The sequence below is a fragment of the Jaculus jaculus genome, chromosome 6, assembly GCF_020740685.1.
Source record: "Jaculus jaculus isolate mJacJac1 chromosome 6, mJacJac1.mat.Y.cur, whole genome shotgun sequence".
Lineage (NCBI taxonomy): Eukaryota > Metazoa > Chordata > Mammalia > Rodentia > Dipodidae > Jaculus > Jaculus jaculus.
The window spans coordinates 119,614,681-119,686,769 of NC_059107.1; the positions used below are offsets into that span (position 1 = coordinate 119,614,681).

The 72,089-nt window shown below is 40.3% G+C and overlaps 2 protein-coding genes across 5 annotated transcripts; both read right to left on the reverse strand.

The window, feature by feature from the left end:
• Positions 1-4,650: 4,650 nt before the first annotated feature.
• On the reverse strand, positions 4,651-6,706 carry Phlda1 (pleckstrin homology like domain family A member 1). The gene is made up of 2 exons (XM_045153089.1): positions 5,523-6,706; positions 4,651-5,169 (listed from the first exon to the last, which is right to left on the reverse strand). The coding sequence occupies exon 1, from the start codon at positions 6,704-6,706 to the stop codon at positions 5,549-5,551; it is 1,158 nt and encodes a 385-aa protein (XP_045009024.1). The 3' UTR covers positions 4,651-5,169; positions 5,523-5,548.
• Positions 6,707-19,636: 12,930 nt separating this feature from the next.
• Positions 19,637-55,997, reverse strand: Nap1l1 (nucleosome assembly protein 1 like 1). Of its 4 annotated transcripts, none has more exons than XM_045152425.1 (16): positions 55,879-55,997; positions 44,479-44,515; positions 39,281-39,366; positions 37,541-37,643; positions 29,462-29,603; positions 29,137-29,217; positions 27,815-27,940; positions 26,674-26,745; positions 25,578-25,717; positions 25,067-25,212; positions 24,954-24,973; positions 22,993-23,115; positions 22,058-22,087; positions 21,504-21,554; positions 20,411-20,480; positions 19,637-19,759 (listed from the first exon to the last, which is right to left on the reverse strand). In XM_045152425.1, exons 2-15 carry the CDS (start codon positions 44,493-44,495, stop codon positions 20,445-20,447), a joined length of 1,173 nt encoding a protein of 390 aa, XP_045008360.1. In that variant the 5' UTR covers positions 44,496-44,515; positions 55,879-55,997; the 3' UTR covers positions 19,637-19,759; positions 20,411-20,444. The 4 variants fall into 4 exon arrangements, with proteins under 4 accessions (XP_045008360.1, XP_004650179.1, XP_045008361.1 ...); XM_004650122.2 differs by having other exon boundaries at positions 27,815-27,943; XM_045152426.1 differs by lacking the exons at positions 37,541-37,643; positions 39,281-39,366 and having other exon boundaries at positions 27,815-27,943.
• Positions 55,998-72,089: the final 16,092 nt, after the last annotated feature.

Here is a 72,089-nt window from a genome sequence, read left to right on the forward strand (position 1 = left end):
GTGAATTCAAGGCCACTCTGAGAATATGCAGTGAATTCCAGGTCAGCCAGAGCTAGAGTGAGACCCTACCTCAAAAAACCAGTAATAATAGTAATAATAATAAATAGAGAAATATAAAAAAAAAACTTTAAAGATCAGGTCCCATTTTGAGATTTAAAAGCATTTAGATACCAATGGAGATGGTAAGAACAGCCTGATTATGTTTGCTTTACAGAATCAAGTCTTTTTTGTTTTCAACATGAAACAGGAAGCTTTATAGATACCTGTCTGAAGAATGACTCTTACAGCCAAAGCTCTCTTCCCTCCCAAGAGAATTAAGATTCAAGAGAAAATTGCCTTCAAGCTAATTCATTAGAGACCATTCCACATCCTCTAGGGCCTATGGAAAATTCAGCTCAAATTCATTAGCATTCTGAAAGCTAATTATTTCACCAAAAGATGAGTGAATTTCTATATTCAGCATTCCCAATTATTTTTTTCAAATGCATTTCTAACTTCAACCTCAAAACTGGCTGTTTTCTTCACAGGATAGTCATGGCCGTTATGAATCAAGCTCTTTAGAACTCTTGTCACTCAGGAACCCAGTGTAACAATGCCAGGTGATGAGGCCCTCAAAGGTCCACAGGTCGGTCTTCTCAATATATACTTTATTTGAAATGGAATGCATTTGGAAAAAATGAAAAATCAATTAAATCTTTCCATGTACACAAAAATTTTGACCACACTATCCACTTCACAATGTGATAATTTGTAAAGCATTTGGTACATGGTGGTGCTTGATTGCGGGAAGCTGGTGTGTGCATTTTCTGGAAACTTGAATTTGAATGCTAACAGCAGCATTGTAACCAACAATAGTATTATCTTTCTTTAAAAACTGACTTCCGGGCTGGAGACATGGCTTAGCGGTTAAGTACTTGCCTGTGAAGCCTAAGGAACCTGGTTAGAGGCTCGATTCCCCAGGACCCACGTTAGCCAGATGCACAAGGGGGCGCACGCATCTGGAGTTCGTTTGCAGTGGCTGGAAGCCCTGGCATGCCCATTCTCTCTCTCTCTCTCTCTCTCCTCCTCCTCTCTGTCTGTCACTCTCAAATAAATATAAATAAAAATTTTTAAAAAGCTGACTTCCTCACTGCACAGCCCAACACCAGCAGGGTTCAGAGCTCTGGGAGAGAGGAATAGATCTCTCTAGTTTCTCTGCAGATGCTTCTAGAGTCTAGAGTCCTTCCTGTACAGGACAAAAGTTCCTTCTTAGGGAAGACTGAACTCAGAGCCTCATATATGCCTCAAAAGTGTTCTACCTCGACATTCTCAGCCCCAAGAATGCCCTCTCCTTTATTTGGCAAATATACTGCCAATAAAAAAAAAAAAAAAAATCAGTTTTGTCACCATAAAAGTTAGGCTGGCTAGTCAAACTGCAGATCAAAATAGTAACCTCTCAAAATAATTTAGAAAATAGAGCTGGGGAATGCTTGCCTAGCACATGCAAGGCCCTGGGTTTGATGCCCGGACTGGTGGTACATGCCTTATAATCCCTGTGTGACATGAGGCAGGAAGATCAGGAGTTCAAGGCAATTTAGCTACATAGCATGAGTGAGGCCAGCCTGGGCTACATGAGACCCTATGTAAAAAAAAAAAAAATAGAAAATAGTTCTTAAAAACTCATCCAACACACTTCCATAATAAATATAACTTAGGCTACTTTAGGAATTGGGTATGTCTGTCTTGAATCACTGATATTTTTTCAACATCAAGCTGTATAAATTCCAAACTTCAAATTTATTCTGCTGCATGTATTTACTGGTAAAACAAAACTCAATAAGTTGGACACTTAGAATGAAAAAAGCAATGAGCTCACATCCCACATATTCCCATGATCTATGGAACTGCCCCTAATGTTCATTCAAGTCCCCTTAGACCCTTTTGCTAAACCTGCCACTGAACATGATATTGTCAACACCTGCAGCCAAACTAAATTATATTATTCCCTGTGGACAGAAAACAAGTGATGTGTTTGAACTCCCGTACTGACAGCAAACTTACTTATGACAGATTTCAGATTAGGGCTTCTTAGGAGAAATGGACTGTTTGGTGTATGACGGCAAATATAGCGAAGTCAGGTCTTTCAATGTAAGCCACACTTTCTAAGGGTTTATATGACCAAAACTCCTATAAGCAACATACGTAACTTTCTTTTGAATCATTTCTTGGGGGTAAAAATGTGAATTAAAGTGAGAGAATTGGTTTGACTCACACATGATCAGCAAATGCTAGCCTGTTCCCTGGAGATAGACATTCTGAAAGGACCTTATCCACGTTTACTCTCTGACCTCAGGGCCTGAACAGATCTAAGTGGCTCTCTGCTCACATTTAAGCAGCTTCATGCGGTCTCGCCTGTCCCTGAACTGGTCGTTCTCAAGAAACATGAGAGCAAATAAAGGGAGCACTCAGCAAGGCCAGAGAAGACAGCTCCTGGGCGCCGAGGAGTGACACGTTTCGTCCCTTCTTTCAGTCATCTGTTCCTTCCAACAAGCAGTTACTGCGCGGAGAGTGTAGGAGGCTGGGCGCCAATCCAAGTTCAAGGACAAAGTCCAATTTCCAGATGGGTCATTCCTTTTCATTTTTTAATATTTTACATTTGTTTTGGGGCTGGGTTTTCTATTGGACCTGCCCTTTTGTACTCTAAGAATAAAAGTACTTTTGGCCTTCTATACAAAGCTGCCTCATCAGTCTTCTTAGTACCTTACATGGCTTGTGTCATTTTCTTACTAGTAGAATACAGCCATCAAGATACTAAATGATATGCATTTGATTTTGCTTTGTGGAGTTTTGTTGATCATGCTTGAATTTTTTTTTGTGTTTGTTTGCCCTAGTGAAAAAAAAAATAAACTATAATATTAAAACAGCAAAAAAAAAAAAATCCTAAAATTCTAATTTCTGAGATTTCATAGTTAAATACCAAGAGGTGTTCCAACTAGCAAGCCACAGAGTGGGTCAATTCAATGTAAACGTCACAACAGTAAAAAGGGCTATAGCAAGACAAGAAACCATGGTTGTGGTGACCCCATCAAGAGCCATGCCTGGCTTCTGCTTCTTCCAGCTGAGAGAAACCGGGGCTTATTGTTTTTCAACAATGAAATTGCCTAGCTCTGTATGCAATAATAAAATAGGCCCTTCTTAAAAATCTATATCAATATGAATTTTTTAAGTTATCTGGCATGGGTTTTATTTTATATATATATAACACACAGGCTTAGAAGAAAAAGTTCCATTTGGAAAGAGCTGTGGACAAATCAGGGTTATGATGTACACAAACGGAAACTACAGCGGTGTGGAGAGCACTCCCTCTGAACACACAGGAGTTGTCAGGAAGCCAGATCAAACCAGATGTGTCCCACTTTGGCTCTCTGGGCTGTTATATATACACACATCATGTTTTTAGATCTCAACAGTATATCTTCACAACTATAACCTGAACAGCCCCTGAATATGGGAGTCCACTGAAGTTTTCTTGTCACTTGTTTAAGCTTTAATTTGCCCCTGCAACTTTTTGGACAAACTGTAACTTGAAGAATTTTAAACTCCTTTCTATCTATATAGAAAGCCTCAAATTCTATTTTCATCTCTTGACTATGTAATTTAGCATTCCAATTTGGATGCTGGGAAATCACCACCCAAGGCACTGTGAAAAGGAAAATGGACAACATAGACCTGTTCCTAAAGCCACACAGACAGGATGTGGCTTTTCAGTCCCAAGAGGATTTGGTACAGTGTGGGGCTCCTGTTACACTGAAGCAGCATCTGCCCCTGTGGACTTTGACCACCCTTTAGATTAACACAGAAGAGAGTCTGTTCTACCTTTAAAAGCACATCCTCTCCTCCCACTCCCTCAGCTCCTACAAGACAGGGATTGTTTTCTTACTGAAAATTTAGTGTTTATCCAGTCCTTCCCTTTTCAATTTCTGAGTTTAGTAACCCAACAAAAACATATAATCCTCAAATTTCTCACAGCAATAAAGAGCAAAAGAGCTATCTCTATTCAGTGTTATTTTTCAGAATGAAAAAAAAAGTTATGACTGACTCTTAGTCCTTTGAAATATTTACAAATTATCTGAAACGATGAGATGTTTCAGTGTGCTTCTAGAACAAAGTAAAGGGGGAAGAAAGTGCGGTTCAAGTCAGGTATGCAGATCTTGGTGAAGGGTACCGTGGTCTGAGCAGGGGCATACACTCTCAAATCAGCTAAACAGTTCTCTTTCCCCCTCAGTACACTTCAGAGCAGACACGTCGAATGCTTTCATAGTCGTAAGTAAGGGTCAAAACGAATGCTTTTCCTCTGGCGCGCTGGGGACTGAACCCCAGGGGGCTGCCACCCATGAATCACACTCTCATCCTCCAAAAGGATTGGTATTAAGCCCTCATACACAGATGGCACACTCCCCAGCAGACCCAGCTGCATCAGGTAACATTCTGTCTTTCGGTTAGGTTACACTTTAAACTACAGTAGCATCCCTACTGATTTTCTTTCAGGAGAGGAAGAAAAAAAAAAAACACTATTTTGAGCATTAGGTTTTCCTATTTATGCAATTTTGGCCGTGTCGCTTAAAAAAGCGTCTTTACAAACTATATATCTAAGAAGGAAACTTAAAAAGATAAAAAATATCAGAGTTTAATTTCAATCACCTGGCATAACAATGAAAGAGACCTTCTGAAAAGGCCAGGGATAGTGAATGGGTTTTTAATGTTTCCCCTCCACCGCCCCCTTTTTCTTCTTCAAGATTAGAACTTACTAGGGAAGGGTTTTTTGAAAATAAAGTTTCTGTTTTGGGAAATGGCCTACATTTGGAAATGTCTTAGAACAGGCATTTACAAAAACTAATAAATAATCATAAACCAAAATACATTAAAATAAAATTACAGTACATAATAGATGGCTCCTAGAAGGTCCACTATGTTTAGATGATCCTTTCAAAGGTTCATATATAAAGTCTTCTTGACTCAGAATCGCTTCCTGCACGGTGATGATGTATATGCAGAAAACGAAGAGGAATCACAAGTTATCACTCGGGTGATGTCCAGGCTACTTGATCTGGCGCCTAGAGACGGTTTTGTGTTTGCCCCGGGAGAAGACAATAGAAACGTGCTCGTCCCACTTCCTCAAGTCCTCAAAACCTGGAAAGAAACGACACCAAATGAAATAGGTGGCTCAGAATGCTCCGAGACCCAGTTCTCTTCGGGTCAAGTCCGAAGGACAAAAGCTAGCTCAGAACGACTGCAGGTGGCTACTTGGTGGCCAGGCGCACAATAAGTGGCATGAGGTGCTCCTCGCCTGCTTCCCCCACCCTCCCCTCTCTTCCGGCTCTCTGCTGGCCCCAGCGCCTCGTTCTTCTTCCCATTCCCCCCGAAACTTGCAGTAATCGTTCATTTTTCCACCAGACAGCGGAACGCTTAAACCAGTGTTCTACTCCTCTCTACCAACGTGGGACCCACTCCTGGGTATCCCGAATCGCCCGGACCTCGCTCACCTTGGCCGGCCGGGCTGCTGCCCTCTTCAGGCAGAGTTGGAGGTGCTGCGGAGAAGCCGGTGGCCGTGCGGCTGCGAGAGCGGCTGCGAGTGCGGCGTCGGGTGCGCGTGCTGGAGTTGGTGCGGATGAGGGTGCGCGTGGGGATGAGGGTGCGGGTGCGGGTGCGGGTGTGGGTGCGGGTGCGGGTAGGGGTGGAGCTGCTGGGGCTGAGGTTGGGGCTGGGGCTGGAGCTGGAGCTGGGGCTGGGGCTGGGGTTGCGGCTGGATTTGCGGCTGCGGGGGCTGCTGCTGGACCAGGTGCTGCTGTTTTTGCCGAGTGGACTTGACCGCCAGGATGGCCTGCCGATTCTTATACTGCACCATCTGCAACGTGATCTCGGCGTTCCAGCCCTGATCCTGCGGGCACCGAAAGTCGATCTCCTTGCCCTCCGCCATCACCACGGTGAAGTACATGTACTTGCCCTTGCGCTCCACGCAGTCCACCGTCTTCATGTTCGAAAAGTGTAATTCCTTGAGCTTTACCGGGGGCTCAAGGCCGGCGACCGCGGGCCCGCTGGGTTGGGACGGTTCTGCTGCTGGCCCCGGCCCGGGCTGCTGCTGCTGCTGTTGCTGCTGCTGCTGTAGCTGCTTGGGCGGGATGAGCAGGAGCCCCTCCTCGGTGAGGATGCAGCACTTTTTCTTCCAGAGCTGCAGCAGCCCGTCGCTGCGCTTCTCCAGCACGCCCTCCTTCAGCGCCTTGCAACCGCTGCTCTCCAGCATCCTTCCGGCATACGGGGGGCTGCCGCTCGCCCCGGCCTCTGGGCTCCCCGCCGCCCGCGCACGGGGCAGCAGCAGCAGCCGCGCGCCGTCCTCGCCCCAGCGGCGCCCGCGGCCGCCGTCCCGGAGCGCGCAGAGGAGGCTGACGCGCAGCGGGCAGGGCGGCGGCGGCGGAGGGTCGGGGTCCCGGCACAGGGGCAGCCGCGTCCCGATGTGCCACCAGCTCCGCGAGCCGCGAGCCGCCCGGCCTCCGCCTTCCCCTGGCGAGCGCTCACTGAAGGGCGCCGGCTGGGCCCCCTCGCGGCGCTTTTGAATGGGCCATCCTCCCCACCCCCGAGTGACACCCAGCGGAAAAGGCGGCTCCCGGCGGCCGCGCGGCGGGGGAAAGCCCAGCTCGGAGCGGCGCTCGGCGGCCGGCGCACGCCTCATTAACTTGGGGCCTTCCCCAATTCGCGCCGACACGCCCCCGCGCCCGGGCTCCGCCTCTCGCCACCGCCCACGGGCTGGCTTCCGCGCTCGGGCTCGGGGAGGCAGCGGGAACCGGGCTTCGGAAACGCTCTTGGGCTGCGCTCGGGGCGAGCGCGGGGTCGTCCCCGCGGCCCGGCGGCCAATGCCGACGCCCCTAGGGCGCTGGAAGGCCATCGCCGCCGTCCGCCTCCCCCCGGCCCGTGCGGTCCGGGCTAACTGCCTCCTAGGAGGACCCGGGCTTCCGCAATGCCTGGGCTAGCAGGGGCGCGGTGACCGGGGAAGCGGGGCTCCTCCGGACGCCTAAACATCCCATACACAACTGCTTTCAGCGTACTTTCTTGCTCATGGTCAATGGAGAAAATTTGCTGGAACAGGGCTGCCCAATGTGGCATACTGGCAGGGATAAAGGACCCACTTCGGGTAGAATGCCGCCTTTCCTTGACTCGAGAGAGCACGGGCAGTGGTCAACTCCCCTAGAACACCCTCCCCCCCCCCCCATCAGCCTGCAACAGTAAATCACACTTAAGCCACAGATTAACACTCCAGACGCCCGGCAGGTCATCCTTTGTTGAGTCTTCTATGAAACACCTACTGGGACAGATGTTTGAGTCTCTGATCAGGGAAGGTCGATAATGTCCTACTTACTCCCATTTTCCAGAGAAGCTGGTGAGAGAAGGCAAGTCATAAGCGATCTAGCCTGTTTGGGCAGCCTAAGTGAGAGCCCCTTCCGACCCTGAGGACACACACGAATTACACCCGGAGTGGACAAGTCAGCTGACCTGGGTAAGGGTTGCTGCCGTGCCCAAAGGGGAACAGGGACAGCAGCTCTTCTGCTAGTTATATGGAATTCCAGAGAACTGAGAGTGAAAGATGAGCCAGCCAACCCTCGTGCGCCATGCTCATGAGAATAAAAGATGTCTTTTAAACAAGGGAGGGCCTTCTCTAAGGCGCAATGTCTGTTTAAATGGGCTAATTTCCAAACCAATTCTGAGTACTACCAAAATGAACTTGGCTGGATCTCAGGGTCTCCACTAGTTTAATAAGTTTTTAAAAAGAACATTACAGTTGTGTGGTTTCCAGTGTGATTATCCACATATATATATGTATAGATTTGCAATTCGACTGACAGACATCATACCCAATATCTTAGTTTGGTTCCTTTTAAGACAATTGAGCATTCCAGACAATTTCTACCTGACCATCTTTTTAACACAATGGCATGCTTTAGCTCATTTGGAAAGGATACTTCAAATCTGTAACCCACAGTCTCTAAGGCAAGGTGTAGCTGATATACATATGTCCATGGGCTGGGAAAAAGTGGACCCAGAAGTCTAAGTCATTTTCTTAGGAGAAAGTCAAACTCACTTGGTGCTATCTTAGCCTCTAGTTTATCAGGATGCAACAAATACATTCCGTTTTCCTAAGTAGAACTCAGAAAATTGTGAAAATACCTGAACAGAACAATTTTCCAAAGCAACCACTTAATTCTAGGACTTTTAAATCTCCAAACTTCCTGTTGGCTATTTCACAATGAGTATTTTTGAGATCTGCTCAGAATGCGTTTGCAATATGCTCTCACTGACTACAGTGAATGGTTACTGGAAATCTTGAGAATGGGAGATTTTGAACAGCCAGCACCACCTTACTGAAATGGCCACATCTGCTAATGAGATACATTGACAGAAAGTGTTTTACAGGTAATAACCATTAAAAGTTCTTGGCTGGAGCCGGGCGTGCTGGCGCATGCCTTTAATCCCAGCACTCAGGAGGCAGGAGGATCACCATGAGTTTGGGGCCACCCTAAGACTACATAGTGAATTCCAGGTCAGTTTGGGCTAGAGTGAGACCTATCTCAAAAAAACAAAATGTCCTTGGCTATACTGATAGTGAACACCCACAAATGCCACTGACAAAGTGTGAAAATTTAGAAAGCTGCCTAAGTCATTGGTCCATTTGCAGTGGCTAATTCAAACATTTTGAACTTCTGAGCCATCTCCCCAGCCCCACAGTGGCTACTTCAAACTGCATTGTACCCTTGGTTAATATCAAGCTGTCAGCAGCGTCAGACAGCTATATTCTCTTCTTTGACAGTTCATTTATGTTCAAGGTCATTATTCTCAAGTTCTCAATCTGTCTGGACACTCAATCTCCTTTCCAGCTGTTTAATGTGGGAGTGCTCTCTCAGGTCTCTGGCCTTCACATTCCCTTGATGATCTCAGCCAGTCTCCTTATGTGCCAGATTCTCAAATTCATATTTTCAACTTACAGCAGTCAGGAATGGAGTATTCAAATACAGTCTTGGATGGAAGTGGCTCAGTAAGGTCTGAAGTACAGTTATCACTTAAATCTATAGCTAAGAGAGGCTCTTATCCACAGCTCTGAGCTTGCTTGAGGACTGTGTACTGTAGTAAATATATATATTTGCACATATATGCAAAGTAGTCCATAATTAGCATGTGTTCTAGATGTCATATATATTCAGGATTACAAATAACCAGCCTAAATGGTTTCTAGATAACTCTAGGGAATTATCACTACTGTGTACATGGATGTATAAGGAGTATGGTTAGATTACATGTGCAAGTTCTAGTGTCTGCACAAATGTTCAGGAGGCTTCTTACAACACTTCAGAACTAGAGGTGGGAAGATGAGTGGCCAGTAAGGGCTGACAATCAGTGCTGCTCACAAGTTGTGTTCTGACATAAATGCAAGCATTGCTTTCCAGGTTCTTGCATACCAGGATAGGAGCACTGAGCATCTTCACTAGGCACAACTTTTGAAAATATTTTAATGCATGGCTTCTCCACTGCACAATGGCAAATGTGACAAAAGGTGCCTGTCTTGCCATTTGTATTCCCTCTCAATATACATTTAATACATTTAGCCAAATCCCACTGGTTTGCTCTTCAAAGTACATCTTGAGTTCATTTCATTACCACCAGGATCCTAACCACAATCATTTCTCTTCAGGGTTACTGTAACAGCCACTTCCCAATTTTACCCTTCAATAATCTTTGCAACTTCATCACAATCACTTAACTTTGTTCAAATACCTTCTCAATGTGGCCTGTCTGATTGCTCTAATTGCAACCACCAGATTCCCCTTTTCTCTGCAGTATGTATTATCGTCTAACATAGTCAATCATTTATCATGTCTGCTGCTTATTTCTGTTCACCTTGGATGTAAACTCTTCAAGAAAGCAAGAATCACACCTGTAAGCCTAGCACTCAGTAGACAGACAGGAAGATGATTGGTTACCAGTTGTTTAAATGCACAATCAGCTTCTCTTGATCTTAATTATATCCCTTAAATGCCATCAACTTGAATCCCCTGAATCTTCTGAGCAGGATTGAGATATTCATATAAACTAGAATTCAACTGCATAATAAGATTAAAAGTTTAAGGAATCGTAATGGAAATGGACTGGTAAGTTTTATTTGGCAATTAAATAGCCAAATACTCGAGTAAAAGTCCATTAACCAATGCTGGCAACAAAGACAGCAGTGGAACCTTATATTAGATTAAATCTCTTTCAAGAGTTAACTGGAGCCGGGCATGGCGGTGTATGCCTTTAATCCCAGCACTCAGGAGGCAGAGGTCGGTGGATAGCCACGAGTTCGAGGCCGCCCTGAGACTACATAGTGAATTCCAGGTCAGCCTGGGCTAGAGTGAGACCCTACCTCAAAAAACAATGTTAACTGGAGACTGGGCATGGTGGTGCACACCTTTCTTCTCAGTACTTGGGAGACAGGTAGGAGGATCACTGTGAGTTCAAAGCTGAGAATACATAGTGAATTCCAGGACAGCCTGGGCTTGAGTGACACCCTACCTTTAAAAGTAAATAAATAAATAAAGCACTTGGGAGGCAGAGGTGGGAGGATCGCTGGGAGTTCGAGGCCACCCTGAGACTACATAGTTAATTCCAGATCAGCCTGGACCAGAGTGAGACCCTGCCTCGAACCCCCCACCCCAAAGTGAGGTCGTGCGCCTTTAATCCCAGCACTTGGGAGGCACATGAAAGAGCTCCATGAGTTCAAGGCCATCCTGAGATTACATAGTGAATACCTGGTCAGCCTGGATCAAAGCGAGATCCTACCTGAAAATCCAAAATAACAATAAATCTTTAAATACTTCAAAAAAGTTAACTGGGGGCTGGAGAGATGACTTAGCGGTTAAGCGCTTGCCTGTGAAGCCTAAGGACCCCGGTTCGAGGCTCGGTTCCCCAGGTCCCACGTTAGCCAGATGCACAAGGGGGCACATGCACCTGGAGTTCGTTTGCAGAGGCTGGAAGCCCTGGCTTGCCCATTCTCTCTCTCTCCCTCTATCTGTCTTTCTCTCTGTGTCTGTCGCTCTCAAATAAATAAATAAATAAAAATTAAAAAAAAAAAGTTAACTGGATACCAAATCAGAGAGCCAGAGCCTCAGAGGCCCCCAACACCTCATCACTGAAGCAGACCAAAAATGAACCCAACATGGCTCAGGGAAATTTTGTGGAAGAGGGGGGCAGAAAGAATGTCAGAGCCATATGTTGGGTCATGATAGGCAGAGCCATTTATCTTACCCATAACTGTGGGCTAACTCCACAATGCAGGACCCATATACCTCAACTAGGAGGGGCCAATGGGGAGGGGGTAGGTCATGGATGAGCCTAATAATGGTACCAAACTGACTGTATTTGCTGAATACAAAACTAATTAATTTTTAAAAAGTTAAATAAAAATAAACTAAAAAAAAAAAGTTAACTGGAGATGAAGTAGGAGACGTGCAAATTTGAGGCCAGGGTGGGCTCCTTAGAGAGTGGAACTCAAAAGACAGACTGCAAACAGGCCGGCCATAGCTTGGGGAACACTGCAGAAGAGGGAGGTAGAAGACTGTAAGACCGCACAATGAATACCATAACCCCACTGAGGAGGGCCCCCAGAATAACAGGAGCAGGGATGACAGAATGAGTATAACCTGTTATATATAAAATAAAGTTTTTAAAGAAAAGTTTAAACTTCATATCCTATGAAAAAGTCCTAACTAAATTCTACATTCACTATGCATTGTAAACATTTTTCTTCAGTTTCCGAAGAGAATACCTTATAGTATAATATTTCTACAAACCCTCCCCTCCACCCTCCCGCAAATGCCGTGTTTTGAAAAGGTTACATAAACTTCAATACAGATTTCAATTTCTTCCGTCTGGCCTTTGCTTTTATGGTACGCCTGGTGAACTGATGCCTCCTAGCGGTCGACTTGTGAAACACACTTGAATGCCAAGTAGAGTGCACGGCGCTGTACTGAACAGGTTTACATTGTGCTAGCGCACCTGCGTAACATGAGGCCCTGGTTCTGAGGTCCAGCACCACACGTACATAAAGCTTCACTTGTGGACTAAGCAATGCTAGTCAATTGTTAGTATTCTACCAACAGTCTTGCTCATCATTTCTCTGACATGTCAAGTGGACCAAATACCTGGGTTAGTGCTCTAATGCTAGCTCACTCCCCTAGTCCTTGCCCACCACACCACAGAATAATTTTAAATCACACCTCAAGTTCCCAACGCCTGCCCCTGGCATGGAAAGCAAGGCAATGAGCCTTACCTTCAGTTTTCACCCCTACCAATCTTTAACTCCAATCACATAGACTTTGCCAAACCCTGTAGCCTTTTGCTACCCAGAGCTCAAATCCGTTTCTTCCTAATCACATTTTATTTCAGATTCTGATTACCAAATTGTAACTGCTTCACCAGATACTAAAGTTGTCTGCTCTGAGTTTGATCTTCACCCTTATAAGCCAAGTGCCTCTTGCTTCTGAAAACTAACTCCATACCCTTATGTCACTTTGTGAATTTGGCTTTACATGGGTACTGAGGAATAGGGCCCAGGGTGACAGGCTTTACAACCAGTGCCTCTCGCCATTGAGCCATGTCTCCAACACTAAAGCCCTATATTTTCATCTAAGACTTTTTGCTTTATTTTGCATAACCTTTGTTAGAACCAGTTACACAAACTTGAGAAGCAAAAAGTGTAGAATTTCAAATGCCAAAATATCAATTTCTGACTAGTTAAGGGATACTGTTAAATAGCTGGTTTACTTGCACCACAATTGTGGGTTATGGCTTAAACTCAATAGGATTTGCCTTTTCTCCCACCTTACTTGAATGCTTGCTACAAAAAATTTCCTTAATTCTACCTTTGGTAAGATACATATCCATGCTTTTGGGCTTGAACACCCCACAAAGTTGTCCTATTCCTTTCATTTGGTTCTCTAGTTACTGGTAATCTTTAATTCAGCCACTGTTCACTGCTCTTTGTCTCTTCTGTAGTGGTTTATCACTTTCACTCCACCACCTGTACGGCCTGCAAACGCTGTAATTCCCAAGTGCCTTCCTGTGACATTGTAAGCGCGGGTCAAAGGTTTTCAAAGGAGGCTGAATAGCAATAGCCTTTTTGCTTCTTGCTGCCTAGAACTTGCACATGACATTTACAGCTCAGTGGACACTGAAAGGATAAAGCAGTTTGCCAGGGACAGAAACATAAAAGCTGCTTTCTGAATAACCGTGAAGCTCTAGCCCTAAGCCTACAAAAACATAATGCACATGGGATATGAAGGTATAGGAGGATCAGTTCAAGGCCAACCTTGGCTAGGCTTGTGGGGCGGGCACACCACAAATTCTAATTCAACCAGTAGAACACAGAATTGGTGTTAAGACTTGGGATGGAGAGAAGGCTCAGCAGTTACAAGCACTTGCAAAACCTGATGACCTGGGTTCAAATCTCCAATACCCATGTAAAGCCAGATGCACAAAGTGGTGTATGCATCTGGAGTCAGCTTGCAGGGGTAGGAGGCCAAAGTGCACCTGTGCTTCCTCAAATAAATTAAAAAAATCAAAACCTTTTTAACTCTAAGGTAAAAAAAAAAAAAAAAGAGGAAACTTGTGCCCTGCTAGGTCTGACCACAGCCACAAGGTTGAGACAATATGCAGGCAGCATCCTGGCCACATCACAGCTGAGATCTGAACTAGCATTCACAAGACCTGTGCTCAAGAACTTTTAGATGATTCCAATCCCCACCCTCTACCAGCACCCCAGTTGATGCAAAGTATTCCAGCCAGCCAAAATAACTGTTTACTTAAGCTGCACCAGGTGGTTTATACTGGTATATACTCCACACTCTCATAGCTGGTTCTAGTACATACACAATCTTTGTTGGTTTTAGTGGTTTTCTCAATATAACATAACATGGCAACTCCAAAAGACCTTGAACACCTTGGCTAACAAGACAGGGGGCTAATGAGAATCAGTTTAAATTGCCACAAGGATTCAATACAGGCATAGGGTTGGTACAGGACAAGGAGCCCATGTGCCAAGAAAAATTCACTAGTGAGACTTGAAGATTCTGTTGCTGAATTAGGTAACTGACAATACATACAGGACGGGATGGGGTGCAGATTTCAAAGTTGTTCTCAAGGTTCTACGCATAGTGAACAGGCCAGCTGAGGAGCAATGACAAAACTTGTGTGACTGGCCTATTAGGCTAAAATCACATCAGATCCTAAGACAGGCATCTCAGACATGCCAGAGACCCGGGTAAACACTGGGCTGTAACTGGGCTAGTGAAACTGTAGCAAAAGAAATCAAGTCTGATTTCACTAATTTCTGGATATTGTCAAAAGACAAAAGAATAACAATTTTAAAACTACTAGTTTGTTTAAAGCTAGCTGACCTTGAAGTTGAGGGCAGCAAATTCAGTTTTTCTATAGTAAACATGAATAATGTCCAAACAGGTAATTATCTACACTATTCAATCTTGGTGTTTATGCATGTTATGGCAGCTATTACCACCTACCAAGACTTTGGTCTTTAAAAAAGTTAATTCTTGAAGTCAACCCACAGATCAAACCAATTAATTTGAAATTTTATGTTTAGGGATATATCACGACCCTTAAGTACTTTACTAATGTTGTAATGCTTGTCAGTCTATCACAGCAGAACAAAAATATTGGATGCTATGTGACAATGGTTCATGGACTCCCACGCCCAAGTAGATCATTCCACTCACACCTGTGAAGCTTTTTATTCTCAAACTTACCCACTAGTTTGATGGCACACACTTAAGGACTGCAAGGTTTCAGTCAAACATGTACATCCTTTCCATTCTTACTCAGAGGTACTTGACCTAACTTCCTACTTGGATCAGTTAATGCTACTTAGAAGTTGTTAGAAACATATATCTGAATATGGCTAGGAAAATACCCTATTGTGTTGGACTGAACTTCAATATATAATCAGCATGTATTTAAATTTCTGAGATTGTCAAATGTCACAGACTATGCTCAAATATGCTATGTAGCTGAGACTGACCTTGAACTTCTGATCCTCCTGCATCCACCTATGGAGTACTGGCATTGTAGCACTGTACCAGGAGGCCTAGTTTTCATGTGGTAGTGAGAAATCAAAAACCAGCTTCATGTGTGCTGGGCAAGCAACTTATAAACCCTTCTATTTCAAAGAACCTAAAACCACATGAAAAAACTTACCTTTTCTCAGACTGTTTTTACTAACATTCCCCATTCTAAGAGATGAGGGAGTTTCTAAACAATCTCCACTGTAAGAAATGAAGAGTCTTTGGAAACCTGTAGTAGTCCTTGGAAGAATGACTTGTTCCATGCGTGAAAGAGGAAAAGGGCCACAGTCTAGAAAGCCTCTTCAAACCTTAATGGACAGAAGTACTTGACTGCACACAGACCACCACTAACCAAATCCAAATGCCATAACCATTACAATGTGTTGTAATTGCATCGTTAAGATTTCTGGATATTGATGTCTTCAGGGATGGAGAGATGGCTTAGTGGTTAAGGCGCATGCCTGCAAAGTTGAAGGACCCTGGTTCGATTCCCCAGTACCCACATAAGCTCGATGCACAAGGTGGTGCATGTGTCTGAAGTTCATTTGCAGTGGTTAGAGGCTCTCCCTCTCTCAAATAAATAAATAATAACAATAAAGAAGTCTTCATACTGAGGAACATACATTAGAGGCAAACAGCATATCCTATCTGAAATTTCCTATCAAGTAGTTAAATAAAAACCAGTGACTTTGTTTATGCATGTGAAGATACTGAACAAATATTAGTAAAATGTCAAGTGACCCAAGTAAATAGGCAGGAGTCTTTCAAAAATTTATGAATTTCAGTGCCAGAGAAAAAGTTGCAGTACCAACAGTTCCCCCACAAGTATCACTATAAAACCAATATAAACAAACTGGACTCCTCCTCACTAGATCCTGCACAGCTCAGTTGGCCTGAACTTACCATCTGCCTGCCTCTGCTTCCTAAGCTGAGGAGACTGAACACACAAGCTACCGTTGCTACACACACACCTCTTCCCCTCCGCCTTACCAGCTCCCCACCGCACGTCCTATTCTGCAGTTCTTTTTTTGGTGACCCTTGGGCATTTCTAGGCTCAACTGGCCCTCCTTCTAATAGTCTCACCTTCGGATACCTGAAGACTAGTCTAGTAATCTTCATCTTTGGTCACATAAGCTCAGCTACACGTGACAAACTTCTACTTGTTTTTGAAAACTCTGCTAAATGTTCTGTTTTATTCTGGCAAAACTATCTTACCAATCCAGTTATCAGTTATCTAGGTGATAGCTGCCTAGCTTTCATAAACAATTCCATTAAATCTGTTGGTTGGTCCTGGGCACTTGAATTTTAGATCACTTATTCCAGTTCCTTGACTTAACTTTCAAATATGAGAAATTCAAATGCAGTACTTTAAAGCAACTTTACCGACTGTGAGCTTCCCATCATTAGGAGCTGCAAAAGCTGAATTTCAAGTATGAAATTTAAAGTAATTAATGATACTTCCTGCCAGCAATTTATTTCTAAATTGTTATCCTTCTGATACTTAACTTAAAAAGGTCCATAACTCGGACTAGACAGAGGGATGGCTTAGCGGTTAAGGCAGTTGCCTACAAAGCCAAAAGACCCACGTTAGCCAGATGCACAAGGGGGCGCATGCACCTGGAGTTCATTTGCAATGGCTAGAGGCCCTGGTATGCCCATTCCCTCTCTCTCTTCCTCTTTCTTTGTCAAATGTACTTTTAAAAAAATTTCCATAACTTATTTGTAACTGAAAAACGTGAAGCCACAATAGGATGTCAAATAGAAGAAATAAGACACTGTGGACTGTTGTTTTGAAAATGCATCAATTTTAAACTTCTAACAAATGTACTTTTAAATAAAAATAATTTTTCATAGACCAACAAGGATGTTCCCATTTATCTAAAGGCATGTAATAAACCTATATCAGCCCAATAAGTTTTTTTTTTAATCCAGGTTGTATTTTAATATCTGGATTTTTAAAGCAGGATACAAAATCACCAGTATACATCTACTAACTTCAGTATTATTTCATCACCGTCATGTACATTTTCTTTTCTGGTATTAGAGAGTTAGTGCTTTAAATGGTGAATTACTTAAATTGTGAACACTTATTCAAAACAAAAGTGAGCTCATAATTACTAAGTACATACACAGTGCAGATTTAAAAAATTGTACTAGCATATAGATTTCCTACAAAGAAATTATGTTTTCCTAAGCTATTCTGTACATCTAGAGTAACAATTGGCTTGATTCAAATAGTCAAAATATAAAGGCTATAATTTTTTATAAGACTAACCAATAAAAATAAGCTAAATTTTGAAACCAAGCCTTGAAATCAGAACATCCATTATGTGAATATTAGGCTTACCATTTCTCTATGGCAAAACAAGGTTTTCACAAACAAAAGTTGTCATTTTTAATGGAAATAACCTGCAACTCAACCCCATCAATTCATACTGTCTTACAAGCAGCGGTAATATAAGTACTGTTTATTTTGTTATGTCAGAGTTTTACTACACACCAGTCACTATCATTAACCTACTCAGAGAATGAAAATATTTCATCCAAGCTGATATCTCCTTTTCATATGAATTTGTTGTTAAATAACCTCAAGAGGGAAGAGGTAGAATCCCATTTTTCTTAAGTACAACTCACCAATTCAAACAATTAAGATCTTTTCTTGTCTAGGATAGTCAGTACTAGTACTACTGTAGTGAACATAAAAAACTTCTAAGAAACTGAAGGTGTAACTTTCAGGCATCCAGGTTAAACTCATCAATGTGAAACATCTGTTCACTTATACAATTAACCATGATTCTTGTACTTTCTCAAAGATTGTCATTATAGGACTATCTGGGATGCTACCCTTTTGTTGGAAAAAAATATATACATATATATTTGAGAGAACTCCTTCATAATAAATGGGCTAGAAGAAACTGAGAATGTAAAATACTAGTGTCCCAGAAGTGTCTACAGACAAAGACCAAAATCTGTCAAAAACTATGGAATTTCTTTGTGTTCTCCACATAACAAATCTAGCAGGGCTAGGAAGGTTGCTATACACCAGGCCATGGTGAGCTAAGTACAGGACAACCAAACACCCCTGGTTCTCCAATCTTCAAAAAGAATTGTGTATATTTGTAAAAAATTCAAATCTCACCAGTATATTTTATAAAATTAAATCCAATTTTATTAAGGACTTCAAATTACATTATTTCAGATTTCTGGAATGGAATAGAAGCATTTGGGACTGATAATATGGCATAAGTGAACACTGACATCCCTTATAATCCCAATTTTACGAAAACAATTTCTCTGCAAACCACATCTCCACTGTATAACAAGATGAAATGTTATCTACCTTTTCACTTTGGCCAATAGCTATTTCCTAAAGGAATGAAAGTGATGATTTTGTTAGCTCTTTAAATCCATTAAAAATGGGATTCTATCTTTAGATTACAAATTTTAATGTTCAGAAAAAAGTCATGTATAGATGAACTATGATTACCAAAAAAGAAGCAGAGACCTAAAAGCAACCAAATTATTTTGAAAATAAAGATTAAAAAAAAAAATCTTGTAATTGGTTAAGGATTTCCAGTAGTTATGTTAAAAACACCCAGGAAGAGGTATGACTGCTTCTACACAAAATGTGCTCACATTCTAAGACCTTAATAGAAACTTTTCAAAAAGAAAAACTATCATCTCTAAAAATAAACCCAATGTAAATTTTATTAACAGAAACTCTACAGACTCCTTGCCTCTAATTACAATCCAATTAGTCTACCCTGTCAAAAAATTCACTCCTTCAAAAATTAACAGTAATTAGCCTGAGGTATTTTAAACACGGCTCTACAGTGTTGAACCTAATGGCACCCTCCCCTGCAATGGTCTTTGTTCTGTTTGGTCCCACCATCTCTATGGGATTTACAACCATGGGCTGATGTGAAATATATATGGGTAACTTGAACTTCTGAAAGAGTTCATTGATCCCATCTACTCTCACTAAACAAGCGACATAAAAATCTAAAGTGTCCTCTGGCCAGATCCAGATAGAGGTGTTTAAACTTCATTGTCCAGTTTAATTATCAAAGCCTGCTATAAGTAAAATGCTGAATATTAAGTGTGGTGCAAAGAGGCTCAAAATTTTGAGTCTTTAATGAGATTGATACAGTTCATGAGATTTAACCTAACACCTTTACACATCTGTGAGGTAGTTAAATAAACAGTACTACCCATTCTTAATACACAGTAAACACGAGCACAGGTAAATAACACTCATCCTTAAAGCAGTGATGATTAGAATAAACCACAGAGGTCAAGGACATACTCTAACAGAAAGGAAATGAAAGTTTAAGCATCACTTCATTTAAGTCTGTCTGTTTTTAAAGCACTTGCTTCTTATCTCCTCCAAATAACCCTCTTCCAAAGTTGTTCAATAATATGGTAAACTAGGCACAATCCTTAATTCAAGCTAACCCTAACCTGAGTCAGTACAAATTAAGACATTACCCTGTAAGAACTAAAATTGTGACATTTTTATTTTAAGCTGCAAAAACAAAAATGGGCAAACAAACAACAAAAACTTGAAATAGGCTCATCAAATGATGTAAATTCATCCTTTCCAGGAAAGCAGAAGGTAGACCCTACCACAAAGAAAAAAAAATCTTTAGTTAATATACTCTAACTTAAAAGGACACTTAAACAGAATCAGGTTAATGTCTAAAGATATCCCTTGCTGTGGTAACTAACTATAAGATGTCTTTTTTATATCATCTAAAATATAAAAATCCATTAAATCTGTTGTTGGGTTTGATCTTACTGGAAATTCTTAACCACAACCCTCCCTCCCCCAATTAATTGTCTGAGAGAAGCCACTGCATTCCTGTAACACCACCATGAAAAACACAATGAATGCAAGCAGGTTTAAGCCCATTCTACTATCAGCTGAAAACTACTGCGCTTCTTTAGGAGAAGAAAAATACACACGCACACACACAAACAAAAAAAATCCAGCCACACTAAAAGGAAAAAGTGTTGAAGAGCTGTTGATTTTCAGAGTAGTTTTCCAGTAGCTATGTGATAAAAATATTCTGTAAGAACCAAACTGCAGCAATAATGAACATGCAGGAGGGGATCGTGCATTCAACACATCTGACAGAAAAACCAGTAAAAATGCCAGGGAGAACAAATGGTCTTTAAAATACTCCTTTCCTTTAAAAAAACTTACTGAGTCTACCAAGAAAATACAAAAACATAAGGCTGTAAGGAAACGATAGTTGTGTTTAGGCTATTACAGTGCAGTTATCCTCAAGGCCACAACATCCTGCTTCACTGCTGCTTGCACTCTGCTGGGTTTTGATCCTTCTGTTAAAGGAAAACAACAAGTCAATCTATCTTCTTCCTGCTTCAATGGAGTTTAACAGTAATTACCTTCATTATCACAGTAACCCACTCTTGCCAACTTCTTGCCCAATTAAGAAATGGTACAGGACAGTGGAAACTTACTGAAGTATTAATAAAATTACTAAAATGTTACAGTAAAGCCAAATTTTACAATGCAGGATTCCATAAGATATAGCAGTAAACCATAATTTTGAACACTTTGTTGGACACATTATCAATGACTGGCTTTATAGTCAAAGAATTAATCTTACTTATATTTTAGCTAGTAGGTCTAATTTCGTACCTATCAGAATGTCTGACTGCAAATTACCCTGTATTTGCTTGTATTTCTGAATATTGTAGAATACTGAATTCAATGAATAATCTAAAATCAAATTCTAAATTTCACATGAATCTAATTTTACTACATATGACAAAGAAAATTCCTAAGAATTAAAGGTTGGGAGTTTCAAGAATTAAAGAACAGTAGCTGGGTGTGGTGGTACACGCCTTTAAACCCAGCACTCAGGAGGCAGAAGTAGGAGGAACAATTGAGTTCAAGGCCAGCCTGGGCTAGAGTGAGACCCTACCTCAAAAAAACAAAAAAGAACAGTGGTAGCTGGGGGAAGGCAGGTGTCAAACAAACAGCACTGCTCCACAACACCCCCACACCCCTGTATTCAGAAGTCCTAAAGCTGACCTTCGTGATAACTTTCCTTTGCAAAGAAAACCAATATAAGAACATAAGCAGTAATTTTTTAATGCTTGAAAAGCAAAGTCCAAGACAATGCATCATTAAAATCATATCTTTAAGTTTACATGGTCCAAGACTATGAAAAATACATTCACAATTAAACACTTTTCTCAGTTTCTTAGGAAGGTGCACTGATAGATATTATGGGGAATACTCAAGGGGCTCAGAAGAAGGGTCAGTGTGCTCCATTAATGACTTTAAACCTTAGCCCGCCTTAACACTTAAGAGAGAGCAGCACTAAGTTTGCTCACCTTTGGGTCATAGTCTGGATCATTTTCCTCATCTCCTTCTTCCTCCCCTTCCTATATTAAAGTTCAAAATGCAACCATGAAGTAGGTACAAAGTATGAAAAAAAATGGCTCATAATATAGGGAAAATTTAATACAAGTTACTCTATGGGTCAACAGACTTTCATGATTACAAGAGTTTGCTGATAATACAATTTAATTTGAAAGCTTCTAACATGAAAAATTTCAACACAACTTGAGACATCCAGACAGCTTTTATTGAAAAGATTTACTGCAGCCAACGTTGAAAAAGTTTACTGCAGCTTTTGACTTCTTCAAAGAGCTGATAACCCTGCAGCAGAACAAAATTATTTGAAATAAAAATAAAATGTTGCTGAGTTTTCCAATTTATTTATTGAAACCTTATACATACATTGGCTGTAGGATTCTAAAATCATATTTTCCAAAAATTTATCCCAAATCACAGAATAAGGATTATAGCAAAGGAATACATAAGTCACTCAATTTGCTTCTCATTGTGTTACACAGAAAGTATTTGTTCATTTGGTAAACATTACCTCATCTGCTTCTTCACCTTCTTCATCATACTGAAAAGAGAAAGGAGAGGTATGAAAAAAGGTAACACACAACCAAGACTAGCACAAGGTAAAACTCATCATTTTAAGCACTAACATCTAAAATGTGACTGCTAACTTAAAAAATCGAAGTGCATAGTACAATTATGTGGACAGAATGTGATCAGATAACAATCACTGTAGTTACTTATAGTTAATGTGTGGAAGAGATTGCACACAAAAAAAGACCTGAAGTAGATTAGCAATAAAGATGCTAAAAATACTTAAGGGCAGCCTAATTTCTCTTAACCATCATATAGGAGTCCCTGAAAACTTCTATACTAGCCAGGCATGGTGGCACATGCCTTTAATCTTGGCACTCAGGAGACAGAAGTAGGAAGACCACTATGAGTTTGAGGCCACCCTGAGACTATATAAGTGAATTCCAGGTCAGCCTGGGCTAAAGCAAAACCCTACCTCAAAAAAAAAAAAAAAAAAAAAATCTATCCTACCTAAATTATTAGTGATAAACAAAAAACATATAGTTCTATTTTATGGTCAAAGGCAAGACTATAATACATACAAAACTGAGAATACATAAAATCTCAAGAATAATTCTCTTACTAGCAGAAAAAATAAAAACTAAGACAAGTGAATCCAAAGGAATCCACTTACAACTCAGAAAAGAAGCTATGCACAGTGGTTCTGGCCTTACTCAGGAGGTGGAGGTAGGAAGACCTCTGAGTTTAAGGCCAGCCTAGGCTATAGAGTAAGTTTTATATCAGCTTGGACTAGCTATACAAGATTATCAATAATTAGCCTTATTTTGAATTGTTTTATGCCCTACTTTAAAAAAATCAGTAATTGTATCTTCTAACTAATACTGACTCTCACAGTCTCAAGCAAATAATCCCACTGACAGATCCAAATGTACTCACATCATCGTCATCATCCTCAATAGCTTCGCCAGTGAAATACAACACTGATCTTGGGATTATACGCTCACGTAAAAAGTGACCAATTTCAAAGTCTGCAGCAAGGATAGCTTCAGCATCATCATCCTATTTTTTAAAAAAGAAAAATTAAAGTATAAATCTTTATAACAATTTTTGCATGTAATTTAGCATATCATTTAAAACTGAGCTTATATGAACATAGCTCATGCAATTATCTTTGTGTGCTACATTTACAAATAGTAGAAAAGCCGACAGACCACTGCACATACTAAAATAACATAATATATAAAAATCACAACTGTTAATTGTATATTTTTTGGTTTAAGTAGCAAAATGTACAACAACTTTGTTATATGATGGCCAATTTACCTTTTCATATTCTGGAGAACACACCCTCAAAAAAAAAAAAAAAAAAAAAAAAAGCCAGGCTTTCCTGTTTCCCAAATGGTGACTTCACACTTCCTAACAAACAGTTCCCAAATCAATCTAATATTCCTATTTAATGGCAACAAAGCACACAGAAATGATTCAGATATTCAATTAAAAGCATCCCTCTGATATCAAGCAGTGAGCTGATATTATGAATTCTTAGAAGTGTTTAATGGGCCAACATAATATACCTAACAAGTACATTAAAGGGAGAATGAATTGAAGACTACAGAAGAAGAAATGATAAAATCACAGGTGGACCTTTTGTATCCATAGGATTTTATCCACATCAATATTTTGATAAACTAAAAACAGACCCTCCCCCAAAAAAAAGAGCCCCACTGAATAAAAACTTCAATCTATCCAATGACCTGATAGTGTGAAGCTCCATTTTTTTTTTTTTTTTTTTTTTTTGGTATTTTGAGGGTCTCATTCTAGCCCAGGCTGACCTAGAATTCACTACGTAATCTTAGGATGGCCTCAAACTCAGAGCAATCCTCCTACCTCTGCCTCCCGAGTGCTGGTGTGCCACCACGCCCAGCTTGAAGCTCTTAATGCAAAGTAATTATTATCTAAAATCCACACGCTGCTTTAGATTCCTAGAATTTGTCCTATAAAAAAAGGCTCGAGTCAATCCAGAACTACTACTTGCTTTTGCTTTTTGCAAATTTGGTCTATGGACCTTATTCTGAGATATTCAAATTAACCTAGTTTTTACTTTCATAAATGTGGTAAACTATTTAAACCACTAAGTTGAAATGAAAAAGAAAAGAAAAAACAGGTCAATAAAGCAAATCCAAAATATCCCTGACCTACTCTGCCTATATAAACTTCTGAAGGTTTCCCCAGTTCAGACTATATAGCATGAACTATATGGCCCAAACATCAAATCATATTTCCACTGGAATAACAAATATAAGATTACAAATTCTTATAATGGTATAACTGATTCAATATGCTCTGTTTTCATAAAGAAAACAATACTTTGGAAAAATTAAATCACAGAATTATGTCTTGAAAAAAATAGTACACACTTTTCTTTTTCTTTCTTTCTTTCTTTTTTTCTTTTTTTTTTTTTTTTGCTTTTTCGAGGTAGGGTCTCACTCTGGTCCAGGCTGACATGGAATTAACTATGTAGTCTCAGGGTGGCCTCAATGATCCTCCTACCTCTGCCTCCCAAGTGCTGGGATTAAAGGCGTGCGCCACCACACCCGGCTAAGTACATGCTTTTCATTCCAGTGTTTGTTAGTGAAAGAATAAATATTATTTGAAATGGACCAATTTTTCAGGTCCACTGCAGACGTCAAAACATAAATGTTGGCCACAGCTTAGTGGCAGAGCACTGTCTCCTAGCATTCATCAGACCCTGGGTTCAATCAATGCCTAGTAATGCAGAAAACCAAAAGAAAAAAAAATTGTGTAGAAAACGCTAGCAACAACCATCAATGCTACAATACTTCAATGCCCATGGCTATGATTTCAGAGACTACATTCAAAAAATAATTTCCACTTACCAGATCACCACTCTCAGGAACTGTAAAATTAAGAAAAGAATTTAAAATGAGTAAGAAAATAAAGTTTGTAATGAAATAACCACCCACCAATACCAAAACAAAACACTGATTACCTTCAGGAGGGGCAAAAAAATTAAAGAAAGAGTCATTGGAAACCGTTTTAGTCACAGTGCGAACTGTCCCACGTCCCTTGTGTTTCTGCTTCTTTTTAATGGTTTTCAAAGTGACATTCTTTCCTTTTTTCCAATCTATCTGACACCTTATAAAACAAAGAGAGAAAAAAAGAGTTTACTACAAATTACACCCTTTCAAGTGCTTTATTCTTTAGAGTGCTGTATTTCATTTTCAAATTTTAGAGGATAACTGGCAGAAATGTTTTCTAAAGAAGTATAATGGGAAAAATTTCAAAACAAAAGTTTACAGTAAATAAATTTGCAATCAACACCAATAATATAATGAAATGCATTTCTTTCCAGACATATGCATGTGTGGCATGGGCTTAAAACATGGCAAAAATTCAAATGCTTGGCAATAGGCTATGTACTGTATCAAGCACACACAATGAAACTCTGAAGCATTGCACAATGCACATAGATATATAGCACAGTAGTATAACCAGCTTACCCTGTACAACCCATAATTTCTGGTCCATCAAAAGAAAAGGGATCAGCATCATCCGGTTCTGACCTCATCCTGTATGTCTTAGTTAACACTTCATTTGTGAAATATTCATTGGGTTCAAAGTGAAATTCTAAGATAAAGCTCTTAAAACAAAACAAAAATAAAATAAGAGTTAAATTCTTACATCGTAATTTTCAATACATTAGTAAACATGTTTTTGTTGTTGTTTTATTTTGTTTTCCAAGGTAGGGTTTCACTCTAGCTCAAGCTGACCTGAAATTCACTATGTAGTCTCAGGGTGGCCTGAAACTCACAATGATCTTCCTATTTCTGCCTCTCAAGTGCTGGGATTAAAGGCATGCACCACCATGCCCAGATTAAACATGGTTATTTAAAAAGTATGTATCAAATCTAAAATGTTTTCCTTATTCTGAAATTCTTACAGTTGTAAGAATAGAAAGGTAAGGCAAATCCCTAATAATGTTGAAAGCAAGGAAAATACGGTACATAAATAAACTTCTAATTTACAACAATCATTTAGACTAGGTAAATCTAAATAATCTAACCAAGTCCCCTTTCTTTCCCACCTACAATGAAATGAGAGCTTTGAATTAACTATGAGGCTACAACACAGGAAAACTACACCTTTAACCTCTATGGTCTATCTTACTAATAGCTTTGTCAATACAGCCTATTAATGGTAACTGTGTTTCCTTTCAGAAATTTTGAGTGGACAGTTTAGGATAGGTTAGGTGATAGTCCCTCATGGAGGAGGGGAAGACCCTTGAACATCATGTTTCATGTAATTTCCAGGCACATGGCTTTTCCCATAAGGTATTTACATATAATTTCTAGTCATTAATTTTTTAATCAACCTTAATCTAAGATTAATGATTTTTTTGCATTTAAAAGTTTAAATTCCCCAGAAAAAGCACAGCATTAAAATTACCAAAATCAGTACCTAATTACTTCAACTTAAAAAAACCATCAGTTTTCAATCCTTACTTCTACCTCTAACTCTTAAATGTCCTCTAGTTTGAACTTTCACCTTTCTACTTTAAAAAGCATTTGTTACAAAATATACTTCCAATTTCTTTACCATTGGCTGTCCAGCATCGGAGAACTTCACTTTAATGTCTTTCAAGTGCTTCAGGATGGGCTCGTCATGCTCCTTCAACACAAGAAAAAAAAAAAAAAAATGAGCGTCCACCATGGTATTTTGAGTCAGTATTCTGCTTTTATATATTCAACTACGGTGTGAAGTCTTACGTGGTACTGATGAACCTTAGCACTACTCTCCAGCTTATGGCTTTACTGACACTACCTTGTACTACGGTTCTTTGTGTGTTTCAAACAGAGAAATGCATAATGCAGGCGAACTAATCTAAAATACATAAACATGTAAAATAAAGACCGTTATTTGCTCTGAAAAAAGGTTCGTGGTTGTAACTGCCGCCTTTCCCAGCTCTTCCTTCCTTTTCTACTTGGGAAAAGTAGAAATGTGATCAGCAGCCATTATGCTGAGATCACCTCTTGTTCCCAACAATCATAAGACAAGGTAATAAGTACACACAGATGACAGAAACTTGAGAAATGTTGAGAGGCAGTTTCTCTAAAGCAATATCCATGGGAGTTTCCCAGAGAACACACTGTGGGCTAAACAGCATTATAGTATTCTTTCAAAAGGCAAACTTTCCCTGGATCAGTTCTGGTTTCAGGATGAAAGAACTTTGGGGACAATATAAATCAAACTATCCAAGATGTTCTCACCCATCTACATTAATGTTAAGCAGGTAAAAATAAGGTGTAGAGTATCATCAGCTACCAAGAACCATTTCATCCCATTTCTGAATGAGCTGTATGTAATTAGACTAGTAGTCAAAGCTATAATTTCTACAGAAAGCTACTGCTATTAAAAAAAAAAAAAAAGAGTCATGTTGTAAGTCAATATTGGAGTGGCTGGAGAGATGGCTTAACAGTTACAGTGCTCATCTACAAAGCCTAAAGACCCAGGTTCAATTCCCTAGTACCTACATAAAGCTGGACACACCAGGTAGCACATATATCTTGAGATTGTTTACAGTGGCAGATGGCCCTAGAGTGCCCATTCTTGCTATCTGCCTAAACATAATTAATATAATATAATGAAAAGTCAGTATTAAATAAGCTAGTCTTCAACAGTTATTTGAATTTCTAAGTTACCCTTTCAGGTAAACTGGTGTTCCTATGAATAGCATTACCTGAACCATGTCACTGAGCAAATCCACATTCTTAAAAACAGTCAACCAAAATTCCGGAATTCCTTTAGGGTCTTCTTTTTCTTCATCCTTTTTCTCATCTTCAATCTTGGCCTTTTCTTTCAGCTCCTCCTTGGTAAATGACAGCATGTATTACTAAATTATAATGAGCCTGTATATCCCTTATCATATAGGTCAAGTAGAAAAACTAAAAAATCCAATCACCAATTATTAATTTTCAATTTAAAAAATTCTAATTTAATTAGATACAGACTACTGTTATTATCCTTAAGCCCAATTCCATCAAAATTACTATCACACTCCCTGTAAAAAGAGTCACTATGTGGATCAAAAGCTGTAAGAATATCTTAGAAAGGAGAATAAAACAAAAGCCATGACTTGTAAGCACAGAAAACAGGAAAAACAAATATTAATCTATAGGCTGTTCAGCTTGGATGTTCTTAAGTCAAAATACAAAATTTTTAATCTTTTTTTTTTTTCCCCAAGGTAGGGTTTCACTCTAGGCCAGGCTGACCTGGAATTCACTATGTAATCTCAGGGTGGCCTCAAACTCACAGTGATCCTTCTGCCTCTGCCTCCCAAGTGCTGCGATTAATGGCATGTGCCACCACGCAGAGCTCTAATCCTTTTATTTTTAACTATTTGAAACAGAGAGGGAGAGAAAGAGTGAGAATAGGCGCACTAGGTCCTCTAGCCACTGCAAACAGAACTCCAGACACATGCACCACCATGTGCATTTGGCTTAAGTGGGACCTGGAGAATCAAACCTTGGGCTTTGTACGCAAGCACCTTAACCACTAAGCCATCTCTCCAGCCCAAAATATGAATTTTATTCTACTTATCCCAGCACTTGGGATGCAGAGGTAGGAGAATTGTCATAAGTTCAAGGCTATCCTTAGACTACATAGTGAATTCCATGTCAGCCTGAGCTAGAATAAGATCCTACCTCAAAAAAAAAAAGGGTCACAAAATAGTACTAAATTTGTCACAGCTGTCATTATTCACTACAGACAAGTCACTTAAAAGATTTCACTTTAAGGTAGGTAGAATCCTTTGCCTGTCATCACTAAGTTCAAAGGAAAGCACTCTGTGAGTCAGTACAAGTCTAAGAAAACATGACTTGGGGGAAGACAGACTGAGTAGGCCATCTATTCTATCCATCTTAGAATAAAAGAGAGCAATTCCTAGGCATAAGTTTGTCATTCAAGTTGCTTACATGACACTGTGCCATTAATAAATACTAATATATCAGATATCACTTAAGGTTTTATCTAAAAGTTGAATAAAATCAAGCTGATACTAACGGAAACTTCATCTTCCTCATCTGGTTTCCATTCACATTCTTCTTCTGTAGGTTCATAAATTGCATTAATGATCTCAAATCGCTAATTCAAAGAAAAAAAAAGAAAGTGTGCATAAAAATATTGGCATCCATCCTTGCTTTAAAAAGTGTTTTCTCATTAAGGAGTCTTACAGGAATATTACAATCAACTGTCATCATTGATGGTTTCACCAAATTATCTCTTAACAACCATTTCCAATGAAAGAGCTAAAGACCAAACTATATGCAAGATTACTTATACTTCCCAGACCTTGTTCTATAAATTTTTAAAAAGTAGAGAATGTTACCTTATCAAACAAGGGCTGATAGAGAACAGCATACTTCCTCTCAAGATCATGAACTTCTTCATAGAACTTGGCTTCTATCTGTGCACATTTCACTTGAAGGTTTTTGAGAGCATTCACTCGTCTTTTGACTACCTTAGGCAAGCTGACAGATTAGAAACCAAGTTACATAAAATCATAACAAAAGTAAGTCATACTTCATTCATGTAGAAATTAAAGCATAAACCTGAATGAAAAATTTTCCCATTTGAAGCAAAAATTGTAAAGCAAATTAAATTCAAAATAGATACACTCAACTTCTGACTATAAAACATTCCAATCAGTAAATTAGTAAGAAAATAGAAATCATACTGTCAACTGTCAAAATCTAAACTCTGAACAGAATCAAATTCACTAGAATGTCATTGGTGGCAATCAACGCATTCTAAAGTTCTAAGTAAGGGTGGCTGAGAAGATAGGCTCAGTCAGTGTGGACCTTAAGAACTCACAAGTGTAATGGTGTACACCTGTAATACCACCACCCAAGAGGTGAAGACAAGTAGCTCATTGGAGCAAGCTGGGATTTGATATTACTTTAAGAAATGTAAGACATTGTAGAGAAGGGACATGTGTTTTTTAAAAACACTTATTAAGATACAACTAAAACCATATACATTATGAGAAGTTCCTTTTATTGTTTTATACAGGGTCTCATGCAACCTAGGTTGGTCTCAAAAATCACTATTCTTGATCCTCTTATTGCCAACTCTGAAGTGCTAAAATTATAGGCGTCTACCAGCACACCCAGTAGGGTATTCATTTTAGAGTTATACACAACTAGGTTAGGAGACCCTTAAAAATAGGTGAATTCATGTACCCCTCTAGTACCACCATAAATGTTGACTAATACACATCTAAGCTAGATGCAAAATCTAGGCTACATTTTCCTGTCAAGAGTTTTGCAATTCAAATGATTCTTACAATTCAAAAAAATTTTTTTAAATAATGGTATTATAGTGGCAAACTAGTATGGGCTGCTAGCTCTCTCTCTCCCACTTCAAAATTCACCCTAGAAATTTTAGAACCAGTAAGGAAACTACTTTAGGCAGACTGGCACATATACCCCCTCATAGGCAACCTTGAATCACTTAAGGCTGTGTGTAACTGGTATAGGGTAAGCTGCAACCTAGAAAGATGGCTAAAAGAAGCAAGATTAAAGTCTGACTGAAAAAAAAATATTTTCAAAAATGTTATGTTTGCTTACAACTCTTTGTTAACAAGTACTGCCTGACCCACTTACCTTTCAAGACAACCCAATATTGGAATTCCCAGTATAACATGTATAGTTGAAATAAGCAGGACAAACTCACTCCTACACCTAACCCAATCAGAATAATGATTAGACAACCAAAAGGAAACTGCCTCCCTAAGCAAACCAAGATTACATGGAATTGTCAGACAACTCTGAGCAAATGTTGCCTTAAGTTCATCCTATCCTCTTATCCTTAAAAAACTGTGGGACCAAAGTGTGGGGGTGGGGAGGGAGGGAATTACCATGGGATATATTTTATAATCATGGAAAATGTTAATAAAAATTTAAAAAAATAAAATAAAATAATTTTTTAAAAAATCCCATGGAAATAAAAACTTAAAATTAAAAAAAAAAATGAAGTTGCTGTAATTGGAATTTCTTTTTGATAAACTCCAGTAACAGAGAGAGTTGAGAGTTGATCTCAAAACAGACGTGAATCTTCATTTTGTGTGTTTTGCTTAAATAAATGAAGGTAATTCACCAAAAAAAAAAAAAAAAAAAAACCCAAAACTGTGGGACCATCATAGGTCAGTCAGACGTTCTTTCTTCCTAATGAGAGTAAACTGGTATTTCCCAGTGTGCCTAAACTCAAAAGACCAAAGGAACTAAACATTTGATTAATACCATTTTAAGCAAGATTTGAATATTTAAAAAATGCAACACCATTAGACAAAGAATGTAAATATAAAACAAGAAAGATATCAATGGGAAACAGGACCAAGAACCTAAAACTATGGGAATATTTAAGTATAAAAATACAATGACTAAAGTAGACTTGTAACACAAAGTAGTCCATTAGGTTGAAAAGTTCTCTCAGAAGTTATCATGATGCAAAAGGTCTGCGACATGGGTGATAAAAGTAGCAAAGTTGATTAATAGAGAAACACAAAATGAGGTAAAAAAAATCTAAAAATAAGAAGGCTGCAGTTAACAGTTAAGTATCTTAATACTAGAAAAACAGAATTTGTGATCAAAAAATCCCTACAACTTAAAAACATATTAATAGAACAAGATATAACACAACACGCATAAACACACAAATCATAAACATGCCAACTAACTATAGTTTCAAATTTTAATTCACAATGAAAAGTACAGGAAGAAACAGGTACAGAGATTTTTAAGGTATCATTCCTAGAAAATTTCAGATCAAGCCAGGCATGGTGGCACACGACTATAATCTCAGCACTCGGGAGGCAGAGGTAGGAGGATAGCTGTGAGTTCGAGGGCACCCTGAAACTACATAGTGAATTCCAGGTCAGCCTGAGCTAGAGTGAGACCTTACCTCAAAAAACCCAAAACCAAAATTAAAAAAAAAATTAAAGAAAAAAAAAGAAAACTTCAGATCAAGTAGAAGATGGAAATGAAGAGTCTGAACAATGTAATTAAGCCTGAGCTATTAAACACTATTTAAAAAGGCCATAAAGGTCACACATTAAAAAGAAAAAAAAATCCGAAGAAACTAAGCATTCAAATAAACAAGCTGGAAAGAGAAATAAAGCAAGCTTAAATAGCTAGGTGATACTATGGCCAGAGGTTAGTGAGAAAGAGTAGCAAAAGCAGAGATATGAAAAAGGAAACTAAGCAGGGCACGGTAACACATGCCTTTAATCCCAGCCTAGGCTACAGTTAATACCCTACCTCGGGAAGAAAAAAAAATAGACTAAAAAGGAAAACAAAAGCAAAATTTAAGGTTCTCACTTGGGAGACAGAGGTAGGATAGCAGGATCACTGTGAGTTCAAGGCCACCCCAATACATAGTGAACTCCAGGTCAGCCTGGGCTAGAGCGAGACTCTACCTCAAAAACCTCCTCAAAAAAAAAAAAAAAAAGGTTCTATCAGACATGAATAAAAGATCAAGCCAACTGGTGAAACTAGGTGAGATTTAGAAAATTAGGAAAGGAAAATATCAAATTAAAAATATGTATCAGTTAAGTTCAGACAAGCTGCATATGTTTATAATAGAAAACTCCACAACTAACAACAGACCAATTAGGATTGAGAAAGATAGTTCAGGGGCTGGGAAGCTGGTTCAATAGTTTAAAAAGCTGATTGCCTCCAAGCCTGACAACCAGAGTTCCATCTGCCCCAACACTCATGAAAAGCCATATGTGAAGTGGTATAAGAATCTTTTTTTTTAATTTTTTTTCTTTTCACAATTTTTATTAACATTTTCCATGATTATAAAAAATATCCCATGGTAATATCCTCCCTCCTCGTCCCCCGCACTTTCCCCTTTGAAATTCCATTTGGTTTAAAAATCTTAATCCCAGCTTCTAGCAATGGGACATGCCACAGTGGTTGAAGCACTAAAGCCTACTGGCCTGGAGTCAAAATTCCCCAGTACCCACGTAAAGCCAGATGCATAAAGCAGCACATCACCTGGGGTTTATTTTCAGCAACAAGAGGCCCTGGAACAGTTATTCTTTCATTCTCTAATAAATAAACAATAAATAAATGATTTGGGGGGGGCAAGGTAGGGCTACAGAGATGGCTTAAGTCACTTGCCTGTGAAGCCTAAGGACCCAGGTTCAATTCCCCAGTACCCATGTAAGCCAGGATGCACCAGGTGGCCCATGCACATGGAGTTTGTTTGTAGTGACTACAGGCCCTAGCATGCTCACTGTCTCTATCTGCCTCTTTCTCTCTCCATCTCTCAAATAAAAACAAATAAAAAGCAAGGTGGAGGGCTGGAGAGATGGGTAAGCAGTTAGAGGCACTTGCTTACAAAGCCGAATGGCCTGGGTTTAATTCCCCAGTACCTGCTGAAAGCCAGATGTACAAAGCACATGTGTCTAAGTGTCTGGAGTTGTCTGCAGTAGCACTAAGCCCTGACATGCCCATTCTCATTCCCTACTCCCCCTCTCTCCTTGCAAATAAATAAAATACTTTTAAAAAAAAAAAAAAAAGGTAAGAGCTGGAGAAATGGCTTAGTGGTTAAAGGGCATGCCTGTGAAGCCTAAGAACCCAGGTTCAATTACCCAGAATTGACTGGAATTCTTTTGCAGTGGCTGAAGGCCCTGGAGCACCCATTCATTCTCTTTCTTATAACATAAATAAATAAAAATAACATATTTAAAAAGGCAAAAAGGGGGATGGAGAGATGGGCTTAGCAATTAAGGCACTTGCTTGTGAAGCCTAAGGACCCAGGTTTGATTTCCAGGTCTCATATAAGCAGATGCACAAGGTGGTGCACAAGTCTGGAGTTTGTTTGCAGTGGCTAGGCTAGAGGCATGTCCATGCTCACTCTCTTTCCCCTCTCTCTGTCTCAAATAAACAAATAAATAAATGAGGTGAAAAGGAAAAATATCCTGGGGTTCTCTATTTCCATGCATACACCCATACACACACACACACACAAATAGTAATAGGAAAAACAAAAAACAGCTCCAAATTTCCCAGAAACTCTAGTCCCCAAACTCCAAAAGCTCAAGGGCATAGGAAGAGTTCTATCAAATACTTAATCACCTAATACCTCCTTTCTTACACAAGTTGTTAGAGAAAGAAAGGGGAAAAAAAAGACACAGCAGAGGCTGGGGAAAGAGCTCAGTGGATGCAAATGTTTAATAACAGAGCTTGATCCCGCCCCCCCAGAGCCTGTATCAAAGCCAGAAGTTGTGGTGGATTTCTTCTGTACTCCCAGCATGTCAACAGTGAGATGGGAGTCAAAGAGAATTTTCTAGAACTTCATGAACTAATATAGCAGAGTAGATGTGAGAGACAATGAGTTGTTCTTTCAGTCAGTTGAAACCTTAGCTCCTTTATACATACACACACATATAAGTGTATACACATACACACACAGACACACGTCTATCTAAAAAATAAGAACTAAATAAAATGCTAGTTATACAACAGTGTAATAATACATAGAATACTGCTTGCTCCAGGGAGACAAAGTAATTTGATTTCCAAAATAAATATTTAACATTTATCCAACAGACTCAGTGAACAAAGAAAAAAACCTGGCTGTAAAAGAACAGGCAGTGATGGCTGGTGATAAGACTCATTGGTAAAGGATTTGCCCAGCATGTGGCTCAAGCCTCTTGGTTCAGTGGCTCAAGGTTCTTGGAAGTGACTGTATTTAATGGTGAGCTTTTGTATTCATAAGACAAAGATAACCATCGTTGATGATAATTTGTAACACAGTACTTCATGTCCTGGCTAACATTATAAAGACAGAAATTATGCAGTATGATGTGGTGTAATGATAGATTATAAATAAAACTGCCACTATCAGAAGTTATGGGCAGGTGGGGAAACAATAATTTTAGTGAAGTTACTAGATCCAAAATTAACAAAAAATAATCGAAAGCACTCTTCTGTATACTGAGAAGACAACCAAAAATATAATTTAAAATGGATACTATTCGCAACAGCAGAAGCACATATAGAAGTGAATGCAATGTTCTATGAAGAAAACTATAAAATTATAGTAATAATCAACTTATGAACTGATAAATATAAGCATGTGAATGACACAGTATTAAAAAGCTATACTTTTCTCTTTCAATCAAAACTTCAGTGTAATTACTATAATTTTAGAAATTGAAAAAGAATTTAGAGAACCTTAGTGTACTTATCAAACTTATGAGATCTGGTTAGATTAACCTTACGATTTTGGGGGCTGGGTACATATGGAAGGATACATTCCACTCTATCAGACATACTATATAAAGTCAAAGGTGACAAGGAATAGACAAAAAGACCTAGGAAACAAGAGTTAGGAGTATAGAAGCAACTTGACCAGTGAGATATTAAGACATACTGGGCTGAAGAGATGGCTTAGTAGTTAAGGCACTTGGCGTGAGAAGCCTACAGATCCAGGTTCGATTCCCCAAGACCCACATAAGCCAGATGCACAAGGTGGTGCAGGTGTCTGGAGTTCATGTGCAGTGTTTGGAAGCTCTGGAAAACCCATTTTCTCCCCCCTCTCTCTTACAGTCTGCCTCTTTCTCTCTCCCTCTCTAATAAGTAAAATGTTTTTAAAAAGACAGTAATAGCAAAGAAAGTGTGCAACCTGTAGACAAATGCATCTACTTACAAAAAATTTACAAACATGGTGGTGCATATCTTTAATCCCAGCATTCGGGGAGGCAGAGGTGAAGAGGATGGATGACTATGATTATGAGGTCAGCCTGGGACTACAGAGTGAGTTCCAGGTTAGCCTGGATAGAGTGAAATCCTGCCTTAAAAGAGAAACACTGGGCTGGAGAGATGGCTTAGTGGTTAAGGCACCTGCCTGCAAAGCCTAAGGACCCAGGTTTGCCTATCCAGGTCCCACACAAGCCACATGCACAACATGATACAAGTGCACAAGGCCACAAATATGCATAAGGTGGTACATGCATCTGGAGTTCTAATAGAGTGGCTGGAGGCCCTGGTATGCCAATTCTCTCTCATTAAAAAAAAATAATAATAACAAAAACCCTTGATATATAATAAAGTACACAAAGTGGGGTAAGAATGTACTTAGTATGACTTACTAAAAATCCAGTTCACTAAAAAACAACTTAATGCAAAGCAGATTGTTGGAAATAAAGACCTAGTAAAGGGCTGGAGAGATAGAGGGCTTAGTGGTTAAAATGCTTGCCTATGAAGCCTAAGGACCTAGGTTCCATTCCCCAGTACCCATGTAAGCCAGATGCACAAGTGGATCATGCATCTTGAGTTCATTGGCAGTGGCTGGAGGCTCTGGCACATCAGTTCACTCTCTCTGTGTGTCTGCCTGTCTGCATCTCTCTCAAATAAATAAATAAAAATTAAAAAAAATAAAAAGACCTGGTAAAAGGCAAAACTACAAGTCAATAGAAACATGAAAAACTAGAAAGAATTGTGGTTTCTGTTTAGTGGAGGATAAAGTACTAGTAGAAATGACAAAAATATTATTTACAATGTCTGAAATTGAAAAGGCAAAATTATCTAGAATATATAAGGATTTCTGCATATATATTGACAGCAACCCATATAAAATTGGGCAAAGGTGCAACAAAAACCATTAATTTATAAGCTCAAAAATCATCGATTTATTTATTAGCATAAAAATCTTTAGAAATCAGAAAATACAAAGTAAAACTAAACCATACCTTGTAGACCAATTAAAAAAAAATCCTATGATGTGGATGATGTCAGGTTTTGGCAGACACAGAAGGTAAAATAACCTTCATGCACTGAATACAGTATTTCTGAAAATCAGTTTACTTCAAGCTTCCATAGCCTATCTACATAGTAGCAATTCCACTCCCTAGTACACATCCCCAAGAAACTATTACATAGTTCCTTAAGAAGCAATGCAAAGGATATCCACCACAACATAATCTGTGTGATGGAGACAAAAATCCAATCAAGGAAAAGATGGTAAAGCATGGCAGACACACACCAGAACCAGAACCACTTAGAAGCAAGTAAGAAGAGGCCCATACAGATGACAGATGTAGAAGACCCACACCCAACCTGAGTGGATCTCAAGAATCAGAAAACTAGAAAGCCAAGTTACAAGATGAATGAAATAAGGAGTTATATCACACATGAAGGAAGAAATCTGCATTTTTAATTCTGAAAATCCACAACAAGCTTCTAAAATCACAAATGGCTAAGATCAATATACTTCCGGAAGACTTGAATACCAAAATATACTTTAGAAAACCAAGCCTAACTAGAGTTCTAATTTCTAAACTCCCAATAACCCTTGTACTAGACACTAAGGAAAATTAGGTTTCCATGACTGCACATAAATCTTAGATGGTTTTACAGAAAGACAAATGAGGAGGATGGAAAGTAAGAATCTGTACCTTTCAATGTATCCTGTTGGTGTGTCTACCAGACCATCAAGTCTTTCTTGAAGAGCTGCAAGAATCTGAGGATTTTGCATCATCTGAACAGTTAGCTGACGTGCTTAAAAAAAGAAAAGGACGTTGAAAGAAGGATTTATGAAAATGTATTATGCTTTTTTTCCCCACAGGGTAATTATGAAGTTTTCCTAACTAGCCAATAAAAGGTTGGTATAATTAGAAATGGGCAGAGCAAGCTAAGGAAAATATATTCTTGGGTGGGAAAACCTAGGTTCAGGCAAGTTCAGGCTCATAATGATCCCTAAAGTATTACTGTCACACTACCATGAAGAATACCCTTTCTACTCCTATTATCTTGCTTGTGTTTCACCCACCTTACACTTCAGGAAGGAAGCTTTCTCCAGATGCCTATCTAAGACTCGCTACAGTCATTTGAAGGCAGACAACACATATCAAATACACTACAAATACAGAGACAGTGTTAGCCCTGAAAGACTGAGGACTACATGATCTAGATGCTTGTTTGATGCCTAATGCAGTTTTCTGTGTGCATATGAATGAAGTTAATACTGGAGACAGCCAAACAGTTTGATGTAATGACTTTTAAAAACTACATTAGTCCAGCTGTGAGTGGTGGAGCATGCCTTTGGTCCTAGCATTTGGGAGGCAGAGGTAGGAGGATCGCCATGAGTTTGAGGCCACCCTGAGAATACAGAGTGAATGCCAGGTCAGCCTGGGCTACAGTGAGGCCCTACCTCAGGGGTAAAAAAAAGCTAATCCAAATTTAAACTGGATTTATACAAAACAAATTATGTAGCAAACTTCTTTATCAATATAGATATTACAAAATAATTATCCTAATTATTTTTCAAAGACCAATTTATTTTTCACAATAATTTAATTACTAAATGATATATATAGCTGTAACAGACATTTAGCAACGTCTGTAATGGCTACTGAAAACAATTGTTATTAAGAAAATATTGAAAGATAAAAATTGGTGAGCTCAGAAGCATTTTGATAATTAACTTCTATCTGGCTTAAAAATGAAAAGGAAGTCATCTGATGCCTCAATATTCTTGGCCCCAATCTACAGAATATAATCTTAACATAGTGCAATTCCCCATCATCATTACTGCTCTTAAAATTGTATCTGCTTAGGGTAAATTTTCAACGATTTTGTCAACATTTAATTCCATTTTCTTTTAGTAGACTTGATAAGACATATACACAGTGTTTTGCACATATTGTTTAAAAGCACTGTATAATAAGGCCTCTCCCCATCTCCTGTCTCAATTCAGATAAAACTCATGCAGCTAGCTCAAACAGCTATACTATGCACTCCCAACAGCAAGGGGTAAAAACTGACTTTTGAGGAGTCGTATCCTTACCTTCCTACCTCCCTCACTGCTTCCTCTCTCCCACCCCTGTCAACAGTCACTGAACTCAAGGTATGGGTCTGTGAATAAAGGACAATGAACATGGGTCCAAAAACAGGAATGGTAATTAGAACTCCCCTTTAGAAAAGGCATACAGGCAACCACTGCCTCCTGAATTTATTTAAAAGAACACCTTTAAGCCAGGCATGGTAGCCCACACCTTTAATCCTAGCACTCAGGAGATAAGAGGTAGGAAGACTGCTGTGAGTTCAAGGCTGTCCTGAGACTACAGGAATTCATATTCCAGGTCAGCCTGGGCTAGAGTGAGACCCTGCCTCGAAAAACTTAAAAAAAAAAATACCTTTGATTTTTGTTTCTTCACCAGTTTCTTCTTCTTCTACTTCTTCAACATCATCCAAATCTTGATCAAGTTCAGACTGCTCTTTGCTACAATATCATAGTATCACACCATGGTTCAAATTTACCAATTAACAACAACAAAAAAAAATTACAGGAAAATTTGTATTAATTTTCTAGCTCCATACATAAATAAGTACTATGTACATTTTAAGTATGTAATGCCTTGATTTAAGAGCATTTAACAAAATATAAAGCTTATACTTCACACTTTTAAAATATTACTTAGTAGTTTTACAGGAAATGAGACCTCAGGAAGCAAATGTTTTCAAACTAATATCCACACTGATTCCAAGACTATTTTGTAGCTAAATGACTGAATTAGTGAGATAAAGCAGAAGTTGAAGAGGCATTCTCATAAAATGGTAGCTAGCTGGGAAGCCCTTTTGATCGTACTACCTTTGTCCACTTTACCCAGAGCATGGACATGACAACTAGGGCATCAGCAGCTGCACTGGAGCAAGTACATGTCAGGAAACGTAAGCCACCAATCAACCAACCAACGCTGAAGACCAACGCTGAAGAAGCTGGAAAGTACAAATGTCCTAAATCCCTGATAGCTGAGACGCCCCTTTACAGGCCCATGTTCACTATCTTTGGATTTTCATCTTTCTCACTTTGTAGTGAAGGGAAGGAAGTGATAAGACCTTTGACTCTAAGGATGGACCATGAGGAAAAAAGTCCAAAAAAAAAAAAAAAAAAAAAAAAAAGCATCTTTCTCATGTTGTCTGGGGGTATCACCAAAATTTAAATTTAATTTGTGAACTTGAAAGTACATCTAGCATTTAAAACTGGGCATGTTAGAGACAATTTCCTTTTAGCTTTTTGTTTTTCTTATTAAGATATGACTAAGTAGCACAGACTGATCTCCAAACTTGATCTCCCAGCCTCAGCCTTTCGAGTACTATGATTATAGGCATGTGCTAGAATTATAGGCATGTGCTACAATGCCCCAACCTCATCATAGAAATTTCTTGTATGAGTTTACATTCTAACAATTGGAATAGAGATTTACTTGTGTTTAGCAGCAATTACAAATTAACTTTCATAAAGATAAATACCAACTTTCATATAGGGACCAGTACAGAATAGGTATTAGGAAAGTACAATTTACATTCTTGTCAACTAAGGCATATTATTATTTGTTTGTTTGTTTGTTTGTTATTGGTTTTTCAAGGTAGGGTCTCACTCTAGCCCAGGCTGACCTGGAATTCACTATGGAGTCTCAGGGTGGCCTCGAACTCATGGCGATCCTCCTACCTCTGCCTCCCGAGTGCTGGGATTAAAGGCGTGCGCCACCACGCCCAGCAGGCATATTATTATTCAGATAGATTTCTGCGACATGTACTCAGTATACACTTAGTATGCAGAGACTACTGTGTAAAGATAACACGGAACAGCCCTTCCTTTATTATCTTCAAACACTGAACACCTATATTTTAAGTCACTAAAACCTACTTCCCTTTCTATAAAGAAAATTCTTACTAGAAAGTCGGCACACTAATTTATTATGTACTGGTGTTTCATAAAACATCAGCAGATTTGACTATGTAACTACATTGACTATATGACCCAGGTACCTACAAAGTCCCATTTCAACGGAAGCTGATGGGTTCCTACTTTAAAGAAACCCTTCCTTTCTCTCTCAACTTCACAGGGCTAATAGCCATCCAAAATTAAATAGTTAAGGGAGAAAGGAAACAAGCTATCGTAACCAATTTAATCTTTTTCTAAGTTTACAAAATAAAAGCTTCTATAGTAAGATGGGAGATCATATAAACTATTTTATGATTTTAATCATTCCAAAAATCTAGAATTAAAACTAACGGATTATTTAACAAAGACTGAATGACAAGATGAGAACAGCAAAACATTAGAAGCCAGAAAGCAGGCAAGTGCTAATCAACTTATTGAGAGCAATGAAATCAAAGTAGGAAGCATGGAGGACAAGGCCAAACCATCTTCAAAAGAACAAAGAAATGGTAGGACAAGAACACTTCTGTACTAGGCTAAAGAATGAAGACAGCAGCAACAGGAAGGGTTAGTTGGAAACTGGTAGCAATTAAATCCTAGATGCCTTGCCCAACCCCTACTAGAAATACAGCAGTTTCTTCTCTGGACAAAAAACTCAATCTGGACTGAGATACCACAGACACAATTGAGAATAACTAAAATAACATGACTGGCTTTTAGTGGTTCTCATAACAAATATCCACTTTGATGACCCTATCCTAAAGCCCCAAATTAGGTAAGACCCTTATCCAAACCCTCACATTTTCTATTCAAGTACTGTTAATGTCATAAGTACATCTGCCCCCCCTCAATTTAATGCCAATATTAATAAGCAAACAACCAAGTATGGCCTCTTGTTTGAGAACAACCTATTATACACTATATCTAACACAAATAGGGGAAAGAAAATGTAAGAACAAACTGCCAACAAGGAGAAAGAAAGACTGAGGGAAGGATGTCACAATCAACACTACAAAAACAGGAGCCAAGTGGCAAAGAGCTCTTGGAATGAAAACAAGAGATTTTGAAACACTTAAGAATGTAAAGTATCTCTACATCTGTCCAGAAAGAGGTAAAAAATAAAGATAGAAAATAGGACAAAAGATAATTAGAAGACCAATCGAAGATACAACATCTAATAAGAACTGCAGAAAGATACCCCAATAAAGAAAATAGGTCAAGAAATATGCAGTGGAACTGAATAAAAGCCACTGAACTGCTAGATTGACAGGGTCTACCACTAACTGTCGACCTTAAGTGACAAAAATTAATGGAGCTGTGTGGGGGGGTGCATGCCTTTAATTCCAACACTCAGAAGGCAGAAGTAGGAGGATTGCTGTGAATTCAAGGCCACCCTGAGATTACATATAAATTCCAGGCCAGACTGTGCTAATAAGAGACCCTACCTCAAAAAACAAACAAACAAAATTAATGAGAAAAATTCAAAACTAAAGCCAGAAAAGACTGCAAAAACATTTATTTTAAAAGACAGAAAGTCATATACAAATTATCAAGAATTGCCTTTGAATACATCCCTGATACTGAAAACTTAAAACAGGGGTAGTCATGAGCCCCAGGGGTGTAAGTAATGTCTGCTGCTGTCTGGCTAAATGTATATACTATGCTTTATCAAACTGCCCAGTAAGCACTTCTCTTAATGCTCACGCCCTTATATTAATGCTACTCTCACTTTTGGTAGAGAATCTTCTCGTTTCAGATGGCAGTGACCTTGCGATGACTCAGAAGGCATCATGGTGCTGGAAAGAAGTGACAGGAGTGCTCAGCACTGCAGTATCTCTACACCCCTTCCAAGGCTCAGGGTCTATTGCAGAAGAGGTGGCGGAAAGAATGTAAGAGCCAAAGGAAGGGTAGGACTCCTTACAACGTGCTCCCCCCAGACACAAAAATGGCCTGGATATCCATGACCTCACAGTGCCTGATACTACCTACACAAGACCATCATAAGAGGAGGAAAAGATGGTGACATCAAAATAAAAGAGAGACTGATTGAGTGGAGGAGGAGATATGATAGAGAATGGACTTTCAAAGGGGAAAGTGGGTGGAGGGAGGAAATTACCATGAGATTTTTTTTTAATCATGGAAGTTGTTAATAAAAATTTGCAAAAAAAGAATTGCCTTTGAATGCTGGTGCCCTGTAGTAAGGCATCTATGAAGCAGTTCATCTGAATGAAAATGATCTTTAAAAAGTTCTGAGGCTGGAGAGATGGCTTAGTGGTTAAGTGCTTGCCTGTGAAGCCTAAGGACCCTGGTTTGATTCCCCATGACCCACATAAGCCAGATGCACAAGATGGTGCATGCATCGTTCGTCTGAAGTGGCTACAGGCCCTAGCGCACCCATTCTCTCTCTGCCTCTTTCTCTGTCGCTCTCAAATAAATAAGTAACAGTAAACAACAACAACAACAAAAAATTCTATACCTAAACTATCAACCATAAAGCACAGGTCACTTTCAGTTAGGCTAAATGTCAAAATAACTTATTTCCTTATATTCTTCCAAGAAGGTACTAAAGAACCAAAGAGAAAATAATGTGGAATATGCAAGTAAATGGCTAACCCAAGAGAAGAAAACACCAAGAATAGTAAAATAATCACAATGACAGCCTAGTAATCAAGGTTAAGCAACCCATATTAGAGCAGTGACTTAGAAAATAAATTATCACTAACATGCCTGCTCCACTCTTCCACATGTTAATGCTAGAGACAGTGTACATGCCTGCATGATAATACTGGCTGGCCCACATTCTCATGTGTCCCTACATGTCTTAACTGATCAATGCCCTGATGCCTGAACAGCTAGATAATCCTGACTACTCTCCTCATCCAAAGTACTGCTTTCACCTACAACGAGCTAATAGACTACCATCAAATTGAAGGTAACAAATACCGTGTAGTTCACTCCATTCTCCCTGACCATATTCCTACAAGCTATCAATCCACAGGAAAACGGGCCCCTGAAAAGCCCAGCAAAATTCAAGCCAGACTATAATCCTAACAGTCTGTTTGGCTTTTTATTGTCTACCTTGGGGTCTTACTAGATTTTCAAAATTAAACACTAAGGTGGGAATATACCTCAGAAGTAGAGTTCTTGACTAGCATTCCTTCACAAGGCCCTTAGTTTAACCTCAAGTACTGCCCAAGGGGAGGGGAGGAGAGCAAGAGGAGTAGGAAAGAAGGTTAAACAGATTACCACTCAAAATACAAGTGAAGAAAGGAAGATACTTATTCAGCTGGACAGCAAAGAATGCAGTTGAGAAAAGCCCAAAGAAGCTTCAATAGTTATGTTCTACTTTTATCTTTTAATGAAGTGCTTTGTTTCTAAGTTCTGCATATGTATTCAAACACATCTTGTATCTGACATATCACAATGTAGGAAAATCCTTGAGAAATACATATAGTCAAAAGGCTGCATGTATTTATGATTATTACACACAGCACTTTCTTAAAAATAAACATGGATCATGTTATATTCCATTTGTGACAGTGATTATATAAACTGTACCCAACTTCCAAAATAGCAATGTTTTAATAATGTAAATTTAAACTGTTGTTGACTACATCACAGTATAATCATTTCAAATCTGTAAAAAAGAACCAATTATCTGCTACTTACTTATCAATGTCTGCCATCTTGTAAGAACACCAAACACCTATGGAAAAAAAAAATCAGTGTTTTAAGAAAAAAAGTATATAATTTAATTAAAAGCAGTAACAGTAACATTTGAAGCCAAAATCCTCTGAATTAAAAGAAACAAACCAACAAAACACGAGGGCTGGAGAGATGGCTTAGCCTACAAAGCCAAAGGACCTTGGTTCAATTCCCCAGGACACACATAAGCCAGATGTACAAGGTGGCTCATGCATCTGGAGTTCATAAGCAATGGCTGGGCACACTCATTCTCTCTCTCTCTCTCTCTCAAAAAAACTAAATAAATAAAAATAAAAATGAAAACAAGCAAACAAAAAAAACAACACCAAAAACTATTCCAAGTATATACTCCCCTTTAAATAGCATCAGTGGGCCAGGTGTGGTGGTGCACGCCTTTAATCCCAGCACTCGGGAGGCAGGGGTAGGAGGATTGCTGTGAGTTCGAGGCCAACCTGAGACTACATAGCGAATTCCAGGTCAGCCTGGGCCAGAGCAAGACCCTACCTCAAAAAAAAAAAAAAAAAAATAAGTAAATAAATAAATAGCATCAGTGTTAAGAGAAAAATCAAGGGATGAGGATTATTAATTATACCTAAATTTTTTTTCAGAAGATATTGCTTAACAAGCACATTAAGTAGGCCATTAAAAGCTACTTACAGTAGCACTGTGAGTAAAGAAACCAGCATCTGCTAGAATTATAGAACAGTATTTATTAAATTTTTTATTGACTGTGGTCAATTTTTGCTTAGTTTTTGAAAGCTACATAGCACTTCAGAACAAATTTATTTCATTTAATTTCTAGCAGTATTAAATTTTATCAATAAAACCTTTATTGTTAAAAAGCAAAACTGGAGCCAGGCATGGTAGCACACACCTTTAATCCCAGTACTCAAGAGGCCACCCTAAGACTACCTAGTGAATTCCAGGTCAGCCTGGGCAAGAGTGAGACCAATGGGGAGGGGGGGGGGGTGCAAAAGTGGAGCATGGTGGCACACATCTTTAACCCCAGCACTTGGGAGGCAGAGGTAGGAGGATCAATTGCTGTGAGTTTGAAGCCACCCTGAGACAATATAGTGAATTCCCAGGTCAGCCTGAGCTACAGCGAAACCCTACCTCGAATAAACCCCAAAAAAAGCAAAACTGAAGCCAGGCATAGTGGTGCACGCCTTTAATCCCAGCACTCATGAGGCAGCAGTGGGAGGGTCGCCATGAGTTCAAGGCCGCCCTACAGAAGAGTGAATTCCAGGTCAGCCTGGGCTAGAGTGAGACCCTACCTTGAGAAAAAAAAAAAAAGCAAAATTAGGCTGGCTGGAAAGATGGCCTTAGCAGTTAAGGCATTTGCTTGTGAAGCCTAAAGACCCATGTTCAACTCCCCAGATCCCAAGTAAGCCAGATGCAAAAGGGGTGCACTATCTGGAGTTCAACACCAATGACTGGAGGCCCTGACGCATCAATTCTCTCCCTCTCCCTCCCTCCCTCCCCCTCTCTCTGTCTCGTGCGTGTGCTCTCTCTCATAAAGGTGTGTGCCACTACATCCAGAAGGGGGAAAAAAGGCAAAACAATAGCCCTATGCCCCTTGAAATGGTTAAGAAAAAAAGCAAGTAGCTACTTGTATCAAATGTTAAGTCTTTTCACTACTTCATGAAAGCTGAGCCTAGTGACTCAAGCCTAGAATTTCAAATTACTAAAATAATCTATCTAAATCAAGTTTAGATGAACTGTCTTTTTTTTCTAGGTAGGGTTTCACTCAAGCTCAGTGTGACCTCGAGCTCATAGCAATCCTCCTATCTCGGCCTCCTAAATTCTGGAATTAAAGGAGTGAGCCACTGTGCCTGGCTAGAAAGAATTTTAAAGTTTTTAGCTTTTAAAATATTAAAACCTTAGTACCCAACTGCAAAACCTTACAATTATTTATTACACAACTTCATTACAAGTCAAACAAAAAAATTATGCACATACTCCTAAGTATGCATATCTTCTTATAAATAAAACCTTTCAATAGCACAGGTGGACTTGAAACTCATTATATAGTCCAAGTTCATCTCCAACTCTTGGCAATGCTACAATGTCACACTTCTAAGTACTGAGATTGCAGACATGAGCCACCACGCCCAGCTGAAAATTATTTTTCATTCTGTATTATGAGTCCCAATATAGAGAATCATAACATTTTGAAATTTGTTAGGTTAAATACATAATATCTAGTAAACCTAACAATCGTGAGAAATACAGAAGTGCGGAAAGATAGCTTAACAGTTAAGGCACTTGCTTGCAAAGCTAGACGACCCAAGTTTGACTGCCCAGTACCCACGTAAGCCAGATGCACAAAGTGGCGCATGCGTCTGGAGGTCATTCCCAGTGGCTGGAAGCCCTGGAGCACTCATTCTCTCTCAATCTGCCTTTCTCTCTTTCTCAAAAACAAATAAATAAAAAGAAATATAGAAAATCTCAAACTTCCATTCTGTAAACAGAAGGATAAGTACAGTGCTAACCATTTCATAGCATTCTATTTAAGTTTTTTAAGAGTTTGAACTCTTAGGGCTGGGGAGATGGCTCAGTAAGTGTTTGCCATACAAGCACAAAAGACAAGATGAACTCTGGGTTCCATGAGACACTGACTCAAAAATTCAACATAAACCAGGAGTGATGATGCACACCCTTAATCCCAGAATGTGGGGGGGAGGGGGATGGCAGAGGTAGGAGGATCACCGTGAGCTCGAGAACACTAAGACTACAGAATGAATTCCAGGTCAGCCTGGGCTTCAGTGAGGCCCTGCCTCGAAAAAAATAAATAAATAAATAACAACAATAATATAATTGATTTAGAAAGTTACCCACCCATCAACCTCTGCCCTCCACACACACATACACCACACACACACAAATAAAAATTTTCAAAGTCTTGAGCCAGGTGGTGATGCATGCCTTTAATCCCAGCACTTAGGAGGTAGAGGTAGGAGGATCGCCCAGAGTTCAAGGCCACCCTGAGACTACATAGTGAATTCAAGGTCAGCCTGAGCCAGTGAGACCCTACTCTCGGGGGAAAAAAAAAGTTTAAACTCTTATAAAATTATCTACTCCACCTTGCCAACTATAGCTAGATTAGAATGATGAATGGCACAAGTCTTGCTTTGTTTCTTCAAAACAATGTACTGTGACAAAGTCGTGCATGTTTTCCAAAGAGGGCCTAATACCTGAACATGCTGCTTCAGAGCAATCTAAGCCTTTACCACAGTGGATTAAATTTAAATGTCAGAGCCTGAGGCAGGAGGATCACTGAGATTGAGGTCAATGTGGGCTACAGAGTGACAACCTACCTCAAAACAAGCCAAAAAGATTCAAGCAACACCCTCTATTAATATGAGCAACTTTAGTAAGCTCTCAGGACGCCACAACAGCAAACACATGACGTACCATAACACACTACTAATCATGTGAAAGAATGTATTACAAACTTTTGTAATATATAGTTAATATTTTCAATCTTATTTTTAAAAAAAACTAAAAGACCAAATTCATGTGAAAGACATAACCAGTACATGACACCCAGCAAGTACCAATGCATTCTGAATTATCCCCAGCATGGAGTCAGTGGTTCTGCACAATAATGAGCTGAGAAGGTAACAATGGTTAGAGTCTGAAAAACACAGATGTGTGGACCCGAAAATCTGCATCAACAGCAGAAGTCCAGCTTCTGACACACATGGTTCTCAGATAATCAGATCACACTGATAAAGACAAGCTTATGCTAACACACTAACTCTACAGTAGTTGACAAAAAAATAAAAATGACTATGAAACTATATTCCTTATCCGTTATAAAGTTTCCACCCTTCAGAAAGAATAATTTGGGAAAATAAGATCAAAATAGTTACATATGTATGAAAATGTCAAAACTAGGGAAAAATCATTTTTTTATTTCTGTCCAGGAATGGCAGCTCACATCTGTAGTCCCATCACTCAGGAGGCCAAGGTAGGATTGCCCATGAGTTCAAAGCCAGTTTGAGCTACTGATTTACAGGGCAGCCTGGGTTAGAGAGACCCTGCCCCCCCAAAAAAACCCTTCCATTTCTACTACATTATGTAGATAAACATTATGTCTGAAAATTAATAATTAAACGTACAAAAAAGGGATGGAGAGATGGCTCAGGGGTTAAGAGCACTTCCTATGCAAGCATGAGAAACTGCAAAAACATGGTAAGACTGCTTTAGTTGGAGCCCCAGGACCCACAAGAAGATCCATGTGCTCCTGTAACCCAGTCACACAGGAAGGCAGAGACAAAATCACAGGAGCTCAAGAAAAAACTGCAAGCTCTGGGATCAGCAAGATCAGAACAGAACAGCGACAGCAGTGGACATGCTGCCCCAGCCAGGGAGAGCACACAAGGACACCGACCCAGGCACACACATACGTAAACCATACACACAAAAGCAAAAAACGTAATCAAATAAAACTTGTTGGAATACTAACAGAAGCGTTGAAGTTTGTTTTTAATCACCTTGTGGTTAAATCCTGGACATGTCTGAGGATTTAACTCAGTCAGATCCACCCCTCCTAAAAAGAATTGTAGCCTTATCCAACATGGAAAATCTTTACAGTAACTCTCCCAAATAAAGCAAGAACTCCAAAGTGCTTTATCCTTAGCAACAACAAACCACTTCTTCTGGACAAGCAGCCCAAATTCACCTTTCTTGTGCTACTCCTAATCTCCAAGCTGTTAGCTTAAAGGACCCTATTAACATGTTCACAAGCACCAACATGAAGCTTAATATGCAAAAGGCGCCTTCTTCCTAGATCTCAAATAATTTGTACAAGTAATTTTCAAGGGCAAGAGAACAGAAAATCAGTCCCACAAAGACTTGATCAAATGAACTATAAACACTACAGGCCCAAAAGACAACCAGGCTTACTAAGTCTGAAAACAATGTCTGGAAAACTGGATGTGTCTCAGTGGTAAGGGGATTACCTAGCATGAAAGAGATCCTAAGTTTGATGTTAGAAAGGGAGGAATAGTGGGAGGGAGGACAGAAAGGACAGTATCGGCAAAGGACAGCCATCTGGAAAGGTGATGCGGCAAATTTAGAAAAATAAATAGAACTTGCAGAAACTGACATCAAGGTAAATGGCCTGTCTTTCTTAGAAAATTAAGCAAGCTGAAAGGCAGCTTTGAATGAATACTTATTCCAAGTATGGCAGAAGGTTGAAACATACTAAGAAGAGATTTAGGGGCTGAGACAAGTCTAACATACTACACACATACACACACACACGTTCTAGGACTAAAGATTAAGATAGGGCATTTTAAGAAATTAGCACCTAAAATTTTTCTGAAGTAATCAAAGACCCAACCCAGATTCAGGGAGCCCTACAAATCTTACTCAAGGAGGGAAAGAAAGGAAGGAGGAAGGGAGGAAAGGAAGGACAGAAGGGAAGAAGGAAGGAAAAGAAAGTCATACTGAGTTGTATCACTTAAAAAGCAAAACACCAAAAGCAAGTCATCTTAAAAGCACAGCACAGTAACTTCAAAGGTCCCAGGCTAGTGATTATCATTTCTCTTCAATAACAGACATCAAAAAGTGAAAGAATTCTCAGTTTATTGACTAATGCTCTTAAAACACTGTATGTGCCAGATCATAGCACTCAGGAGGCAGAGGTAGGGTGATCACCATAAACTTGCGGCCACCCTTGGACTACGTAATGAATTACAGATCAACCTGTACTAGAGCAAGACCACTCCTTGAAAATACAAAAAAAATTAATTCACGTTTTCCCTTCCTTGAAAGAAAATCAATACCCCCAATACTATATGCACTCAAAATACCTTTAAAAATATGAAAAATGGGCAGGAGAGATGGCTTAATGATTAAGGTACTTGCCCAGGTTTGAATCCTCAGTATCCACATAAGCCAGATGCACTAAGTGCCACAGGTATCTAGAGTTCATTTGAAGTGGCTAGAGCCCTGGCAGCCCATTTTCTATATGCCTCTTCCCTCTCTCAAATAAATAAATATTCCTTAAAATATGGGGGGAAAAAGATCCTTAATCATGGCTTAAAAGATTCTTTGAGGGCTAGAGAGATGGCTTAGCGGTTAATGTGCTTGCCTGCAAAGCCTAAGGATCCAGGTTCAATTCTCCAGGTCCCATGTAAGCCAGATGCACAAGGTGGCACATACATCGAGAATTCACTTGCAGTGGCTAGAGGCGCTGGCATGCACGCGTGCTACCCCCCCCCCAAATAAAAGTGAATGAGAAAAAAAAAACAAAACAGAAGATTCCTTGAAGTAAAACTACCTCCAAGCAATGAGCTACAATATTCTGTAAGTATACTCTTCTGGTAAAAGCAAAGTAATTCCAAAAGGCCTTAAGATACGAAAGCAAATGAAGGAAACACAAATGTGTTATGTGGAAATTTTTGAGATAGGGTTCTGCTACACAGCCCTGGCTAGGCTCCAATTGCTGAGTTCATGTGATTCTTTTGCCTCACCCCCAGTGTTGAAACTACAGGCGCATGCTACTATGTCCAGCTAAATTAAAAAATAATCACTGTGTAGAGTATTAAAACATTAAGGGAGTAAAATACAGCCCTATCAAAACCGTGCTGTTAGACTATCAGAAAAGACTTGAAGCATTAAAAGGTCACTTTTCTACTTTAGAAGTGGTTCATTTTGCATCCCAATGTATAGACCTCAATGAGGAAGGATGCTGATTGCCAACAACATTCCTCACAATCTGAAAATTTGAGAAGCTCTTCTCAAAGAAAGACCAGTAACTAAATTCAGTCCTTTAATAGACATTCATTAACTTTAGCATCCTGACAAACCCTTTTGAAAAAATATTCAACATATAATCATCAATAAAAATACATGTGGAGCTCACTGTGCAGTAAACATTATAGCCTTTCTTTTTATTTGCAGATTAAACACTTAGTAGGAGCATCCTTAAAAGCAGACTTAAAATTTTGACTTTCATAACCCAGGGAACTTTCCTAATCAGCTGTACCCAGATTATACATTTAGCAAGCTAATTTTTCCTTTACAAAACTTCCCAAAGAAGCAGGCAACCATTTAAAAGTGCAAACCACTCAAGAAACCAGTAAAAGTGTTCTCCAAATGCACTTTAACCAAATTTGTATTTCAGGCACCACTGTTCTTTCAAAATATTTCCAGTGGTCCAGGGAGGGGCTCAGCACCATTGATCAGCTTCATGGTTTAAACAGCGCATTGTTTTTCTTTTCTTTTTTTCTTCAAAAGTAGGGTCTCACTGTAGCACAGGCTGTCCTGGAATTCACTATGGAGTCTCAGGGTGGCCTTGAACTCATTCATGGCAATCCCCCTACCCCCTGACTCCTGAGTGCTGGGATTAAAGGCATGCGCCACCACGCCCAGTAGCGCACTGTTTTTTATCCTTAATTTTTCACTTCAGTGATATTACGTAAGAACTGGCCTGATTAGACTCCAAGTTAAATGGGCTCCTATATGAGACCACTAGCTCCTAATAGTCAGTATCTAAAGTATCATCTAATCCTACAGCAGAGGAAACCTAACTGGACTTATACGTGGTGAACAATCAGCCAGTGATAATTTATTTACATGTAGTTTCCATAGTTATGTGTGATATGCTTACATCTACTTCACAGATTAAGAAGTCATTACTTAATTTTACATTAATAAATTTCACACTGTGATAAGATCTCATCATGGTTACATGGTCTTAATAGCTTCTCCCTGGAGCACAGTGTAATCCCAGATACAGTGCATCTGAATTCCACACTGGTATCTAGCATCCTTTAAAAACCAACACCACACACAAAAAAAAATAATAATAATCAAGCAGAATATGGTGGTGCAGGACTTTAATTCCAGCACTAGGAGAGGCACAGGTAGGAGGATCCCTATGAATTTGAGGCCAGTCTGGGACTATAGTGTGAGTTCCAGGTAAGTATGGACTAAAGTGAGACTCTACCTCAAAAAAAAAAAGACCACTTCATAAATTATGGTTGCTCACTAAAGTCATCCCAGCTAAATTACCATGCTGAACTTCACTTCCTTGTTAAAATGTAATACTACAGCCTGAGCTATATAGTTGACATCTGTTGCAGAAAAAGCAGGGGAAGGGGCAGGACTGGGAGGGATATAACTCAGTGGTCAGTGTCTGCAATATAAGCATGAAGACCTCAATTTGGATGACCAGCACCCACATTAAGGAGTGGTAGCCCACCTGTAATCCCAGCACTTGGGAGGAAGAAACAAGAAAATTGGCTAGACTAGCTAATCTGCAAACCCTGGGTTCAAGTGAGAACTGTTTCAATAAAGTGTTAACCTCTGACCTCCACATGCACCCACACACACACCCATACATACACACACGAGTACTCACCACACATGCAAAAAAATAAAAAGGCTGGAGAGATGGCTCAGCAGTTAAGGCACTTGCCTGCAAAGCCTAAGGACCCAGGTTTGATTCCCCAGTACCCACATAAAAGCCATATGCATAAGGTGGCACTTGTGTCTGGAGTTCATTTTCAGTGGCTAGAGGCCCTGGAGTGCTCATTTTCTCTCTCATAAATAAATAAATAAATTTTTTTTTCAAAAAAAAAAAAAAGACAAAAATTCCCAACACTAGCCATTTTGAAGAGCATTAAGTGATGCAGTAACTCATAGGAATCTAAAACAATGCCTGAATGATTGTGCTGTAACTGGACTGTTGTATTTCCGACTATTGTATTCTTCTGTATTCTTCAGGAAATCAGAGTGCCTTTCCCCATGAGATCAACAAGTACAAAACTTTTGAGTAAAAATTTATCCAAATACATTTTCAGTACTGAAGGCAGATTTGTTATCCAAAAGGCTAGTTCCTATGGCAAGCCGAGTAATGCACTCAAATGTCTACTGCCATCATAACAGAGAACAAGGACAGGTGTTAGTCTCACCTCCAATTTGTCCCAAAAGAACTTGCTGTTCAGATGAAACTAGTTTAAATGAAGTTTAATATCCATTCTAGCAGGTTCTTTTGTGTGACGCATGTTGTAACTATTAGCCTGTGTTTTCCCAACCCTGCTTTCTTCCTTTCTCATAGCATTCATTCATCAAGACATAATATTCCATATCCAGGCAACCAACTTATTTTGTCCACGATATGGAATCTATGTCCAAGCTGATGATAAAATACTGAGTCAAAGGAATAAATTAAGAACACAATTACAGGATTCATTAAACTTATAATATAAACTTATAAACTTTAGGATCCAAAGAGACTGATTATTACTATTCCACATTAGAGAATGAAGACTGTAATACTTTGTAACTTATAACCATGTAAAATATGAACAAATTATCAAGGCTTTTTTGACATATTCAGATTTTCAGTCCAATAGACTATGCCTCTTTTAAGCTCCTTCTACAAAACTAGATAAAATAGAACTAAATCTATGTCTGGAGTTAATGCAGACAAGCTTAATAATAAAAGTTACAGCATTTTGGATTACATTAGCTCTACCATGAGCGCTTCTCATAAAGTACAAGTCACGTGCCATATTCAGTGCAAAATTTTTAATTCTATCAGTTAATGAGCCCAATAATTTTAAAAGGCACCTGTCGTCAACAGATAAACATTTTCAAGTTGGTATGGTCACGTTTTTCATTTCTATTCATTAAGCTGACATAAACAAATGCTAACTTTTACAAATATCTATACATGCCCAAAAACCTACCCAAAAAAGGCCTCTATGAAGGCAAGGTTCTGACAGATGTATAAGCGCAGTTACTGAAGCCAAGTTTGATTACACTTGCAGTTTATTATTTCTGTATGTCATTAACTTCAAACAGGTTTGCACACAAGAATCCCCAAATGGCACCAAAAAATAAAAATAAAAACTCTCTGCAGTTCGTTTTAATTAAATTTAATTTTCTCCTTACCCAAATATAGTATTACTTTTTAAAAAAATTAGTTAAAACCGACCAGAGGACATTAGTTACAAAAGATGTTTTGATTGCATCTATTTTCAAACCTAGCTAACTTTGCACTGGCCCTCCTGAAACCAGGTAAAGTTTAAAAGTTGTGTGTTACGGGTCTGGAGAAATGGCTTAGTGATCAAGACACTTGCCTGCGAAGCCTAAGGACGGAGGTTCGATTCCCTATACCCACATAAGCCAGATGTACAAGGTGGCTCGTGCATCTGGAGTCCATTTACAGTGGCTAAAAGGTCTTGGCGCACCTATTCTCTCTCTCATAAATAAACAAAATATCTTAAAATTTTTAAAGTGTTTTGTGTTCAAAGTGTAGTCTTTGAAAATACATTAGACCAGTCACAGCCTGACATGGGGAGTATTTGATCATCCTTTTTGCACTCAAATAGCCCAGCCCTCCCCAACCTAGGTCTCTACCTCTCACTCACTTGGCAGTTTGCATAGATTCAACACTCCTACTTTTCAAGTAGTACAAGGAACTTCAATAAAGCAATGGATGGGTTGGCCTAGTAGGCTTAAAAGCTGGGCAGGCCAAACCATTTGAAGGCTTAAATCGATTAGGATCAATTCTCTCCACTCAAGAAAATACCTTCGTCAAGGAGTCCATAACCACACATGGGATGTACGAAACAGAGTATGGTTAAGCGGCTTTACGCCTTTCAAATCTTGGCCTGAGAGGCTCCTTCCCCATCCTCCAATCCCTTGGGTACCAATAAAATGATGAAGCCCAAATAGAAGAGGGGAAGCGGCCTCCTATTAGATCCCTATTCCTTTTTCCGCACCCACAACTCTCCGTGAGCTCTGGGTGACCGCAAGGAAGGCAGGCAAGGGTCTCCCCGCCCGCCCCCCCGCAGCCCGTGCCCACGTGCGGAGGGAGAGAAGCCGCCAGGGTTCCCTCCCAGCGCGGCCGCCCGGCCGCCTCCAGGGGGCGGAGAGCCCGAGCGGCGCGGCGCGGCCTGCCCCGGGGCCTCGGGCCTCCGCAGCCCCTCCTTCCGTCCGTCCGTCCGTCTGTCCGCCGCTCCCGTGGGAATGTGCCGCCGATCTTCCTTCCATCCCCCAGCGGGCTTCCCGGCCCTTCGGGGCACTCGCGGCGGCGGGCGGCCAGCGCACCGGCCCTCCCCGCGGCGTGGCCGCCGACTCCTCCCGAGAGTCCCCCCGGGCGTCGCCGCGGCCTGCTCCCGTCCGCACACTCACACTCGCCCTCTCGCACTCACGCCGAGCCTCGGGCCGCCGGGAGGCCAGTGCCGTGCGCCCGCCTCACAGCGCGAGGGCCAGCCCCCGGCCGCGAGGCCCCGGAACGGCCCTCGCTTCTCCCACCACGCCGCCCTTCCGCGCGCGCAGGCCGCCCGGCCGCCTCCACGCTCCCCCATCCCGTCCTTCCAGGAGCCCAACCGTTACCGGAGGCGAATGCGGGGAGCCGGGCGGCCGGAGCTGCGCAGGCAGTGACTCAGGGCGGCGGCGGCGGGAGGAGCGGGAGGCGGCGCCGCGAGCAGATGGCGCTCAAAGAGACCCGAGAGCCCGCCGCGCGCGCTCATATACAATTAGCGTCAGCACGTAGGGCCGCTCGCCGCCCTCCCCCCCATCCCCCGGCCCGGCCTCGCGGTCTCCTAGCAACGCGCGCGGGAGGCGGGCCCGGGCCGAGTTGCCTAGCAACAGAACCGTCCTCTCTTCCCGCCCCCCCCCCTTTCCACCAGTGACCTCCATAGCCGGCAGTGTGGGATCCTCCCCAGCGCCCGCACTCCGGCTCCCAGGCTTCCCGCCAGTGCCTGTCCTCCCCTCACCGTGGACCCCGACTTCTCTGTCCTCCACGCCGCGCTGGGGAGGACATGGCAAACCCTCTCCTTTGTGGGACAGGATCCTCCCCGGCATGCTTCGGCCCTGGTCCACTTCCACGCCCTGGGTGTAGGGCAAAGGGTGACCTTGCACCCGACAGCCTAGTCGCGGTTTCACGGGGTCCTTGACTGGCAGTCCTTCGGGGTTCCCATCCCCTGTCCCGGCCTAATTCCTGCAACTCCTCGGCATCCCTGGTAACCATTTTTCCTCCCTGGCTAAGAACAACAGTTCTCTCCTTGTGACCGCCTCGCGAGCATCTTCTGCGGGTTTTTGCCTCCAACGCCTTCTAGGGATGTTCCCTTATCCTTACTTAACTGCTGTGCAATCTCCCTATTCTGGTTTAGTTCATTCGATACATGAAAGGGGCATGTTTTGTATATTGTCAGAACACTTTATAATGAAGATACTCACTATATCCGTTTCATCTTCCTGAAAAACGAAATCCTCAAGCATATGATACCTTGTAGCCATTTTTCAGTTGGTGCAAAATCGTCTAAGGTTAACTTTTTTTGTTTGGTTTTGGTTTGGGGAAAGATTGTCACTGTGTAGCCAGGGCTGGCGTTAACTTAATATCCTCTTAAGTGCTGGTGTGTGCCACCACTCCCAGCTCTACGATTAAAACAGTTGTTTTCAAAATGTGGCCTGAGTATCCCCAGACCTTAAAGTACTCCATCAAGTGCTAGTGAGATTGTTTAACTGGTAAAGTGCTTGCCTAACAAGCCTGAGAATTTGAGTTCAATCCTTAGTACCCACACAAGAAAAAAAGTACGTAGTCAATTGTGTTACTTTCTATAATGCTACTAATGATACTGTTTACTTTTTTATGTTCTCAGCCCACAATCCTACACTGAAGTTTTCCAGATACTAAGTGTCATGTGATGAGGAAACACTGAAAATAGAAGCAGATGGGAGAATATGCTTTTCTATTGTGAAGTCAGACATGAAAGGCTCTGTAAAAAGTAGTTTTCATTTTATTTTTATTATTTATTTGTTTGTTTTTCAAGGTAGTGTCTCACTCTAGCCCAGGCTGACCTGGAATTCACTAGTTAGTCTCAGAGTGGCCTCGAACTCACAGCAATCCTCCTACCTCTGCCTCACAAGTGCTGGGATTAAAGACGGGTGCTACCATGCCTGGCAAAAGTAGTTACTTTTTTAATAGAAAGGGCTATTTGGCATTAACATTGTTTTGAAATGAAAGTGTGCCCTTAAAAATGTATCAATGTTGGGGCTGAGGATGCAGCTCATTAGGTAGAAACCCCAATATGCATGGAACTTTGGTTTAGATCATCAGCTTTGCATAAGGGGTGCAGGCTTGTAATCCCAGCACTAGGTCATGAAGGGAGAAGTTCAAAATCATAACAAGTTGGAGGCCAGCCTGGGATCCATGAGAGCCTATCTCAAAAAAATTATGTAAATATATACATAATTTCCGGGGCTATAGCTCAGTGGTAGAGTGCCTGCCTAGTATGTATGAAGCCCTAGATTCAATCCTAGTATCATTTAAGCAAAAAACAAGATTTGGGCTGGAGAGATGGCTTAGCAGTTAAGGCACTTTCCTGCAAAGCCAAAGAACACAGGTTTGATTCCCCAGGACTCACATAAGACAAATGCACAAAGCAGTAAATGTGTCTGGAGTTTGTTTCCAGTGGTTGGAGGCCCTGGCACACTCAACACTCATTCATGCTCTCTCTCTCTCCCTCTCCCCCATCTCTCTCTCTTTCTCTCTCTCATCTGTTTTTTTTTAATCTATTTATCTGCCACTCTCTCATAACAGAATTCTTTAGAGTCTTCAGTTTTTTGGTCCTGTGAGCCCTCCTTCTTCTTTAAATGTTGAATTCCCTAAAACTTCAAACTGCCTACCATCTTCCCTTGGAACCCTCAAATGTAGCAGCTATCTTTCCAATTTTAAAGAATGCAGTTCCCCCTCCCCACTTTGGCTACTAAGAATCTTATTGAAATTAGTTGTTTTTCCCCACTCTAAAGATACCTCAGTTTATTCATTTTGCTACTTCACATATGATACTTTTATGTTTCTCACATTCTTCATATATATATATCCTGCTCAGTTGTTATGGTTTGAATCTGAATTCTGAAATGTCTCCCGAAGGCTGGTGTCTTGATTTGATCTCAGTGCAGCTGTCCAGAAGTGATTAGATCATGAGGTCTGTAACCTTATCAATGGATGCAATGATAGACTCATAGCTGAATAGACTTGGGAAGTAGAGGAAGGAAACTATAGGTTGTGGGGTCTACTTGGAGAAAGTAGATCATTTGGAACTGGGAGTGTGCCTAAAAGAGAACAACTTATCCTTATCCCCTTCCTCACCATGGTTCCGGTCCCACTTAAGGAAGCCCCACCAATTTCAGACATTTCCCAATCCTTAGGACTCTTAATTTCTTGGGTTTCACTCTCCACCCTCTAATTAAGGGTTTATCATTACTAGTTTATATGCCAGCTTTTTCTCACTTGTCTCCAGCCTTTGTGTCTCTTTATATGATCTAGTGAATCCTACTCAGAACTTAAACAATGAAAATTGCTAATAATAACATGCTTTTTTTTCATTTGTTTGCTAGCTGGTTTTTTAAATTGTTTTGGATAGGGTCTTATCATATAACTCATGTTGGCATCAAACTGGTAGCAATTCTTCTAACTCCATCTCTCAAACTCTGTGTTTACAGGTGTAACATCACCACACCCAGTTCCTATGCCTGACTTTTTATGTGTTCCTTAAAAAAAAAAAAATCTCTCTGTGTGTGTGCATGTGCATGTGTGTTCATGTGTGTGAGTTCGAGGAAACCCACAGGTGAATGAGAGAGCGAAAAAAAATGGGCACGCCAGGGCCTCTTGCTACTGTAACCAAACTCTAGGTACTTACACCACTTTATGCAACTGGCTTTGACTGCATGGGTACTGGGGAATTGAACCCAGGCCATCAGGCTTTGCTAGCAAGTACCTTTACCCACTGAACCATTTCCCCAGCCCAAGACTGATGTGTGGTTTATTGTTGTTTGCTACTACATATGCCAGGGTAACTGTCCAGTGAGCCTCTGGGAATTCTGTCTCTACCTCCCATCTCGCTACTGGCTCACTACAATTATAGACCAGCAAGGCACTATCTGACTGGTTTCTGGAGATCTGAACTTTGTTGCTCACAGTTACATGGCAAGTGTTTTACCCAATGAGCCATGTTCCCGTTCTCCATCATTTAATGTGCTTTTTTGAACCATTGTTTATAGCTTGAAATTTTTGCTTTTAATAAAAGTCTAAGGAAGGCCAATAATTTGTGCATTCATTCATCAAATATTTATATGCTGGGTGCAACTTGAAACACTGGATATACAGCATTTAAACAAAAAAGACAAGGTTCATGATTCCATTAAACTTGTGTTCTTGTGAGGCAGACCAACAGATAAACAATGAAAAGGTTTCTGATGTTGGTAAGTAAAAGAGTTATACAGAAAATGAGGAAAAAGGAGAAGAAGGTGATTGACCTAAAGACACCAGAGAACTTTGTGTACTGATACCTCCCATGGTTTGGATATTGTTTGGTGCTTGGATGTTATTTTCCCTATTATATGAGGCAACTGGCTAGTAAAATGTGAGTAGAGGGTGGAGGTGTACCTCAGTGATACGGTATGTGCTTCATATGTAAGAAATATGGACACCTTTGAAATCCTAGTAAGATGCATGATATGATTTGGACACAACCAGAATATCTATTATTGAGAGAACTGATAGTGAAATATGGTAGATACACATCATAGTATAGTATATGGAAGAACATCAAATGTAACTTGACAAAACTATATTGATGAATATTTCAAATGCAGTGCTTGGAAATGACAATACAGTGGGACACCATTTCATACATATTAGAATTACTCAAGCTGAAAACATTTTTTAAAAAAAATTAAGGCTGGAAAGATGGCTTTGCAGTTAAGGCACTTGCCTGCAAAGCCTAAAGATCTAGGTTCAATTCCCAGTACCCATATAAAGTCAGATACACGAATTGGTGCATGCATCTGTATTTCATTTGCAGTGGCTAGAGGCTCTGGTGCACCCATTCTTTCTCTCTCTCTGTCACTCTAAGCTTGCAAGTAAATATACATATAAAAGAAAAATACTACCTGATGGTACAAAGTACTGCAAGGGGGTTAAAAACATAATTCACTGTGGGTGGAAAGTCAAAATGGTATAGTCATTTTAGAAGTTAGTTTGACAGTTTCTTATAAAGCACATCATACATGTGCCATATAACACAGCAATTTACTGTGTTCGAAATTGAAAATTTACATCACCAAAAAACAATACTACATAAACAACCTTGGGCATGGGTAGGGCTGATCTCAGTGGTAGAATGCTTGCCTTGCACAATAGCTTTATTTTTATTTTATTTTTTTAAAATTATTTATTTATTTATTTATTTGAGAGCGACAGACACAGAGAGAAAGACAGATAGAGGGAGAGAGAGAGAATGGGCGCGCCAGGGCTTCCAGCCTCTGCAAACAAACTCCAGACGCGTGCGCCCCCTTGTGCATCTGGCTAACGTGGGACCTGGGGAACCGAGCCTTGAACCGGGATCCTTAGGCTTCACAGGCAAGCGCTTAACCGCTATGCCATCTCTCCAGCCCAATCCTCACAATAGCTTTATGATAAACTCTTTAAGCACTTTACTTTTTGTTTTGCTTGGGATGAAAATGATAGACTTTTATTATTTATATGATATAGATGAGGAAATTAAGGTTCAAACTAACCTAGCCTCTTAGTGGCAGAGCCAGATTTTGAACGCAGGCCGCCTGCCACCCGAACTGTAATTACATCTCCTCTAATGAAATGGGTAACATGTAGTCTCATACCTTTCAGAATTCATTTCCAGAGAAACAAGGGTGCAAACAAGCAGTGACACTCTATGTACTTCCAGTAGAGGAGGGAGATCCAGTGTGTCTGCGGAAGTGACAGTGAAGACAGATCTTGAAGTGGAAGTAGGGTCTATGGCCACACCACCCTGTACGCACCACATCTTGTCTGATCTCAGAAACTAAGCAGGGTCAGGCCTGGTTAGTACTTGAATGGGAGAAGAAAGAGAGACTATGTCTGGTGACCATGGGACAGGCATTCCTGGCAAAAGGACACCTTGATAAAAGAACTTGAGTCTAGTTGTTCAAGGTCATGTGGGAAATCTAGGATCAGGTACAGAATTGCTCAAATGATGACATCACCTGGCATGGAAATCACAGAAACACTGTAGCCAAGCCATTGTGAAATGGATTAGTTTTGAATATTTGTCATTTTAATTTGGGCTTATTCATCCTCACTACTTTCAGATGCCAAAACTTCACCTCTGTTACCAAATCACTTCCTAGTAATAAAAATTAAAAATAAAAACTACATAGCTTTACACAATTAGTATATTCTTATAGTCCATCAGCCACGTTAATTCTATCTTCCAAAAGTTTATGAAACAATCTTTTTTCAAAAAATTTTGGAAAATAATAGTCAAAACTGCAGAAGACACAGACTCAAACAATAGTGGTTGAGCCTGAAAACACTGTAATGATAATGTGTTGGACCTAATTCTAAGTTGCCTATGTACTGTTGTTCCTTTAATTTTCCCAACAACCCCGTGAGGCAAATATTATTATCACCACCATTTTGTAGATAAGACATAAGAGGCAAAGAAAGGTTAAGTAACTTGCATGATTTTGCAGTGAGTTTAATAACTCCAGAATCAGAATCAATAAAATGTACTGATTTGAACCTGGACAGAAAAGAGTGATGCTTTTGTTCTTTGATTTTTTTAAAGTTATTTTGTAGTGGAGATCAAACTCAAGGCCTCATGCATTCCAGGCAAGGGCTTTACTACTAAGTGGCGTTCCCAGCTCAGCTCTTTTTCTTTCTTTCTTTCTATTTTTTTTTTTTTTTTTTGGTTTTTCGAGGTAAGGTCTCATTCTAGCCTAGGCTGACCTGGAATTCACTCTGTATTCTTTTTTTTTTTTTAATTTTTTTAAACAAATTTTATTTATTTATTTATTTGAGAGTGACAGACACAGAGAGACAGATAGAGGGAGAGAGAGAGAATGGGCGCGCCAGGGCTTCCAGCCTCTGCAAACGAACTCCAGATGCGTGCGCCCCCTTATGCATCTGGCTAATGTGGGACCTGGGGAACCGAGCCTCGAACCGGGGTCCTTAGGCTTCACAGGCAAGCGCTTAACCGCTAAGCCATCTCTCTAGCCCTCACTCTGTATTCTAAGGGTGGCTCGAACTCACAGTGATCTTACTACCTCTGCCTCCCAAGTGCTGGGATTAAAGATATGTGCCACCACACCGGGCATTCAGCTCTCTTTTAAAGGGAAGGCTGGCCTGGCACAGTGACACACACCTATAGTCTCCACATTTGGGAAGCTCAGGCAGGAGGGGTCCACTGAGATCAGGAATTCAATGCCAGTTTGAGCAACACAGCAAGACTCTGTCAGTCAATCAATAAATAGGCAACTACTCTTCAGATCCAGCCCACTTATGGTCTGGAGTCAGTTTTCTCAGATTATCTGATTAAAAAAAAAAAAAAATTAGGGTAGGGTTTCACTCAGGCTGACCTGGAATTCACTATGTAGTCTCAGGGTGTCCTCTTAACTCACAGTGAATATCCGACCTCTGCCTCCCAAGTGCTGGGATTAAAGATGTGTGCCACCATGCCTGGCTTTACCAGATATTTTAAGAAAATCTGGAATATAGATTTTTATATGAAATCTTCCAGTTTTAGAGGAAGAGGGCAGAAAATGAGTTGAATTTTGGACATGCTACATTCAACATAGCTACAGAGCCTCTAGCTTTTAGAAATTTGAATTTGATCAAGGAAAATAACTGAGCAGGGACAAGTACAGAATTGTAAATCTTCAGCAGGTAGATACCATAGAGAGTCAATGAAGTTGAGTACAGAAAAAGTATAAAGTAAAAAGAAAACAAGGGGGCCAGGAGGCCGGCATTTAAGAAGTCAGCAACTGCTAGGTACAGGGGCACACACATGTAACCTCGCACACCAGAGCCAGGAGAGTCCTGAGACCAAGCGAACCTGGATTATGTGACGAGATCAGGGCCAGTTGAGAACCCTATCTCATAAAACTAAGGGCTAGAGCACTGGCCTAGAACACGCAGAGCCCTGGGTTTGAGTCCCACAACTTCAAGTTCATCTTACTGGAAGAAGCAAGAAGAGATGAATTAGCAAGAAAGGGAGACAATTCTCTAAGATTCCAAATGAAGAACAATCAGTCTCATGCTTTTCAGTAAGAAGAGAGATCAGAAGTTCAAAGGACAGTTTCATATGTGACATCCGTATATCAAAAAGATAGCATCAGATGAGAATCCTAGCAGTTTTCTACTACTCAGTGCTTGGATAGCTCTAATTTAAAAAGGAGAAGTTTCAGGGGTAAGGAAATAGCTCCGTGGGTAAAGTGTTTGCTGCACAATCATTTAGATCTAAAGTTTGGACCCCTCATCATGCACATAAAATGTCACACCTCTTGTCCCAGCCCTGGGGAAGTGGAGACAGGGAGCTAGCTGGGGCTTACTGGCCAGCTAGTCTTATCAGTGAGCTCTTGGTTCAGAGAGAGCCTGTGTCAACAGCTAAGGTGAAGAGTGACTGAAGAAGACACCCAGCCTCCTCTTCTGGCCTGCTCATGCACAGGCGTGCACATGCACATGCACCATGTACACACATGGCCCACATGAATATGCCCACACATTCCAAAAGCAAGTACAATTTTATTTCCATTTTTCCAATCTCAGGGATATCTTATTTGCATAATTATTATTTCTTTGGGTTTTCTCTCTTTGAATTAGATTGAGTTTTAGGGGATTTTGAAACTTCTGTAATATAAAATTTTATCAAAAACATAATAATAGGGTCTGAGGAGATGGCTCACCAGTTACACATGCTTGCTTGCAAAACCTGCCATCCCAGGATTCAATTCCTGGGCCACCTACATAAAAGCCTGATGGACATTTGGTTTTCAGCTGCACACTGAAACACACACACACACACACACACACACACACACACACACACATGTGCACACACACAAACACACACACACGCACGCACACATACACACAAATGAAATTTTTTAAAACCATAATAACAAAGAGGATAATTTTTGTGGGAAAGCAATACTCATTTAGGTTTATAATTGCATAGAAAAATTCTTATCCACAAAGTTAAACTTGATTTGTACATGAAATTTATTTGTAACTTAACCCAGACAGTTTTTCATGAATTTAGGACACTTCTATGAGCAAAGAAAATGAAAACAAAATCAAACAAAACAAAGATTTTTTACTTGGTTTCCAGAAGCTGAAACCAAGTTTGGAGTAAATTAAGAGCATTTCAGGAGGCCAGCAAACAGAAATTAAAATATTACCTTTCTCACAGATAAAGCGGCTTGAAGAATGTGGCTCAATAAAGTGTAATGAACTGGATTTGCCAGGATTTCCTCTTACTTGCACAGGCCTTTCCTGCAGGCAGGGTCCCACAGCAAGGCAGAAAGCGTATAGACTTTTTCTGAAGAAAGACTAACCTGGGGAGACACTGTGATTCGCCTACCTAGTTCTTTTTCCCTCAAATCCCTAACCAGACATGTATTATTCCTGTCCTAGGGTCAACTGAGCAAGAAAAAATACAGCAGTTTGGTTAGTAGGGGAGGTTGCGGAGGGCAGGCAAACTGAGGGGCCTTGGTAATCCCTGCAGCCTCACCCCCGCGTGGAAGTTTCTGTTACACTCCGGCTGCTGCCACCACCGCCACCACCGCCACCACGCCACCACCGCCACCACCGCCACCACCGCCACCACTGCCACCACACACACACACATTCTCATTATAGTACAGGGAGAAGCTTAGACTCCAAACCAACCTCATGATTCTAGAGTACTGACCGTCATCCTAACCTGAGAAATGATGGCCCAAAAAGTCTTTGATTACCTGAGATCATCTAATTTAAATTAATTGCTCTGGAAATTAGGAGAAAAGCACAGTGAAATAACAGAATAGAAAGTTCCTGTTGGAATTCAGTGGACTTAGGGAACATGGCGGCAACAACGTCATCTACCTATGGCTCTGGCCACAGTCTAGCTCTCCGTATCTTGATTTCCTAATCTGTAAAATTAGTTTAGCAAATCTTGCTTTTCTGCCACCTAGAAGTTCAAATGAGATATTTCATAGAAGAATTGCAAGCTAAACATCTCTATCATACCTTGCAAGGCTCAGCGTCCATTGCGGAAGATGTGGCGGAAAGAATGTAAGAGCCAAAGGAAGGCTAGGACTGCTTACTGTGTGATCTTCCAGACAGAAATTGGCCTCGATATCCATGACCTCACAGTGCACTACCTTCACCAGACCCTCATAATAGGAGGAAAGGATGATGACATCAAAATAAAAGAGAGACTAATAGAGAAAGGGAGATTATATGATGGAGTGTGTTTTGTGAAGGGGAAAGCAAGGGAGGGAAGGAAATTATGGTTTATTGTCTGTAAGTATGAAAGCCATCAATTAAAAAAAAGAAAAAGAACTTCAAGTTCTGTGTGGTAGCTCACACCTTTAATCACAACAATTGGGAGGCCAAGAATAACTGATTTCAAGACCAGCTTGGGGTACACAGTGAGTTCAAAGCCAGTCTAGGGTTCAGAGTAATTTCTAGATGAGTTTAAATAGATGTCCCTCAATAGATTCAGGAGTTTTATTAAAGTTTGTAATTTAGTTTTTTAAAACATTTTTTTAAATTTACTTTTTTTATTTAAGAGAGAGAGAATAAGCACACCAGGGCCTCCAGCCAGTGCAAATGAACTCCAGACACATGTACCACCTTGTGCATCTGGCTTAAGGTCCTGGGGAATCAAACAGCGTCCTTTTTGGCTTTGCAGGCAAGTGCTTTAACTGCTAAACCATCTCTCAAGCCCAAAGCTTGTAATTTAGATCTGCAGCTACCTGGCTAGAAGAGGTATCACTATGGGTGGATCCTGGAGTCTAGCCCTGAGGCAGATCTGAATTCCAACCTGAAGTCCAATGCAAAGTGCTGGAGTTCTGCCATTATGGGTTCCTGAAATGTGCTTGCTTGTGTGCTGGTGGTGGTTTTTTCTCTCTGCTGGGATCTGTGAAAGAGGGTCAGTTTCTTTTGCCATTATGGAACTTCCCCTCTATATGTAAGCTTCAATAAATCTCTTCCTTCCATAACTGTGCCTGGTTTGGAAGTTCATCCCAGCAGTGACCTGAGGCTGTCTGCTACACTGGGCTAGAGAGACATGCCTCAAAACAAACAAACAAAAGCTACAAATCAACATCATACTATAGTAAAATATTTTGTTGTTATTTTAGATGAAACTGTGGCTTCGATAATCTTAAATATGACAGAGAAATCGGAGCTAGAGAGGTTGCTCAGCATCAGGCTTTGCAAAGCCTGACAACCTAGGTTTGATTTCCCAGTATGCAAGCACTCAAGCCAGATGCATAAAATGGTGCCGGCATCTGGAGTTCATTTGCATCTGCTAGAGGCCCTAGCATGCCTATTCTCAGTCTCTCTCGCTTTCTTTATAAATAAATAAAATATTTAAGATGGAGAAATCAGACATTTTCTGAATGTTTACATCTTTTATGTTGTGTGTATGTATGTGTTGTGTATGTGTGTGCATGAATGTAGGCACACATGTGCCACATCAGGTGTCTGATTGTCAGAGAACAACCTCAACATCAGTCCTCCATTTTCACTTGTTTGAGATAAGGTCTCTTTGCTGTCACCTGCTGTATGTGCCAGGCTAGCTTGCCCACGAGCTTCTGGAGTGACTCTCCTGGGATTACAAACCCTCACAACACAGCCTCTGGCTTTATATGTATTCTGGATGCATTGTGGACAAGTGAACCCAGGCCATCATGCCTGCATGGCAAGCACTTTTACCCACTAAGTCATTTCCCCAGTCCTGAATGTTTACACATTTTGAAAGAAGTAGCTTTAGAGGCCAGCAGAAGTAAATTGAAATCACTAAATAGCACTGATAGAGTTAGGAGGGGCTCTTTAGTCCTGATTAGAGCCAGTGACAGACAGAGTTTGGGAAACTGCCAAGTTCAGACTGGACTTGCCCCACCCTCCAGACAGCAGATTACCCGCTTCCCTACAATCACATTAAGGGAAATGGAGCTGCTGACCTAATTAAGAAACCTTCAGGTGGGCTTTGTTGGTTTCCCAGTACAATGGACTCACTCCTCATTGTCTAATTAATTTGCATACACCCAACCAACCAAAGCCCACCTGATCCTATATACACCTGCAGGCACCATCTTTTCACTGGAAAACAAGCTTTTTCAGCATCACATGGCCACCAAGGGTCACTTTAACATTTGCCAGAAATGTACTCTCAACAGCCTAGCTGTGGGGTCCCCTCTTGGCTGGCTTTTGTGACCACCAAGAGGTTAGAGCTTTTGCTTTGCTACTGGCTTTTGGCTGGTGGCCCATGGTTATCACAAACTTTCACTTTCACTTTAAAGCTGTCACTCTGGAGGGAGTAAAATCATCCTCACTTTTCTCACCCTTTGATGTACATCCACTTCATTCTTTGTTGTGTGAGACAAGAATCTGACAGAAGAGAGAAAATCTGCTACATTAGTTGGTGGGTTGGCTGAGAAGGAAACATCTTTAGAAGGGCAAATAACTTGGACTTTCCCAGGTTTGTGGATGTGGCTCAGTGGATGTTGCTGGGACAAAACACATCACCAAAAGCAGCTGATGGTAGGAAAGATACTTACTGTGGCTTGCAGTGTTGAGGGAAAGCTCCATGATGGCAGGTGAAAGCTTGGCAAGAGCAGAGGCTGGACATCACCTGTGCTGCAGCAGGTGGAAAGATCAGCAAGAGAGTGAGCCAAATTCTGGTAAGCGGAAGCTAGCTATAACACCCCTAAGCCTCCCCTCAACAATATGCCTCCTCAACCAAGGCTCCACCTCCCAAATTGCCACCAGATGGAAACTAAGCATTCAAAACACATGAGTTTATGAGGGGCACCTAATTCAAACCACCGCTTTTTGCCCCTGGTCCCAGTAAACTGATGACCATCTATGATGTAAAATGCAATGTATTTAGTTCAACTTTAAAAGTCCCCATAGGTTTTACCAACACTCTTCAAACATCTTATAAAACCCAATAACATAATGGCACAGAGTAAACATTCACAATTCAAAGAATGACATTGGGCCTAACAAGAAAAGATTGAACCAATATAAGATCTACAACAAACCGGGTAAACATCTAATCTTGTAGCTCCAAATCCAACATCTCTAACCAGTGATTAAAGTCTCTGGACTTCTATTTCTTCCCCTCCTGCTTGGCTGCTCACACAGTCTGGGGAATAATCCATCCCAAGCCAGTAGCTCTCCCAAGAAGCTGCCCCATAGTCCTGTGGTCTCCACTGTAACCACAGTTCATCTTCATGGCTTCATCAAGCTTCCATGCAGGCATTCCAATAAGCCTGCTTCAAATTGCCCAGTGGCCATTTCAAAACCACAAGCTGTGTTGCAAATCTAATGATCCTTTCTTCCATGCATTTTTTATACTCCATAGTATACCAAGTAGGCTACAAAATTGTTAATCCATGGGTGGGGGGGATAAAGCTGACTTTGAAGAACAGGACACTGCTTCAGCATTCAGACCCCTTACTTTCAAAAGAGTCAGCATTCTTTTATGCTGTCTCAATGCAGAACAGCTGACCCAATCTCAATGTTGGTAAGCTCTCAAACAATTGTAGCTGAACAGGCACTGTTTCCAACCTGAAACTTTCCTTTCTTTCTGTGCCGTATCCTTCTGCTTATACCAGTCCATTTCTGTGCAATGCAGCCCTGCATAAGTTATCAGGACAGAGGAAGAATACAGTAAGCCTTCCACATAAACTGCCTGTAGTCCAGTCCAGACAAAGTATTCCTTCCCTCATAAGCCAAACCTCACAGTCCACAGTTTTTACTTCATTTAGGTTGTTCAACTCTGATCAGAATAGTCCACCAAACACTACCTACAGTACTTCAAGGCATCTCTTAGAACAAGGTTTCAAATTCTTCTACGTTCCAGATGCAAATCATGTCCAAATGGTCAAAAACCACACATCAGATACCTAGCAGGGATGACCCCACTCTTGATATTGATTTTTATGTTGTAGTTACCTTCTTGTTGCTGAGACAAAGTACCTGATTAAAAGCAGATCATGAGAGGAAAGTTTTTATTTTGCCTTATAGTCTCAAGAGGAAGCTCCATGATGGCAGGGGAAAGCATGGCATTAGCAGAGTGTGGACATCACCTCTGTCACAACAGGTGGAAACAGCATCAGAAGAATAAGCCAGATTCAGCAAGGGGGAGCTGGCTATAATACTCCTAGGCCAGCCCCCAACCAGACACCTCCTCGAGCATAGCTCCACCTCCAAAACTTCCATCAGCATTCAAAACACCAAGCTTTCAAACCACATGAATTTATGGGAGATACATAATTCAAACCATCACAGAACATAAAGTCTTGCAGTACAAGTATGAGGACTGGATTTTGGATTCCTGGCACCCATTTTTCCACGTTGAGCATGGTGTCCTGTTTGTAATTTCAGTACTTGGAAAGTAGACAGACAGTATCCACAGTGTCTGATGGCTAGCAGAACTAATTGACAATCTCTGGACTTAAGTGAGACCCTACTTCAGTAAATAAAGAGGAGAACAAATGAGGAAGACACACAATGTCAACCAGTAGCCTCCACATGCATACCTGCATGCATACCACATACATATATGTAGAAACAAATGGATGGTCACATGCTTTTTTGTTGGTTTTGGAGTTTCTCTATGCTACCATAGCACTTCTGAACAAAACCACCAAGACTCTTAGCCAGCTAAGTGTGTGGCATGCCTTCATGGTAGACAGGCTTGCTGAGATCATTGATGAACTGCTTCTGCTCTTGGTGCTAAAATGTTGTTTGCATTGCTTCAGCTTCCTTCATGAAAATCTGCCTGCTGAAAGGGATCATGATAAAGTCTTAAAGAAATGGTAGGTTTGTGGCAGAGGTTACACCCTGGAACTACCTGAAGGCACCTTAGTTGAACCTGGTCCCCAACTACCTCTGGTCATGTCTTTGAGGGATTTTTCTAGATTCAGTTAGTTGAAGTAGGAGGATCCACCCTAACTGTGGGCATCACCATCTCATGGACAAGATTCCTAGACTGTATAACAAGGCTAAAGTAGAACATTCTTCTATCTGTACCTCATACATGCTGATTTAACAATGTGCCCCCCAGTTCCTGCTCCTGCCAAATATAGTCTCCCCTGGAGACTATAAGCCAAAAGTAAACTCTTTCCTTCATTGCATACTGCTGGTCAGGTATTTTGTCCCAGCAATAAGAAAGTAACTGATACAGATGATGAAGTTGAAGTTAGAATGACTCAACTATGTAAGAACACATCCCAGTAAACTCAGGAGAGCTTAGAATTTACCAGAATTCATTCTCCTCTCCTTCCTATGAACATGGCTGCCTTCCTACATCTCTTTATTCAATTAACTTTATAACAAGGCCTATGTAACTAAGTTCTTGCTAGTAAGGCACAAACAGAAATTTATGTGCTGCTTCTGGGTTTCAATTTTAATCCATTTCCAATGCCTTCTCCATGTTCTGCCCCGGTGCTGATAGCACGTCATGATGGAAGGATTTAAAAACCATTTCACACAGCAAAACTGCCTTACTGGCCTAGGCAACCTTCTTTGTGATAGTTACATGATAAATAAACTTTATACTGCTTAAGCTATGGTAGTGATGTTGCAACAGTCTGACCTCAACCAAACCCTGATCAAAAAACCCATGTGGGGCTGGAGATATGGCTTAGTGGTTAAAGTGTTTGCCTGAAAAGCCAAAGGACCCAGGTTTGTTTCCCCAGGACCCACGTAAGCCAGATGCACAGGGTGGCACATGCATCTGGAGTTCATTTGCAGCAGCTGGAGGCCCTGATATGCCCATTCTCTCTCTTTACCTCTCAAATAAATAAATAAAAATAAAGGCAAACTCTTTTTAAAAACTCATTTGGTACTTTAGAAGCTTACACACACACACACACACACACAGAGGGAGGGAGAGAGAGAGAGAGAGAAACAGAGGAGAAGGACTTTAGAAATCCAGTCTGGATAACAGGAAAAAATAAGGCAAAGGTGTAGTATTCATTCTGGTGGGGAAATCTGAAGTGTACTGGATGTGGCAGTATGCATACATATCTGCCAGCCCTTTAGAAGATGGATTGTTAGGCTATTCCAAGAGTCTCACTCTCACTCCACATACATACACACTATTCTATGTGACCTGGAGTGATGAATGTCACCTTTGGCAACCCCAAAATCCAACCCCTTGAATAACCTAAATGCAGGGGAAGGTATAAGAATCCCAGGAAGGGCCTTGTGGGTAATGGACACATGAGTTCACCTAGGAAGAGAGAACAGAAACTAGAGATACCAGGGAAGACACTAGAGCTGCCTTGCTTACACAAGTCCCACTATCTACACGTTTCTGAGCACAGGAAATGTGCTAGTCTCAATTAAGATGCACTGTAATTGTACATGCAACCCTGAGAGCACAAAGAAGAATTTAAGATATCTCATAAATAATTTTCAACATTAATTATATGTCTGTCAAAATTATATTTTGAATAGCTATTGTTGCATGAAATATATTAAATTCACTTGTTTACTTTTCCTTAAAAACATGTTACTGTAATGTGGTGTTTGGGGC

Bases quoted from the DNA above. Each gene is read 5' to 3' on its own strand.
- Phlda1 (XM_045153089.1), bottom strand. From the start codon at position 6,706: ATGAGGCGTGCGCCGGCCGCCGAGCGCCGCTCCGAGCTGGGCTTTCCC.
- Nap1l1 (XM_004650122.2), bottom strand. The intron at 24,974-25,066 runs GTAATCAGTGTT...TTAATTTTACAG, and splicing joins TTTTTTTGCCCCTCCTGAAG to TTCCTGAGAGTGGTGATCTG. The intron at 23,116-24,953 runs GTAAGTGGAAAT...TTTAAAAAATAG, and splicing joins TTCCTGAGAGTGGTGATCTG to GATGATGATGCTGAAGCTAT.